The sequence below is a fragment of the Malaclemys terrapin genome, chromosome 2 (genome assembly GCF_027887155.1).
Source record: "Malaclemys terrapin pileata isolate rMalTer1 chromosome 2, rMalTer1.hap1, whole genome shotgun sequence".
NCBI classification, from domain to species: Eukaryota; Metazoa; Chordata; order Testudines; family Emydidae; genus Malaclemys; species Malaclemys terrapin.
The window spans coordinates 113,451,167-113,506,562 of record NC_071506.1 but is presented as its reverse complement, the minus strand read 5'-3'; the positions used below and the strand labels follow the sequence as shown (position 1 = coordinate 113,506,562).

The 55,396-nt window shown below is 40.7% G+C and overlaps 1 protein-coding gene across 2 annotated transcripts; it reads right to left on the bottom strand.

The window, feature by feature from the left end:
- Nucleotides 1–5,629: 5,629 nt before the first annotated feature.
- Nucleotides 5,630–53,309, bottom strand: MAK (male germ cell associated kinase). Of its 2 annotated transcripts, XM_054018517.1 has the most exons (15): nucleotides 53,233–53,309; nucleotides 47,532–47,874; nucleotides 43,645–43,699; nucleotides 42,653–42,774; nucleotides 41,543–41,622; nucleotides 39,121–39,253; nucleotides 38,862–39,033; nucleotides 37,271–37,438; nucleotides 30,614–30,949; nucleotides 28,233–28,423; nucleotides 27,091–27,221; nucleotides 20,408–20,539; nucleotides 17,504–17,578; nucleotides 11,210–11,317; nucleotides 5,630–6,530 (listed from the first exon to the last, which is right to left on the bottom strand). In XM_054018517.1, exons 2-15 carry the CDS (start codon nucleotides 47,630–47,632, stop codon nucleotides 6,376–6,378), a joined length of 1,959 nt encoding a protein of 652 aa, XP_053874492.1. In that variant the 5' UTR covers nucleotides 47,633–47,874; nucleotides 53,233–53,309; the 3' UTR covers nucleotides 5,630–6,375. The 2 variants fall into 2 exon arrangements, with proteins under 2 accessions (XP_053874492.1, XP_053874493.1); XM_054018518.1 differs by lacking the exon at nucleotides 17,504–17,578.
- Between the last annotated feature and the right edge of the window lie 2,087 nt (nucleotides 53,310–55,396).

Here is a 55,396-nt window from a genome sequence, read left to right as displayed (position 1 = left end):
CAGACTCATTTGTATATACATTTATTGTTTTGGGGGTTTTTTTTTGTGTCTAATGAAATAGCCATGTCAATTTACTTGGTACCATTATTTATCATCTTCTGCTAGCATGTCAGACACACACCACTGAAGACAGGGCCGGCTCCAGGGTTTTGGCTGCCCCAAGCAGCCAAAACAAATAAACAAACAAACAAAAAGCTGTGATCGCGATCTGTAGCGGCAATTCGGCGGGAGGTCCTTCACTCCCAGGCTGAGTGAGGGACCATCCGCCGAATACCTTGACCTGCCGCCCCCCTCTGGAGCAGCCGCCCCAAGCACCTGCTTGAGAAGATGGTGCCTGGAGCCGGCCCTGACTGAAGACATACTTCATGTCTTTCTATCAGTTGCATCTGGAACCTTGCCCGGAATTATGGAAATGAGATTTTATAATTCCAGAACATAAGAACGGCCATACTGGATCAGACCAAAGGTCCATCTAGCTCAGTATCCTGTCTTCCGACAGTGGCCAATGCCAGGTGCCCCAGAGGTAATGAACAGAACAGGTAATCATCAAGTGATCCATTCCCTGTCGCTCATTCCCATCTTCTGGCAATCAGAGGCTAGGGACACCATCCGTGCCCTTCCTGGCTAATAGCCATTGATGTACCTATTTTCCATGAATTTATCTAGTTCTTTTTTGAACCCCATTATAGTCTTGGCCTTCACAACATCCTCTGGCAAAGAGTTCCACAGGTTGACTGTGCATCATCTGAAGAAATTCTTCCTTTTGTTTTAAACCCACTGCCTATTAATTTCATTTGGTGACCCCTAGTTCTTGTGTTATGAGAAGAAGTAAATAACACTTTATTTACTTTCTCTACACCAGTCATGATTTTATAGACCTCAATCATATCCTCCCTTAATCGTCTCTTTTCCAAGCTGAAAAGTCCCAGTCTTATTAATCTCTCCTCATATGGAAGCTGTTCCATATCCCTAATCATTTTTGTTGCCCTTTTCTGAACCCTTTCCAATTCCAAAATATCTTTTTTTGAGATGAGGCGACCACATCTGCATGCAGTATTCAAGATGTGGGTGTACCATGGATTTATATAGAGGCAATATGATATATTCCATTTTATCTAGCCCTTTCTTAATGATTCCTAACATTCTGTTCACTGAAAATTCATGCCTGCAGGATTAATTGCTGGTGCAAGGTACTGTACAACATGTCCCTGTCCTTGTCCATATTTTTGAATGACTCTTTTGTTGAATTATATGTGGACTATGTTATTTTAAGAGTGTGTGTGTTAAGGTTCAATAAAACCAAATCACTTCAATTTTCTTCTTACTCTTGTATTTTTGGGGAAGTTTTTTTTTTTTTTTAAACTTCAATGAACTTAGTGTTTTCCTTTCAACAGTCTATTAATGGTTGGGTGACTTGGATTGCAGATGATGGACAAACCTCTCAAGCCATAATTATGCATAATCACATGACTTAAAATATGGGAAGCCTGAAAATGCAGCTGCGTGAACATACTACATAAAACAAGCAGAAAGGACACAACTATTTTTGCATCCATCTTACCCTGGTATTTGTGGGTTTTCCCCCCTGAAGGGTGGGGGCTATTTCTGCCTTTAAAACTGGCATTTGTCTTAACATTTTCAGTACATTATCCTCATTGTAAAGCAAGAAACTAGGCTATAATATAAATGTAGGCTCTGATCCTGCAATTGACTGCACATGGGTGCACCCAAGCACAGTAAGCTGCAGGATTGAGATCTCACTTTCTCACAGTATATCCCTCATCTTGAAATCCCTACCCCCCATTTTGGGCACTCTATATCTTTAAGACAATAAGTATAGATGGGGGAGAGAAGCTACCAACATATTACCACTATTCACTATGCATAATGTGCTCATTGGATTGTTATTTCACCTTTTCGCTCCACCCCAATTTGTCTATTTCTTTCTGCCATAGACCTACAACATAAGCTCCCTTGGGCAGTGACTCTTTTTTTAGAACGTATTTAGACAGGGCCTACCACAGAGGAGCCCCACGCAAGGATCAGAGCCTGTTGGTGCTTCTCCACTATTGAATAATAATGGAAAAGAAAGCATACAATTGTCAGCAAGAGTGCCAGATTAAATACTGTACCTTTCATTTTGATATGGTATCTTTCAAGAATGTATCCCAACATGCCTAATCTTACAATGTTTGAAGTATAGGTGTGTGTTGCTTTAAAATCAGATGATTTTTTTTCCACTTATGAAATTAAATGAAGTGTCACTTAGATTTATTAGTAAGATTTATGTTCAATTAGTCATATGTTGTAAAAGGTTTTTTTATTGCTTGTCTGGACTAGTGCAGTTTTGTCTCTTTCCTACACTGTGTGCATGGGTCTATTTTGTGAAAATGAAAGTCATTTCAGTGGGCTGGTATCTACATAAGAACCATCCCCCCTCCCCAACCACTAAGTAGAAAAGGAAAAAATGATCTTAAAGGATCCCTGAAAGAAACTGGAACAAAGGACAGTAACCACTGGGGTTTGCTGGATCCAGACTAGAAGGAGGCTAGTCTGTAAAAGAAGCTTACTGGAACATCTCTTAGGGTAAGATTTCATCTGTAATCATTTTCTTATTGTACTAGGCTTAGACTTAAGTGTTTTATTTTATTTTGTTTGGTAATTCACTTTGTTCTGTCTGTTATTACTTGGAACCACTTAAATCCTACTTTTTGTATTTAATAAAATCACTTTTTACTTATTAATTAACCCAGCGTATGTATTAATACCTGGGGGGGCAAACAGCTGTGCATCTCTCTCTGTCAGTGTTATAGAGGGCCAATAATTTGAGCTTATCCTGTATAAGCTTTATACAGGATAAAATGGATTTATTTGGGGTTTGGGAGCTGGGCACCTGAGTGTTGGAGACAGGAGCACTTCTTAAGCTGTTTTCACTTAAGCCTGCAGCTTTTGGGGGACATTGTTCAGACCTGGGTCTGTGTTTGTAGCAGGCTAGCGTTGTCTGACTCAAACCAGGCAGGGCACTGAAGTCCCAAGCTGCCAGGGAAAATGGGCTCAGAAGTAGTCTCGGCATATCAGGTGGCAGTCCCAAAGGGGGTTTCTTTGATCCAACCCGTCACAGCCTCCTTCTCCCCTCCCCCACAAGCTTCTTGCAAAAAAATGGCATAGGCACCTAACCCCAAGAGAGGGTTTGCTGCTGAGAATCTCATGTGGAGGGTGAGGCCTCCCTGCAGCCTTGACTTAGATGCTATCTTAGAGGGGCAGGGTTAAGAACCCTCAGCCAGTGGGAGCCACTTAATGTTCTGGCTTTTTGTGAATCCAATTCTAAGGTGCCTAACTCAAGCTTTATGGATCCCAGGATCTTCTAGACACCTAGAAGTTAGGCATGGCAACATTCACAAACAAACTTAGGCATGCTGATAGTGAATCTAGTCCTAAAGGGTTAACTGAAGACAACATACAGCAGCATTTAGGACTCCTCTTTAGCTACTGGGCAGATGTTCTGCCTCTGAGTTGCTTATGGACAGACCAGATGGCTGGAGTGGAAGTAAAAGGGAAACATATATAAACACGTGGCAAGCTGAAGGCCTCTGATATACAGCAGTTTATAAAGCACAAATAATCTCCAGTAGTTTGAGACATTGGCTGCAGGTGTGGCTGAATGAAACTGATGGGGGGAAAGTGGCAATCTGATTGATTACAATAACAAGGAGGAGTCCGGTGGCACCTTAAAGACTAACAGATGTATTTGGGCATAAGCTTGAGTGGGTAAAAAAACCCCTCCTTCAGATGCATTTTTTACCCATGAAATCTGTTAGTCTTTAAGGTGCCACCGGACGCCTTGTTGTTTTTGTGGATACAGACTAACATGGCTACCCCTCTGATAATTGATTACAATGTGTGGATATCACTTAACTTTTAAAATTTTGTCCAGTAGCTATCATTAAATGCTACTCTCCATTGTTCCACAAAACTGGAAAATAAAGAGTTCTCTGTTGTTGTGGCTGCGTTTTCACCCCTAATAAAATCTAGGACGCAGTTTCAATTCCAAACTGCTGCAAGTAGCAGCTCGTTCCACGTTCAGGTGAAACAATAGCCACCCAAGTGGAGACTGAGTGGAGAAAATATTGGGCTTTATTTTTTTTTGTTTCATTTATTAACCATTTTTGTGGAGTTTACACTCACATTTTTTAAAAGCAATTTTCATGATTTCAAGGACACGCATGCTTTAATAATTCAGTACATTCAAGGCATCATCATGTTTGGGTTATGGCTGTTTGACCATATGAGCTGTTGGTTTCATTTGCATGGCTGTAAACATGTTCTGACCACGTAAAAAGCAGAAGATGGCATGCATATTTATGACAACAGATATTTTAGTTTTTCAGAATCTCTTGGCCTAAGTGACTTTTCACAGGCCATTTATTATGTTTTTTTGACTTAACTATTTAAAAAACAATAAATAAAGACTGTAAACCACTATCTTGTACTCCTGAGAAGTGATCTTTATTATGAAGTCAGTGCTTTCCAATTCACAGTACACTAATGAACCAGGCCTGTTTTGAAAGTCTGTCTGTCCTTTAGTAACATAACCAGTAATCAAATAGCGTATTAAAAACTGCCTTTAAATAATACAAGGAAGATTAGTTTTGAAGGACTGACAAACCAGTAAAGAAAAACACAACATGGGATTGAAGTCCTCTGTAGTACATTACTAATCAGAAATTCCTACATCACACTATAGATACTATTAACTTTTCCAGTAGTACATGGTGACATTTTATTTAGCTACTATTTAGGGTGAAGTTTTCATAGCAGAATAGTTGACTTTTTATGGCTAGTCTGACTCTGATTAAATTGAGCACCTCTAAATTACATAAACCACTGGATTATGGCAAATTAGGTCTACAACAAGAACTAAAATTTTTTATACACTAATAAAATCTATACAAAATACTTTTGACAATACTTGGATCAATCTATAACAGTTTTTATACCTTTAAAAGTACAGAGTACATACACATTTTGGACTTTAAAATGGCAGATTTAATGTAGCTATTAAGTCTACAATTTCTACTTTTAAATGCAGGTTTTAACAGCACACATCCCAGGATAACATTTTTTAAAAACCCCAACAGCTTCTTGGAAGATATAAAGTCCTTGATTTAGCATATTAAAATATAACCTATTAGAAGAACTGTGTTGATGGACAAGTTTATAGATCTTTGACTATTGCATAACCCCTATTGGCATCAGAGGAGTTTGTATACTTATTAGAAACCAGGAGTTGGATCTTTACTTCAATAAGAAAAACAATCTTAAAAATTTTCTTCCACTAACAGTCTCATTTCCAGTCTTATGTAGTTTGGTGAATTTTTGTAAGTAGTGGGGAATTCTAGAGTTCAATTTTATGGTCACTAAGAAAAGACAATACAGTTCAATGGGCGTTAACTAACCAGTTAGCTAGTGTTTTGGTGAATTAGCCAGTCAATAAGCCAAATACACTGCATAACTGATCCTTTGTAACCTCATTAAGACTTCAACTGGGCAACGTGAGGGAGGAGGAGGAAGCTACAGAATTGTGGCCTAATATACACATAGCTTAATTTATAAAATACCTTTTTTTTTTTTTTTTTTAAAGTCTTAGGGTACCTTGTCCCCATGACTGTAGCATTCACTACTTGGTAAGTTGTGTTCCCAAACTCCTATCAGTGGACCACTTAGGGCTAAATAGTGCAACCCTTTCTCTTGTTGGTGAGTACTTACACACAAATAGTTCCATGACCAGCTTGTAGGAGTAAGTGCTCACGAATGTATACAATTGTGCAGAGACTATCCCTAAGGAAACACCAAACACATCTAGCTCAGTTCTGGGACCTTTGTTTAGCTAGCAACACAGCATATCTTTCTCCTCAGAACACTATTTGTGCTTTCACTGTTCAACTTCAGAGAAAGGAACTTGCACAAGGAAGCAGCATCTGTTCAGAAGCCGGTTGTTACTTCACAAATCACCAGTGCAGGATTACTCCTACAGGACAAATTTAAAGTCAAGCAATTTTAAGAGTACACGAGGCAGCAGTTGGGTCTACAGAAAGTTTTCTAATAAAATTTACAATTTGTCTATTAGTAGTTCAAATACTCAATTTTGGCAAGATGCTTTATACACTACTTCATAAAATCCTCCCTTTTAGCCAGTGTTTTGAATATTGCTATGTAAAATGTATTTTATTTCTTCTGCAGGTAATAAAATACAAGATCTCCAGTCTTTCTACTGTTGCATAGTCTTTAGAGAAATTAAGGGAAATATGCATTTTAGATTGTCATCCTACACTGCAAATGTAACTTGCATGAAAAGTGCACCATGAGACAGGGCTTCTATCGATGTCCTCCATATTTGGCCACCCAGTCTGTTCTTCCATGGACTGGTTGAACTGGAGGTGGGCGGGTCAGGATATTCATGTTTTTTGCAGCTGGATTGTAAGTAGGGCCTGGTAATTGAGCACGAGCAGCTTTGGTTTTCCAAGAATAATCTGAAACAAAAACAAAAGGTCAGAAGCAATGGGGATGAGAAGTTCCATATTTCAACTATTTCTGACTCATGGAATGAAAAGGTGCTAATAGTCCTGTGACCTTCTCAGTAGAAGGTTGTTCAGTGTGACTGATCTTGAAATACTAACTGGTTACCGCACTTGCACAATAAAAGATCTATTAAACTAGGCAGGGCAGTGATGGCTATATAAGGTTTCTATCAAGTCTAAAGCAAGTTTCCCAAAGTGTCTTACCTTACATGGATACAGGAGAGGCAAATACATTATGATGTGTCTTACAGGCAGCTTTCAGCTGACAAGTACTTTTTTTGCGCGTGCACAATGGTCTCTGTTAAAATGTGTTGAGATTGAAATTTAGTCCAAAATTGGATTTTACAGCGCGCGCGTGTGTGTATATATATATATATATATACACACACACACACACACACTCTCTCTCTCTCTACCTGCACTGTGGATACTGTTGTCACTGAAAATGAGTGTTTACTCATCTGATAATTGAGTCTCTTAAGTTGTTTGAAAATGTTAACTTTTTTTATTGAGTGTTGGTCAGATTTGTCAAGAATCAAAATGGCCTCTGCTGGAACAACCACCTCTCCTGAAGGCCCTCTCACTTTGTAATTCTGTGACTCTACTTCCTTGGTTCTCCTCCTCCTCGGCTGACAGCTCCTACATTATTACTGTTGCTGGATTCTCTCTCTCTCCTCTTTTCCCATCCCCATGTTGATGTTCTCAAGCTTTGTCATTGATCTTCCTATTTTTTTCACTCTACATTTGCATCTGGGTGACCTCATTCACTCCTATGATCTCTCATATCATCTCTTTCAAATCTATCTCTGCATCCCTATTCTTAGTCCAGACTTCCCTCTCCATGTTTTTTTGATACATCCTTTGGGATGTTTTGTCACTTCTCAAGCTTAACGTGCTTAAAACAGAACTAAACTTCACTGCTAATACAATTCCCTTCCCTTTTTTTCAGTGATCATTGTCAACTCTTTGCTCCAGATCACTCAAGCTCACAACTTTGAGGATATTTGTGATTCTTTCCTTTCTTTCTTTTTCTTTCTTCCCAGCCGTATCTCATCACTCCTTCCTCTATGACATTCCTCAGATATGCCCTATCCCTTTTACTCCTACCACTAAAAAATTGTTCCATGGCTTGGTGCTTTCTCATCTGGACTACTGTAACCTACTCTCTGGCCTTCCTAATTCTCTTCATTCTATTTATCCAATATGAGGCAGACAAAATAATCTATTTTCCCTGTTGCTACAGCCAAATCACTTTTCTCTCATTTGAATCACTTCACTTGCTCCCTGTTTTTTTCAACATCAAGTTTCAACTGCTCTACACAGTTGAGGATTCATGCATTTAGAAGAGGCCACCCCAAGGAAGTGAAACTGGGGGACCTATCTTCCCCTAGCAAACAAGTACTATTTCCATTGTGAATTCTATTGGAGATAATGTTGTTCCTTTTTAGCATTAACTACTGCTCTATGCCTTCTACGCCTCCCCAGAGAGGAGGTTAGTGGCAACATGGCTTCAAATTTAATTCTGATGGCAGTGGGGAAGGTGGCCAAGTAGTCATGCATGAGGGCTGGCCCTTTGCATGTATGACTTATAGTCCGGGAGCCAAATGCAAGGGTTTGGCAGTTCTTTGTTTTAGCGTTCATACATTTGTTTGTGGATTCTGATTTTCAAAACCCTAAATTCAAAGACCTCGTCACTGTTGATCATTTTGAAATATGAGCACTTATTACCACCGACCATCCTAATCCACAAAACCAAGTTACAATGAAACTACTTTCATTGAATTTCAAAAAAAAAATTTATTAAAGCTTCACACTAATATTTTATTATGGAACATGATTACCTAGGAGGTACATGTTATTTCTGTCTTAGTGTCTATATTAGCAGTATAACTGCTATTATGCCCCCTCCACCACTGAAGCAAGACACAAGACATTTCTCCTGGCACAACCACAGCATGCAGAAAACCACCAAACAGATGAAGAAGACTGACATGGCAGAGCCAATCAAATACGATTTATACATGGAGCATTACAGTGGTCTAAAGAAAGCCAGACATGCCTATGGAGGCAGCATGAAAATTAGTGTCACCCTTAAAGGGGCTTAATCATATAATTAGCACAGTGGTTTCTCAAGATATACTTGCTCCTGAAGGTTGCCCAAAGTTCAATGGATATAATACATAGCTTTGCTGAGAGCACGGATGTGCTCTCATGCCAAAAACCAAAGCTGTATACATGCTTCTTATTGACATGACAGCACCTGAGCCAGACACAATGACGACAGCCTTTTTGGCTGGTTAATTTTAGCTAAGCTAATTTTTTCTTTACCTTTTTAATGTGTCTTATGGTAAAAAGATATGATAGGCAGAATAAATGAAGACATGAAAACAGATGAGAACACAATTATTTTAGAAAATAAAAGGAAGCAACAAGAACAGAAGCCTAAGTTATAGGGAGAAGAAAGTAGTATTCTAACCAGAGAAGTTAGGGAGAGAAAAAAATTGTTAGGGATCTAGTTCATGATTATCTATCTGCCAGCACAGTACTGTCCCCTACAGTATGTATTACGATTTTGTTCAGCCTAGTTTTAAATGTCCCAAGCAATGGGCTTCCTCTACTTCTCCAAAGAGATATTTCCATAGCCTAATTAATTTGCCAAAGGTTTTTTTTTCGTTTGTTTTTTTGAGCAATGTTGGTCCGAAGATATGAGAGAGACAAGGTGGGTCTGACAGCATCTTTTATCGAACCATTTTCTGTTGGTGAAAGAAACAAGCTTTCCAGTTCCACAGACCTATTCTTCAAGTCTACACTTCTATTTTTTCTTGAGATTTAAAATAAACCTTCCATTTCTTAATATCTTATAACTTTTATGTCCCCTTGAATCACTCTAAATGATCCCTTTCCATTCTTGGCATTCACAACTTTCAAAAATTTGCAGCCATACGTTCTCCTGTGAGTAGCTCCCTTTTCCAACCTGTTACAGACCAACATCCACAAATTGGTGAATCAAAACTCATCCCTTCTTCATGTTTGACTTTATTAAACAAGAAATCAACAATAAGATAATGAAGTACAGCTCAAATCTGTTCCCTAGGCTTTGCTGCTCCTAGGGTTCCTACCTCAGGGCTGAGCAGCCCACACCCTAGCTCTTTTCTCTCTCTATGGCTATGTCTACACTACACCACTCCTTTCAGTACGTAGAATATATACACTGCATGTTCCCCAGCACAGGTATAAATAACAATGTAGACGATGAGGCATGGCTTAGGTGAATAAAGACATGCCATAACCCTGTGGGTATGTACCCTACATGGATCTCTAGAAGTCCAAGCACAGCTTACCCCATCTACACTGCTATTTTCAGTGACAGCATTCCACTGCCTCCCTCCTGACAGAGCCTTTCATCCATTCGTAAAGCTACATGCTGCAGTGTGAACAAAGCCGGCTTTACACTGCGGCATGTTGCTACATGTATCCTACATGACACCACCAGTGGTGGGTAGCGCAGCTGTACCTTAAGAGTCATTCCCATGTCTCTCATAGCTGGATGGAGTAATCAGCCACCTGCAATAGTGAGTCAGCAAAGCATACTTCATATTTTTAGTGGGAGCATAACAAGCCAACAGATGAGGTTTTCAGACACCTACTGTCAGCCTGTTACAGTCCCTTTAACTGTAATGAAGATTCCCATTGAGTTCCTTTAGGGCCTGATCCAATTCCCACTGAACTCAATGGAGGTCTTTCTGTTGATTTCAATGGAACTTGGAGAAGGCCTTAAATCATCTCTCACCAGTCAGTTCCTCCTGTTTCTGATCATTTTTATTGGTCTTCTCTGAACTCCCTCCAGTTTAATATCTTTCTAGTGCCCAGAATGTGATGTCTATTACAGATGAGATGAGGTAACAGTTATTTGCAGTGAAATTTTGTATTGGTCTTAAACTGCTAAATACATAAATACTGCATGATAAAATGTAACAGTTCCTTTCACATACTCTTTAATACAATGCAGAACTACATCACCTGTAGTTATTATCAGTCATTTATACTACAGAAAATAGAAGTCAGACAAAATAGCCTAGCTACTTTGAAATGTTCTATTAACACAGCAGCATTATTCTTGTAATATTTCACTCATCCAAAAATATATTCTCATCTCAAAGCCTAAGGATTTACATGACCAACTCCCACACAATGAGATGGAAATACAACAAAACTCATCTTAAATGCCCATGCAAGGAGACCAGTCAAAACAGGCTGTTTAGCAGAGGGTCCTTTATTTTTCATAATTTTTTTTAAATAATGCTGAAACCTTTGGGGCTACTTTAAGATGGAAGCTTAAAAATTGGAATTTATTACTGATACCATATACCTGATTTTTGTTAGTGGAAGGCCCGTGCCATTTTGAAATTGTAACCAGTCAGATCCTCAGTAAATGTCAATCAGCATAGCTTCATTGTGTTATGTCAATTTACACCAATTGATTTACACCATTACAGATCCAGTCCAACATATCAAGTGCATCAAGAAAAAAGAACAACTCTTAAAAGCCCTCCTTGGAAATTATGAGAATTGAACATCCTTCCCTGTGCTTATGGTGCAGTACATGATAGGGTTATGGAGATGCTTCTTACCTGATGCCGATGCACCAAGAGGAGCTAGTTGTATCCTTTGTCCAGCTGATCCAACTTCTTTTTTATGAAAGGAAGGGATATATCCTCCAGATGGGTTGTAAGCCGCACCTACAAAGCCAAGATTTTCATAGAATCATAGAACTGGAAGGGACCTTGAGAGGTCATCTAGTCCAGCCCCCTACACTCGTGGGAGGGCTAATTATCTGGACCATTCCTGACAGGTGTTTGTCTAACCTGCTCTAAAAAGTCTCCGATGATGGAGATTCCACAACCTCCCTAGGCAATTTATTCCAATGCTTAACCACCCTGACAGTTAGGAAGTTTTTTCCTAATGTCCAACCTAAACCTTCCTTGCTGCAATTTAAGCCCATTGCTTCTTGTCCTATCCTCAGAGGTTAAGAAAAACAATCTTTCTTCCTCCTCCTTGTAACAACCTTTTACAGACTTGAAAACTGTTATGTCCCCTCTCAGTCTTCTCTTTTCCAGACTAAACAAACCCAATTTTTTCAATCTTCCCTCATAGGGCATGTTTTCTAGACCTTTAGTCATTTTTGTTGCTCTTCTCTGGACTCTCTCCAATTTGTCTACATCCTTCCTGAAATGTGGTGCCCAGAACTGGACATAATACTCCAGTTGAGGCCTAATCAGAGCAGAAGAATTACTTCTCGTGTCTTGCTTATAACACTCCTGTTACATCCCAGAATGATGCTTGCTTTTTTTGCAACAGCGTTACACTGTTGACTCATATTTAGCTTGTGGTCCACTATGACTCCCAGATCCCTTTCCACAGTACTCCTTCCTAGGCAGTCATTTCCCATTTTGTATGTGTGCAACTGATTGTTCCTTCCTAAATGGAGTACTTTGCATTTGTCCTTATTGAATTTCATCTTATTTACTTCAGACCATTTCTCCAGTTTACCCAGATCATTTTGAATTTTAATCCTGTCCTGCAAAGCACTTGTAACCCCTCTCAGCTTGGTATCTTCCACAAATGTTATAAGTGTACTCTCTATGCCATTATCGTAATCATTGATGAAGATATTGAACAGAACTGATCGCTGGGGGACCCCACTCGTTATGCCCTTCCAGCATGATTGTGAACCACTGATAACTACGCTCTGGGAATGGTTTTCCAAACAGTTTTGCACCCACCTTACAGTAGCTCCATCTAGGTTGCATTTTCCTAGTTTATTTATGAGAAGATCATGGGAGACAGTATCAAAAGCTTTAATAAAGTCAAGATATACCACGTCTACCACTTCCCCCCCATCCACAAGGCTTGTTACCCTGTCAAAGAAAGCTATCAGATTGGTTTGAAACTATTTGTTTTTGACAAATCCATGCTAACTGTTACTTATCACTTTATTTTCTTCTAGATGTTTGCAAATTGATTGCTTAATTATTTGCTCCATTATCTTTCTGGGTACAGAAGTTAAGATGACTGGTCTGTAATTCCCTGGGTTGTCCTTTATAGATGGGCATTATATCTGCCCTTTTCCAGTCTTCTGGAATCTCTCCCATCTTCCAGGACTTCAAGGATAATTGTTAATGGCTCAGATATCTCCTCAGTCAGCTCCTTGAGTATTCTAGGATGCATTTCATCAGGCCCTGGTGACTTGAAGATATCTAATTTGTCTAAGTAATTTTTAACTTGTTCTTTCCCTATTTTAGCCTCTTCTGATCCTACCTCATTTTAACTGGCATTCACTACGTTAGAGGTCCAATCACCACCAACCTTCTTGGTGAAAACCGAAACAAAGTAGTCATTAAGCACCTTTGCTATTTCCACATTTTCTGTTATTTTTCCCCCCTCATTGAGTAGCGGGCCAACCCTAACCCTTGGTCTTCCTCTTCTACTGTATTTGTAGAATGTTTTATTGTTACCCTTTATGTCTCTAGCTAGTTTGATCTTATTTTGTGCCTTGGTCTTTCTAATTTTGTCCCTACGTACTTGTGTTATTAGTTTATATTCATCCTTTGTAATTTGACCTAGTTTCCACTTTTTGTAGGACTCTTTTTTGATTTTTAGATCATTGAAGATCTCCTGGTTAAGCCAGGGTAGTCTCTTGCCATACTTTCTATCTTTCCTACCGAGTGGGATACTTTCCTCTTGTGTCCTTAATAATGTCTCTTTGAAAAACTGCCAACTGTCTTCTATTGTTTTTCCCCTTAGACTTGCTTCCCATGGGCTCTTACCTACCAGCTGCCTCAGTTTGCTAAAGTCTGCCTTCTTGAAATCCATTGTCCTTATTTTGCTGTTCTCCCTCCTACCATTCTTTAGAATCATGAACTCTATCATTTCACGATCACTTTCACCAGAGCTGCTTTCCACTTTCAAATTCTCAACCAGCTCCTCCCTATTTGTCAAAATCAAATCTAGAACAGCCTCGCCCCTGGTAGCTGTCTCCACCTTCTGAAATAGAAAACTGTCTCCAATACATTCCAAGAACTTGTTGGATAATCTGTGCCCAGCTGTGTTATTTTCCCAACAGATGTCTGGGTAGTTGAAGTCCTCCATCACCATCAAGTCCTGTGCTTTGGATGATTGTTAACGGTTTAAAAAAAGCCTCATCCACCTCTTCTTCCTGGTTAGGTGGTCTGTACATTGATGTACAAAGTTTTAAACTTTTGAGCTAGATTCAGGCAGCCAACAGATCTTTACTTGCTCTTTATGGTCACTAAACCTTATTCATGGTACAACAACCCTGAAAAGTATCAATTTTATATAAGAAACTGATGTCTGTTTAGAAAATGTATATGTGCATCTTTACTTAGAGTCCACCTAGGATGCAAAGGTCTGATCTACATTACAAATTTAGATTGACTGAAGTCTACTTGTTTCAATCTAGTTCTGCATATATCTGCACCTAAATCTCTCCCCGACTGATCTAACCACCACATTACAGTGACAATAACACCACCTCACTGTAAGATGCAAAAGCATAGTCCACCTTCCATCGACACACTGCGAGAGTAGACATTAAATCACATGTGTGACCCTACCAGTTCTCTCGCAGCTGTCCTACAATGCCCCTGTGCCAGTGGTCACCTTGGTCACAGTTTGGAACTCCACTACCCAAGAGACAGAGACCGGAACCCACCCTCTCTATTTAAAATCTTCAGCATGTTTTTGAAATACCTTTTCCTGATTGCCCATCGTGATGAGCACACCTACAAGCCCACTTCTGTGAGCATGCAATCATACCCCCACACACAGAGCTACTCGACCCATTCCTGCCTGAAGCAGGAAAGAAGTCATGGATCTCCTTGGCCTGGGAGGAAAAGAGACTCTGCGCAAGGACAGCAAAAGAGCAGCCAGAGAAACAGACATTTATGAGCAGATTGCACAGGCTAGTCTCAGCTCTATTGTGCCCTCTCCACACCTCCATGTTCAGGAGTCAGCAAAAGTGGTACTCTTTCTGCTAACCTCCTCAGATCTCCATTCAGGGCAGAGCTGAGAGCAGCTGAAACAATACATAGCTTCCCTACCTCCCCAATCCATCCCACACCACACCAAAACGCAGATCAATAAAGAATGACAAAGTCCAGATGAAAGATAAACCTTTAATAAAACATGTCCCTGTGTCATTACCCAGGGTACAATCTGGACTGTTGGATAGCACGTCCCCTCAGTTCTCCAGCCTGGGGTGCATTTTACACTGCTTCACTATGAGAGCAACCACTCCTGGCCTGCTCACACACAGCCTCCAGCATGTAAGTTACCCCTAGCTATACTGCAAGAGTGCGCCAGCCAGCCAGCCAGCCTGCCATTCTTTAATTATACTGTAGAGCAGCAGTCCGCAAACTTTTGAGGTCATGCCACCCCTTATCCCTGTCCACACACTCCTGCCCCTTGGGGCTGGGAGTGGGGCGGCAGCTCGGGGGGTGGAGGGGAAAAACGCAGACAAGGATAAGGGCACTGAGACTGGGGTGGCAGCTGGGATCGGGTCTGGGGCTGGGAGCAGGGCTGCAGCCAGGGGCAGGAACGGAGCCATAGTTGGGCTGTGGTGGGGGCTGGCAACTGGGCCCACAGCCAGGTGCAGCTCCGCTCCCGGCCTTGTCCATAGCCACAGCCACATGCAGCTCCGCTCGCGGCCTTGTCCACAGCCTCAGCTACGGGTCAGGAATGGAGCCGTGGCCAGTTGCCGAAGCTGGGGCGGGCTGGGAGTAGAGCCGCACGAAGGCTGGAGATGGGGCTGGGGATATGGCTGGAGGCAGGACCAGAGCAGAGCTGGGGGCGGGAAGGAGCTGGGTGGCACTCCCTCCCTGGCCCCCCCCCAGGGTTGACCCAGGCCCCACTGTGCCCCCCCCGGACATTCCTTCACACATCCCTGCGGGGAGGAGGTGCCCCACAGTTTGGGGACCTCTGCTGTAGATCAACACCAACAAATTCCCAGTCCCAGACTTCCCCCAGATATCTGCATCTTGTACTACCCAGTACCCCCCTGGACAATACAAGCTCATGTAAAGTCAGTCATTTCATTAACAGACTCTGTCATGGCATCAGCAAGTATAAGGGTGTACCAGGATGTGACCTCTGCCCCTCACAGTGCATGCATGGTTCCTCATTCAGGTCATAGCCATTGAGCCATCTGAAGCAAGTAATGGGATAATCCAAAAATATGAAGAGCTGATATTATATTCCTTAGGTATTATGCATCAGTTCTGCCAGGAAACAGTCCACAGGCTCTGTAATGCTTGCAGTGAATACGGTGTGAGGCATTCTGTTTCACATCTATATTCTCCACACCATTACATTAGTGTGATTTCACTGCAGTAAATGCAATTACATCAGTGTAAAATCAGTGTAACCAAGTGGAGTTGCTCTGCACAGTTGCAGCTAGCATCTACTTAGCAAGCTGCAAAGGTATAAAAGCACTTAGTGTAGATGCATGTGCTTCTGCCCTAGAAAACTTCATACCCATTTTCCAGCAATAGTGCAGATACACAGGTGGCTGAATAGAGCAAGTGCTAATGTAGACAGGATTCGCTGCATCATGAAAATGTGCATGTGAAGCAACCCTAGTGGAGACAAAAGTCCTATAAATGCTGGCACTGTAAGCACTGTGTCATGGAAACTTGCTCTGAGCTTGACAACAACAGGACTCTCTTGTATACACTGGTGTTAGCAACTTTGGAACATTTTGGCCAAGTAATTTTAGTGTGCACACAGCCTTTTATATATCAGAATTTATCTGTCGTACAGAAAAATACTTATAAATTTCCCCCCATTATTTTCTCTTCTCCTTCTACTAGGAACTCTCTGTCTTAGTGGAAGAACATAGCAGATCAGTACTCTCCCACTATCAAATTGTTAAAAACACCAACCAACATTTTAAATGAATAATTTTAAATTCATAAGACATACTCCAAAGCAGTGAGCTATGTAAGGGTGTGCCTTAGTACAGCAACAGTGCTGTGGTGCTTAAAGCACTTGGCTTAATGCAGAACACCAAAAGCCTATTACTGCAGAAGCTGTTGAGGTTTATTACAATGGTGGTGGAATACACTCTGGCTTCAGAACAGGGCTGGCACCAAGACAGACAGCCTTAAATATGATTTAATGAATTTAATAACTATATCGCCAATTTCTGTTCTCAGATTTCCGAGGCTGCACTAGTGTAATTGAGGACAGCCTACAGGTTAGTTTTCAAGTTGGCCTAAGTCCTAGGGAAATGACTGCCCTCCCCTCCCACTGAAGTAAACAGTAAAGCTCCCATTAACTTTAATGGGGCAGGATCAATAACTAAGCATGTTTACTAGAGCTTGACAGATAGACAAAAGATGTGGCCCAGTATTTCAGTATGAAAACGCTAAAAGGAGTCTTTAAATATGTTCATATATTTTGAGATCACCTGCTTGACACAAACAATTATGAGCGAAGTTCACAATGGGGAAATTCCTTCACTCTGCTCCATGCGCAAGTAAACAATCACAGACTGACTGACCCCAGCTGTGTCCTCAATCCCCCCTGCCATTATAAGAGTTTGTGGAGCACAGCTCAGTGGCAAGCAGATCCCCTTCATTCCCTCCTCTCACCGTATCCCTCTCTCCTGCACAGCAAAACCAAAATGATCCCTCTGCAACTGGGATCCCTCACTTTTACAGGGTGGATGGCAGGGTTTGCCACAACATGGAATAATAGTGATTAAAACTGAAACAAAAGTGTAAGATCATTTGGAATATATTATTCAAGAGCAACTGTTACAAGAAAAGCAAAATAAGAAAATGCATGACATAACTATGAAACCTGCAAAGAATCATCTATCCCAAGCTATAATTGCCATAAATTACCTTTTGGCTCCTCTAATTTTTCATTCAACCTTTCTTTGCATGACAGTTTTTCAATTGGTTTAATTATGTTTTCTTCTGCAGAGAAGGCAGAAAGAAAGAAAGAGGAAAAGGATGAAAAGACAGTCTTTCAGAAAATGTAGATGAAGAATTGATTAGGTGATTTATAAACAGAAATAGGGAAAAAACCTGAAATCAAAACAGGTGAGAATGAGTGTTTAAAGTACCTTTATAACTATAATGACTTCAGTCCTATGTTTGCAAAAAGTGTAAGATCCCTAAAGTAGGAAATACTGGTATTGATCTCACCACCAGGCTTCTATTCAAAGGAAGCAGAATATAATTTATCACCAACGTGTTCACAGTAAATATATTAAATCACTCAAGCATGGTAAGCTAGTCAAACTACAGGCCTAACTGAACCTAACCCTAGAATTCTGCATAGAGAGAGTGCCTCATAATTTGGAACTAACCTGCTCTTAAATTGTTATGTTTTATAGTTACACTGAGGGAGAGGAAAAATACCATTACAAAGTAACAAATTTAATTTGGTTATTTCATCAGTTAAGGGGAAATGACAAATCTAATAAATAAATTTAAAAAATGACTAAAAAAAAAAAGTAGTTTCAGTTGCTATACCTTCCTTTGGGACCCCCTGACAATGTTTGTGTTTTACCAAACATATTTTCATGTGTCTTTCTTAAATGTGTTTTACCCTGGTGGTGTTGTGTAAAAGAGCTAGACAAAAAACTGATGGACTATAAAGGAGAAATGGTGAAAATAGCTTTAGAAAGTGCTATCAAATGCACAAAGTTAACAAACAGAAAATAAATAGTATTTCTTCTCTAAACTCTTTCATGTATAGTTATTGGAGGCAACATTTTCCAGACAGAAGTGGGATTTTTAGGTTGATTATGTCCATTTCATATGTTTGCATTTCATTATATGTTTATATAATGCACTGATTTTTAGTTTATCTGGAACAGAATTATTCAGCTTCATTTCACATTCTTATAGCCTGGAGCTGTAATCTTGTCCGATTTTATAAGCTAAAATGGATTCAGGCAGGTCACTACTAGGCCTCGAGACCTTAAAGAAAAAGCCAGGTATTCGAGAAAGTAGGTCCACTGGTTCTTTAGATGGCACTCTCCTGTGAATCAATACTGAAGCATTACCCCAGCATGGTATTAAGGGGAAGAGTACTGTTGATTGAAGGGGTCCTTCTTTCGATAAAAGGTTAAAGGGAAGTCTCTGAAAATGCCATGGCATTATTTAAAGGAGAAAGGATGGTTCAGTGGTTAGGTGCTAGCCTGAGACTGCAGACCTGAGTGCAGACTTGACCCTGCTCCCCTGAAGACTCACTACATGTCCTAAATGACTTGCCCAAGGTCAAGTTTTTCCAAAAGTAGTTAGGTGCTTAGAGATACAGAGACGTGCCTAGTGGGATTTTCCAGAGCACCTATGCAAGTTAAGTATATAACTCCAATTTATTTCAATGTCAGTTAGGGCTTACCTTGCTTCAGCATTCTTGTAAATCCCACTAGGTGCCTCTCTGCATCTTTATGCACCTGAATACTTTTGAAAATCTGGCCCTTTGTCTGTCTGCCTCATTTCCCCATTTGTACAGTAGGGATAATAGCACCACCATACCTCACAGGGGTATTGTCAGGATAAATACATTTTGAGGTGCTCAGAAACTATAGTGAAGGGGTCACATAAATACCTATGCTAGATATTTGAAAGAGATTCCCCTCATTGTGTCAAAAATTCCAGTGTGGGTAATGACCTTCTTCCCACCAAACACTACTCATGTAATTTCAGACGGATAATATGTGCTTCACTTTCAAACAGAAAAACCTGTATTGTTGATGGCACAGATTGGCTACCACACTCCCTCTTATTAGAAGGAGCATGGCAGTTGCAAGAAAGTGAGACCTCTACATAGTCTTTAAAACTCAAAGATCCTTCAGGATGAAGACTGCTACAAAAGTTTTTAGGGCCAGATATTCAGCTGGTGATGTAAATCAGCATAGCTCTGTTGAAGTCAATGGAGGAACACCTATTCACACCAGCTGAGAAACTGGTTCTAAATTATTACTTTATTATCTAAAATCATAAAAAGTAATAATGTGGTCATATGGTTAGAATACAGGGCTGGGAATCCAAGAGTCCTGGCTCTAACATTAACTTGCTAAGAGATCTTAATCAAGTCACTTCACCTCTCTGTGCCTAATTTTCCCACCAGTAAAATGGGGATATAGTATGTATCATACAGTTCAGTAGTGGTGTGATGCTTAATCCGCAAAAGCCAGACTCTGCCATCCTTACTCATATTGTCAAGTACATTACTCCAACAACCTTACTGAAGAAAGCAGGATTACTCATGCAGTAAAGTACTATTTAGTTTGAGGAAGGCTGGCAGGTTCAATGTTAGAGAACTGCTTTGAAATCCTCAAACAAAGCACTGTGTAAATATTGCACATTATTTTTATTATGAGCTCACACCCCACATCCTTTTTTGTTTGTTTTTTTTCCATACGAGGGACTGCTCTTTTATCCAATGTTCCCGTTCAAATTTACTAGGAATAATACAATCAAAATACTTTCTTAAATTAACACAGCAAATTAATGGCTCTGATCGATTAGAACTCAAATTCTTCCTGGCAGAGCTTCATAATTGGACTTCTAGCACGTACTTCCTCCACACCCTGAAATGTGAATATATACCTTGGCATATAAATATAGAGTACACTGTTCTTTTCAGGGGATACACATTAAAAGAGAAAAGCAAGAATACAGTGAAACAATTGTAAGCTAGGAGACCTTACCTAAATTAATTTTATACAATAAAAATTAACACAAAATAATCTGGCATATACAATTGTACTTTTTGTAATTATGAATTACCTGCATTGGTTCTGTTCAAAGACAGACCTCCTCCAGTAGGCCCTAGTGGTTTAGAAAACAATGAATTGTTCCAGATTCCTTGAGAGCCTTCTTTACTGGCTGCTACTAAGGAGACATTCTTGGGGTTTACACCTTGGAAAAGCAATAATTTTAAAGCGTGTGAACGTCAATTTCAAAACACAACATATTAAGCAGTTAAAATCTTAAGAATGGAAGAACACCTTGACAGTACATTAAAAGTATTTGGACTTTACATGATGTTACAAAGAACTAAAACTTTTTTCCTATAACTCAAAGAATGATGCATACTGCTTAGGTTTTACAACTGAACCCTAAAAAAGACTAGTACAGAGAGAATTGTAATGATCAAATGTATAAGATAAACTTTTAACAGCTTCAGTGACAATTGATCTTAACCTTGTAAAAGTCTGCCTTAATGTGACCAATGTGAGCTACCATAGTTAAATGAAAGTCAAACAACATATTAAAAATGTAGTAAAGTTTTTATGGCAATCAAGTAATTAACAGCCATGTGTTATGTACATAAAAGTTAATTATGTACTACCAAGTGATGTATTTCCCAGATGAAATATAAAACCATTAAACAGTTACAACCACCAAAGGGGAATGCAAAATATTAGGCTTCCCATGACTAAAAGAAAAATTGGTATTTCTAAAACACAGATGTATTGAAAGAGGTGGATGTGATTAAACGGCATGAAAGCAGCACCCAGATCTAGTGGAATTAAAGTAAGAGATAAGTGTCCAGATTTAATATTTAGAAAGACTATTAAATACCATTTTTTTAAATCTGCCTTGGTGCTATGATTTTCTTACAAGCTGAAGTTGGTTTCTATTTTTGGATGAATATATTAATACACTCCTCATATCAAAAATGTGGCTCTGAACCAGAGGAATATTAGAAATGTCCTTGAAAAAGGAAGGAAATTGAGATTATTTATCAACTGAGCCATCTATAGGTAGAGACACATTCTTTAGAGATTAATGTTCTTGAGTCTTTGGGCCTTTATCTGACATTAAGGAATTGACTTTTTTCTTCCCCGCAGGGAATTCACTGGAAAGGCCTCAACTATACTTTTTACAAAGTGAATAACAAACTCATTTCTTTGGCAAATGAAGATTATTTACCTGTAACTGAGATTCTTTGAGATGGACTCTGCATATTCAAACTTATGAAATGCTCCGACTAATGGAGCCTGAATAGTAGAGCTCTAACTAGCAGTAGCCATTGCAGTGCTCAGGCACCTTCCTTATCTCTCCCATCAGTGAGCATCCAGGGTCCCAAGGCAAAGGTATAAACGGGTGTGGTGCTCCAGCCACTTCAGTTCTTTTACCTATGACTGCAAGCCTTTGGTAAGTAGGACTCTAAGGTAGTGAGGAAAGGCAGGCAGGAAGTGTCAATATGCAGAGTTCACCTCAAAGAACCTCAGAGGCAAATACCTTCATTTTTCTTTCAAGTGTCCTCTGCATACTCCCACTCATGACATAGCTTAAGCAGTATTCTGACCCAGGTAGACGGGATGACAGAATCCTAATTGAATAAGGACTGCAGTATTGCCTTGCCAAATCTTGCATCAGATCTAAATACAACTCCTTAGATTTAGAAAAGGTATAAACAGAACTCCATGTTGCTGCCATAAAAATCTCTGAGGAACATATCTAGAAAAAGCCATAGAGGCTTCCTTCTATCTAGTAGAATGTTTTAATTCCCTGAGGAATGGGCAACCCCATCAGTTTATAAGCTTCATTAATACATACTCTAACCCTAGCATTTGTACAGATACAGCTTTCCCTTTGTTCTTTCTTAGTTGCTAAACAAATTTAGGGACAGTCTAAATTGTTTAGTCCTGTCTAAATACCAGACTAAAGCCCTTTTAACAGCCAGAGTATGTAATTTATCCTCTCCATCGTGAGATTGGAGTTTGGGAAAGGAAGCTGATAAAATTGCAGACTAGTTTATATGGCAATCTGAGATCACTTTTGATAAAAATCTAGGGTATTTACAAAGAACTACTTTGTCTTTATGAAAAACAGTGAATGGTGGATCAGCCATTAATGCACATAGTTTACGTATGTGTCTTGCATAGGTGATGGCTATAAAAAAACCCACTGTCTTAATAGACAAACAAAATAAATTACAGCTTGCCAAAGGTTCAAAGGGAGGTCTCATGTCAGAGCCATTGGCCATTATCTTTGAAAATTTGTGGCAATCGGATGATTGGAAAAAGGCAAATATAGTGCCCATATTTTAAAAAGGGAAGAAAGAGAACCCGGGGAACTACAGACCAATCAGCCTCACTTCAGTCCCCGGCACAATCATGGAGCAGGCCCTCAAGGAATCCATTTTGAAGCATTTGGAGGAGAAGGTGGTGATCAGGAACAGTCAACATGGCTTCACCAAGGGTAAGTCATGCCTGACCAAACTGATTGCCTTCTATGATGAGATAACTGGCTCTGTGGATATGGGTGGTGGATGTGTTTACAAATATAGAGGTATAACAAAGCTTTTTATACAGTCTCCCACAGTATTCTTGCCAGCAAGTTAAAGTAGTATGGATTGGATGAATGGACCATAAGGTGGATAGAAAGCTGGCTAGATTGTCAGGCTCAATAGGTAGTGATCAACGGCTCTATGTTTAGTTGGCAGCCAGTATCAAGTGGAGTGACCCAGGGGTCGGTCCTGGGGCCGATTTTGTTCAACATCTTCATTAAAGATCTGGATGATAGGATTAATTGCACCCTCAGCAAGTTTGCAGAGGACACTAAGCTTGGGGGGATAGGTAGATACGCTGGAGGGTAGGGATAGGGTCCAGAGTGACCTAGACAAATTGGAGGATTGGGCCAAAAGAAATCTGATGAGGTTCAACAAGGACAAGTGCAGAGTCCTGTACTTAGGAAGGAAGAATCCCATGCACTGCTACAGGCTGGGAACCGACTGGCTAAGCGACAGTTCTGCAGAAAAGGCCTAGGGATAACTGTGGATGAGAAGCTGGATATGAGTCAGCAGTGTGCCCTCGTTGCCAAGAAGGCCAATGGCATATTGGGCTGTAGTAGTAGGAGCATTGCCAGCAGATCAAGGGAAGTGATTATTCCCCTCTATTCGGCACTGGTGAGGCCATACCTGGAGTATTGCGTCCAGTTCCCGCCCCCCACACTATAGAAGGGATGTGGACAAATTAGGGAGAGTCCAGCGGAGGGCAACAAAAATGATTACGGGGCTGGGGCACAAGACTTACGAGGAGAGGCTGAGGGAACTGGTGTTATTTAGTCTGCAGAAGATAAGAGTGAGGGAGGGATTTTATAGCAGCCTTCAACTACCTGGGGGGGGTTCCAAAGAGGATGGAGCTAGACTGTTCTCAGTGGTGGCAGATGACAGAACAAGGAGCAATGGTCTCAAGTTGCAGTGGGGGAGGTCTAGGTTGGATATTAGGAAACACTATTTTCCTAGGAGGGTGGCGAAGCACTGGAATGGGTTACCTAGGAAGGTGGTGGAATCTCCATCATTAGAGGTTTTTAAGGCCCGACTTGACAAAGCCCTGGGTGGGATGATTTAGTTGGTGTTGGTCCTGCTTTGAGCAAGGGATTGGACTAGATGACCTCCTGAGGTCTCTTCCAACCCTAATATTCATCAATTGTGAGAGCACTATGTTTAAATTCCAAGATGGCATAGGATGTCTTATTGGAAGGTATAAATTATTGAGGCCTTTTAAGAAGCTCTTAACTACATTATTAATAAATATTGATTTGTTCTCCATAGGTACATGTTGTGCTGATATAACTGAGAGATGAACCTTTACTAAGGATAGTGAAAAAGCTGTTTTCTTGAGCTACAATAAATATTGTAAAATTTAACTGATTGGTACTGAATATGGATCTTAATCATACATAGAAATCCTCAATAAAAATTGTTTATTTTTCTTAATCCAAAATAGGGCAACCCCTCATCTTTTTTTGTCCATAATATTCCTTCCGCAGGTCTGGTTCACAATTCATATTTTCTTCTTCTGATCCAAGGTTATTCTCAGTTCAGAACGAACTGGAGATAATACTACCCTTGGTTGGATATGGGACATCAGAGAAAAATTCTTCTCCGGGGAACCAGAAGGCTTTTTAAGTGATGGGAGAAGAGAAGAAATTCTCAATTCTTTTACATGATCTCTCTTTTCCGGAAAACACGTATCTGGGACTGTTTCAGTATAACTGCTTCCTTTTCCACTACTATAAACGGAATCAACCACTGGCTGAACCAGGGATGTATCGGATCCATGAATCTGTACTTTGACTATTAACTGCTGCAGTGCCACACTGCTACTAGTCACTAGTTCCATAGCATTCCTTCATCTCAATGGTTCCTTAACATCTCACTTTCAGAACTAGCTCATCCGGATCTGAGGAAGAACATCTCCTCACCTTCCTATGAGGATATATATCAAAACAATGGCTCCTTAAAAATACTTTGTTTAGAGGAGTCTTTCTCCTGCAGATTGCCTTTTTTCCCCCCACAGAGGCTGACACCACGAAGAACTGGAAAGTCATGCCTACCCTACCAGCTGAGTCTTTACTGAAAGTATTGGCTCTAGACATAGAGCCTCAGGAGGATTTCCTTTTCTGATCTTTATCACAGAGACTCCTAACAACAGAGGAAGAAGACTCATTATTTCTAGTAGACTCGTCCAGTGCCACTCCGGTCTGTGGGCTTTTCTTAGCTCCTGGCCCTGTTTCATTTCCAGATGGTTTTGCCAACACTGAATCATAGAATCATAGAATATCAGGGTTGGAAGGGACCTCAGGAGGTCATCTAGTCCAACCCCCGGGTCAAAGCAGGACCAATCCCCAACTAAATCATCCCAGCCAGGACTTTGTCAAGCCTGACCTTCAAAAACCTCTAAGGAAGGAGATTCCACCACCTCCCTAGCTAACCCATTCCACTGCTTCTTTTAAAAAGGATTACTTGAAGTCTATTCTGTCTTTCTTTGCTCTTGTTGTGAACATTCATCAAATTGAACACGTAGAGGGTGAGTGCCAGGTATCTACATGTATATCCAATGTCAGAACAATGCCAGACAAGATACACATCTTTTGAAACCGGAGTTGTTCTTCAGTTCCATGCCAAGTAAGGAATTATATTACTATAACTATATAACTACTTAAAACTAGCTAACTTAATCACAGATCTGGGAAGACTCCAGAGCTTCAGACAAAAAGCATTCAGCTGGTTGCAGCTTAGAAGGAACTGAGCACCACACTCCTTTATATCCTCACCCTGGAACGCTCGACATTCACTGAGAGAGGGGCGAGGGAGGACATGAGTGCCCCAACAACTACTGCTAGCTACAGTTCAGTCTGCACCAGTCAGAGCAGAGGACACTTGAAAGTGAACCAAAAGCTCCTTTTCAAGCTAAGTTGATATAGAAATGAATGTAACATAGTGTAATAGTGGAGAGGAGAGGAGTAGTATGGCACCAGAGAGCTTATTATAGCCTACTTTCAGAGACAACTACTTATAGGTAAACAACTCCCCTTCCTTTCTTAGCTCCCTATTCTTGTTCCTGGCGATTAAAGAATTTTCCTATTACTTTGTAGACAAAATTGCTCAGATTTTAATTGAGCTGCCTATTCTACTCCCAAGAAAACAGATGTGTGTTGAGGGGACAAATATTGAGTCGTCCTCTCTGCCTGAATTTCAGACAAACCAAAAATCATTCAGATTATCAAGGTGGGAGATGGCTTCAATCTACAGCCGCGGAGTTGGACTGATTAGCATGGATCCTAGAAATCTGTTTGCCAAGGAAATATGCAGAATTTGCATTTTTACAGAAAATTTTTAGTTTTACTCTGGCTGCCCAGCTCTGAAGGCAGAGCAGAGAATGGCAGCTGCTGGCTGGTCACCCAGCTCTGAAAGCAGTGCCAGCAGCAGCAGTGCAGAAGTAAAGGTGGCATGGGATGGTATTACTTCTCCATTGCTGCTGGCAGTGGCGCTGCCTTCAATGCTGGGTACCTGGCTGCAACCCTAGAGAAACTAAACTTCAGCGTTTCATTTTAATAGTAGACTGACTCTACTATCAGTTGAGATTGTCAGCTTTCCCTATAGATGAACAGGATAACAGTAGTTCTTTAAGAAGCCATTGTGAGTATAAGGTTCAAAAAACTAAATCTTGATGCTGACAATTTGTTTAACCAATACATAACCAGTTTCTTATTATTAGGGGCGGTCACTGAGAAGGTTGTGCTGGGGCAACTCTGGCAGTGTCCTCAGTCCTCAAATTCCTTGATATTGGTCAACTGGATTATAGTTCTGGATATCGGGAACTGTACTGGTTGTGTTAGCTGATGAGCCTCTCTTACCAATGGACAAAAGTATCTGGTACTGATATGGTCAGCAGGTTTGGACATTACCGCTAAGTGGACCTGTGGAGTGAACTGCCACAGTATGCAAGTGGTGCTGAGACCTTCTCTACCCAGCCTGGTCCTTTCGTGCCAACTATGCTGTGTTTGAGGGCCCTGTATTCCTGACGAACTGGAATAGTATTTGGCCAAAAGTCTGAAAATGTAAACTAGTCAATAAAAGGTGAAATTATCAAATCAGAAGAACAAAAATAAAAAGGTATCACAGATAGTCCCTTCAAAACTTGTGTTCTCCATGACAAAGATTTTTCCCTTACCAGGAAGATATCTTGATTGTCTCAGGTAGTATTGTTTTGCTGATGTATTTGATATTCCAGAGTCATTTCGCATCAGAGCTTTGCTTTCCCCTCCTGATTGGATATAGCCCAAGGCCTTTGGCTCTGGCATGCTGAAAACCAAGATATCTAGTAATTTAACTAATAACTCTAGACTCAGAATTACAGATATTTATTTTAGCCTGATAAGTACAGTGCTCTCATCCAAACTCCACAAATCTTTTCCAAGTAACGATTGTGGTCCTGATTTTATTTCTAGTGAAGTTAATGGCAAAACTCTTATTTACTTCAATGGGAGTAGACTGAGGCTGTATGTGGGTGAAAAAAAGTGTGTCCAGGTCTATTCTAAGAGCACCAGTGCCTGGTGACTACCGAATGCTTAAAGTTTATCTCTGACTGGGGACTGAGATACACAAATCAGTTCACAAATAAACATTTATCACTTGGTGTAAAATAGACTGAACAGGAGTACATTTTCAGTGTATATGTGGTTTTTTTTAAACACACAAGAGCAAAGGAACATAATCATCCTGAAAATGGAAAAAATAAAAATAAACATGCAGCACTAGGTGAAAGAATCATTGGAAGAAAAAAAAAACAAAAAAAAAAACAAAAACCTCTCCCCAACCAATATCATATACCACATTCCTCAACTGAGAGCATAAAAAAAAAAAAAAAAGACATTAGGCAATAATGAAGACCTGAGACCAAAATCTTTAAATGTTGCCCAAGTGCTCCCTTTATGGGGCTTCACTACAGGGAGGCTTACTTATGTGAATTAGGCTGTTTGGTTTCTCATTGCCTCCATCAAAGTAAGTACACTTGTTAATAGCCAGTCAGCCTCAAGTATGGTGAGGCATACCTGCAGGGCCAGATATGGCCAAGAGAGGGAACAGAGGGGCAGCCCACCCCTTTACAGGCTACTTTAAGAGTGAGTTACTACTGAACATTAGTAAGGGTGGCAGAATTTGTCCCTAACTTAGTGGATAAAGAAAATAAAGTTAGTTTAATGTTTCTAGATTTTAGTCAAGCACCAAAATATATGAAAACTCACTCTAAAACCCAATTGAAGATAAAATAAAACACAATACAAATCAAGTGTCTTATGTAATTGTGGGACTTACCTAAACAAAAACTCTTTTGTTTTCTTTTCCTTTAACTGTGAAATGCTGGGCTTCTTGGAATACGAAATTCCAAATTCTGTGTCCTCCAAGTCATCCCAACTGTCCATAGTCTTTAACAGAGTCTGACCCCATCGTCTCCTGCAATTTTTAAGACCAACTGCACCATTTTGAAGGCCTGTGATTGCTTGCTTCTGTTTTCAATAGAAAAAAGTTTCAATATTCTCTATTCTTATATTTTAAATCTAGTTCATTGCCTGCGTGAATGCACTGAAGTGCTTGAAGAGATTTCTCTCTCCTCATGGTAAGCAATTCAGACTCTAATCTTGCAGTGGTTCTGAATGTCTGAACAGACATTAGTATCAGTAGGAATTCTGAGTGTGGCTCAATGCAGGATCAGGCCCTAGTTGTCCAAATCTACCTGAAGAAGTCAGTTTAGAGACCATATACTAGTACCAATTTGCTGGGCCTAGTTCATCTCTTTGGTTCCACTGGCTCAAGCCTGCAGAAAGAACTTGGGAAAATCTGACAGGAATAGGAGGCAGAGTAATACAAGCCAGTCACATCACCAGCAGTCCAGAGCCAGTTGGCACAACCCTAAAAGTAGATTGGCCTGCCCAGGAGGGAGCAGGGCCAGGCTGGCCAAGCCTCTCCCAGGCACCCTCCGCCATAGGGTCTCCTGTGAAGTCCTAACCAGGTTTTAAAGACATTCTCCCCTTCATTCATTTGCAGTTGAGCTGATGGGCATTAGCATGATTCTGGAAACCTGCTATTTATAAATACTTCTCATATTAGAGGTCAGTGAATATCATAGGGGGAAATAAAACAAAAAATACTGGATATCTTTTTAATTTCATAAGATATTTTATGCTCAAACTCCAGCTTTGGCTTGAACTGTATAGAATTAAAAAGTGTTTAGAAATAAAATGAAGATTTCAAGACCCGGTTTAAAGCTTAGAAGACATGAGTTTTATGGATTTTGTAGGTACTCATTACCTAGCAGGATTATGCTGGCAGACCTCAGTTGGAGAAGTAATCACATATAATAGCACTGGAAGGGTGGTCTTAAATAATCTAGTCCAACTCCTGGTTCAAGCAGGAGGAGCACTAACCCTTTCCAAGTGGTTAGTTAAACATTTTTGGTAACGCTTTATATTAATGGTATTTTTTATAAATAATTTATAAAAGGAATGATTACTAGATAATCATATTACAGACATGGAGTAGTATGTGTTACAGATACTGTTGGTACATTCATCTATGATTCCTTCTACTGATGTGCTTTTAAGTCATCATTATAAATAACCTATTACACTGTCCAGAAGTTAATAACTAACCATTATTAAATCATCAATTAATCATTTATTAATCCTTGATAAACCACTTTTAGATGTTCTTGTGACAGATGGACAACATCCTGTAATATCCTGAACAAACCATACAGAATTAAGATTTAATTAATTAATTACATTAAACCTTATTGAATTTGGGATAACACCTTTGAGGTACACCATTAAAAATGCAGTTGTTTATGTGCCTTCTCTACGAGGGATGGGGGGAGGGGAGTGCTGATATACTTCCTCCCTCATCAACCTTTTGAAGCTACCTCCTGGAGAGATATGCAAATACTAGTTCAAACTGGATTCTCCAGGGACCAATACACAAAGAAAGGGTTTTTGAATAAATTGTCTGGTTTTAAACTGATTCATGGTCTTCTTCCTGCTCCAGCAAATGAACAGGATCCCTGCTCCATGGAATGCCCCAATCCTTAGGGTAGGATTAGAAGAACTGGGCCTACTGAGGTCTCATAAGGCTGGGTGCTTGTTCTATGCAGAGGCTGGAATGAACTTGTAACCACAAGTGGGTGGGTGGGGGTTGAAGGACGGTTCCTGCCAGAGCCCATGTTAGAGTTGGAATTAATTCTGGTAGCTTATTAGCATGTGTGCAGGTGCTTTTATTGTTTTTAATATATTTTCTCTGTAACGCTTTTTACCTTAATAAAGCAGGCTTGCATAGGAAGTGCTGCATGGTTACATGCCTGTAGCAATTACACCAGTTAACTGTCTCTAAAGAGAAAGCATGTGTACCTGAGCAACCTCTCTATGCTGAAGGAAGGAAACTGTGCAGTCTGAACAAACCCTAGTCAGGAGGGAGAGGGACGTATGTCTCCACCAAGAAAGGCAACAGCTGGGAGGCTGGAACCCTAAATTTGGGGGCTCAGGATGGACCACGGAGGGGAAATACAGGTTTAGTTGCCCTGAACTGTGACAGTATTTAATGGAAAATGTGACCCCTTTTTAAAAAAAGGTATCTAGTGATTGTACCCCAGCTAACACGGACAAATTATTTCATATATATGCTCTTAACTTTTATTGATAACTTACTGGTGATGAATTTTTATTGATGGCTGGAAGAAGTGGTTGTGGCTGCTGCTGTTGGGGTAGTTGTTGGTTAGTTGTACTCTGTGACAGCTGGATTTGCTGGAGAGGTTGGTGGTAAATCTTTGACGGAAGTTGTGGCTGAGTCTCGTGAAGTGCATCAGGTGAAGACTGAGATTCTGGCTTGGATACAGATTCTAGTTTTGATACAGATTCTAATTTCGGTAGATTTGGCTTTGGCTCTGTTGGCTGAACAGGTTTAACAACAGATTGTTTCTGTTCCAAATATTGTGGAGGAGGTCCTAAAACTTGGCCAACTTGAAAATAAGGGTATTTCAAAGCCTGAAAAAGAATGTAAAACATACTCAATACATTTCTATAACTAAAATGCAGTAACTTCTTCACCAGAGATGTAAGCAGGTCTCAGGCTTGTTAACAAATTCTACAGTGCAGGTGCAAGATGGATGCAAAATGAACTCACATGTGTAAGTGGAGCATATGGAATGGTGTACACTTGATATACAATTCTGTGGTGAGGAAGGGGTAAAATAAGACTGTGGTATTGGGGTGGCATGCAAAAACATGACTGGCAGGTATTGCAGGGTGTGTTTTGGGGGGGGGGATGTGATTACAATCTGGTGCTTGTAAATTATGAGAACATGAAGCCTAGAAATACCTTAAAAAGATGAAGGGATGGATAGATAGCTTACAGATAATGGATAGAGGAGATTCCTTGTAAGTTAAGAGCCTTCTTGCCATCCCAGCACACGGGTGGATTCTCTATTGCAATGTTCAATTCACATTGTTTCCTAGGTTACCAGCACTAATCAGGAACATCCCCAAGGGGGATATTTCTGAATGAAGTTCTCCTCTTACTTAGGTTAGGTAGGCTACAGCTATTGATGTATATGGAAACAGTCTCACATAGGTGACTTACACACATGCATCATGGCTGCTATTCTCAGTGAGTGAGTGAGTCTTTGTTCTTTAATTGGTATACGTTAATGAGTTTCTCCTGCATTTTCAGTTCACTCTATGCATGGTCACATCCATGCAGGTCGCTTGTTTTGTTTTATGTAGTCTACTGTGGCGTACATCCAGAGTACTGTGCTTGCTGTACTCTCATGATGTTCATCTGTAAATGACAGCACCTATTTTCTTGCCCTTGATTATTCATTTTGCTTTTTTCCATGGCATCCTCATGTCCTCTCCTGGATGCACAGCACAGCAATACGATATGCTCCAAAGGTGTAGTTTCCCAGAGCAGCCCAAAGCATTGTTCTGACACCTGAAATCCAGGAGGGATTGTCATTGTCATTGTCTGAGCCTTGGGGTAATGTCTACACTGCCACTGGGAGGTGTGACTCCCAGCACTGGGAGACAGATCTGTGCATGTTAACAATAGCAATGTGGACATTGGCATGGGTGGTGGCTCAGGCTAACTGCCTAAACTCAGCCCCAGGGGGTCAGGCAGGCTTGGACTTGGGGGGCTAGCAGGATTAATTTTAACCAACTCCTCTTCAAAGGCAGCATTTAACTTTTTAACCAGGTTTTTCTCAGCAGAAGGATTCTTAAGTTTTACAGTGAACCACTGAAAGAGTAGGAGTGACATCTTTTCTTTTCAGATTATGTGGCTTTGGAACGGTTTCATTGGCTTCTTATTTTTGCATGTGCACCTTTAACTTTTTAAAGCTTGTCTATCTTCATTTTCTGATGTGGGCAAATCAAGTTATTTTGCCTAAGAATAAACTGCTTCATGCTGAGGTAGTAAAAAGAGCTAAACAGCACCAGCATGCTCCAGTTCAAATCACTTATAAATTTCTCTCCCCCACCTACTCCTTCACTCTGCCTATGAGGAAATCTAAGTGTCCGTTGTTGTTTTTTCAAATGTGTTTCCAATTAATTTAAATACTATAGCAGACATGTACCAAAAGTTATGAAACTGATGGTTACTGAAATAAGAATCAGCATTAAGGGACCTGTAAAAATGTGCTGAAATATTGTGTGTGTTAGGGCCAGATTTTGCCTCCCTTACTCATAATTAGTAGTATTTTATTCCCAGAGCCATCTCATTAAAGTTAGAGAGACTTCTCAGAGTAAATTACTATGCATTATGTGCTTGATCCACTTTCATTAAGGTCAATGAAAAGACTTCCATTCACTTCAGTGGGAGTTGGATTGAGCTTTATGGACAGGGCTGCCAGAATCTGGCTCTTAGTCTTTGCACATGCATAAACTAGAATGTGAATCTGTAAATGCAATTCAAGTGATTAGATCACTCACTTTGCATACAACATACTGCATGAAAGAAACACACCATCCTGGCCATGTAAATGTCCTCCTGTCCTACAGGAAAGGAAGTTCTTAATGTTGTTCCATGGCATCCACTCCAATGAGCATGAAATCTCCTGAAGGATAGGAAGAATTTTAAAGGGCCAGGACACAAGATGTGAAAAAATTTTCAGTTTGGGTCAACAGATCTGGATTTGGGTCCTGATTCCAAAACACCTGGATCTAGGGTTTTATTTAAGACCACCTGTAATACTGAAAAACACAAGAACCAAAATAATCTTTGATGATCTCAACCCCAGGTAAGTCCATAAAATAGAACTAAGAGTGAATTTGTCCCCATTGTTTGATACTCATGATGTTACTGAATGGTACCGGGGAAACTCAATCCAGAACAAGCTTTGTGCATACTGTACATCAATAGTCAATTACAATTCAAGACTTTGGGGCTATACATCATGTCCACATGGGTTGAGGCTTGTTCAGGTAACAGATATGAGCATCACTTTATTTAATATTCTAAAATGAAACTGTCTAAAACAGAGGACTAAAGATCTATTTAAAATATAGCAGATCAACTATTTTATAAGTGTAACAAATTTCTTTCAAACAATTGAAACACAGGGTATTCAATTCAGTACTGTACTAGCCATCAGATTAATTTTAAAAACTAAACTGTGGTAGTCTGCATTGCTGCCTGATTTTCATATGATTAGATCCCTGAATTTTTGAAAGTCAAATCTGATCAAATGCCTGTTGTCAATTTTGCATATATATATATATATTTATTTATTTATTTATTTATTTTTTTTAGGGTAAAGTCAATGTCAAATATTTGCATTGGCAGAAAAGTGGGGGTTTCCCACCCCACCTTTTGAGAGTTATAAACTGCTGGTCTTATCTGGCCTATGACCTGATATCACAGTGACCCACATACCCGGAGACAGCTTGATCACAAGCACTAAAATACAAAATCATACAAAATGAAAACTGCAGCGCTTTGCAGATATGCAATGAACATTCTAAGTACCATCATGGATTTTTAGTAAAAGTTGTAATGTATACAAAACCCACCCCATGAAGCAGCTTCTGGCACTACACTACATAGAACCAAACAAGTTTCTATTGTGAATTACAACATTTAAGGAAAACAAGTTCTGCACAAACATTTAACTGATTTTGTTTATAATCCACTTCTCCAAATATCAAGCTTCCCTGAAAACACAACTTTAAATTTCTTATCAGGTTAGTTCAGCCATTTTTCCATCCAAGTTGAACTCAATGTACTTATTACATTGGATATTTTGAGTGAGGGTCTATCTGCTCTCCATGGACATTAAAGAACTCTATCGCACTTTCCAAGAAGTAAAGCCCAATGTTATAAACCAAAGTTCCCCCCATGATAGAATATACCCCTATATTCACAGCCTACACACTACTGTAATGATCTTTGCACAAGATATGCCTTGTAAGGTATCATTTGAAAAAACTCATAATTTTCTGGTCAGTATTGTGCTGGTAAAATGTGTGTCAACATTATATGTAAAGTTATAAGGTTTCCCAGTATGATGTCCTGCCCAAGCAGAATTTAGCAAGCAAGTCTATCTTAAACAAAGGATGGGTGCTTGCCTTAATTTGCACTTAAGCAGTAAACAGAGTCATCAAGCCGGGAGGGAAACAAAAAGATCAAAACTGCATGAGAAAAAGCCAACAGGGAGCATCCTTGCACGTCAACTCTTTGTCTTCGAGTTCCCAGCTGGAAATGTTTTTCAAGAGGGAGACTGAAACTATAAAAAGGAGGGATAAACATCCCAAGGCACCCCTCTCTATCTCCCTGTCCATTGCATTCACTGCACCTGAAGAGATAAAGGAAGAATTCACTGGACTCTGAGGGAGAGGTACTAACCTAAAGGGTTTGGTCAGTAAGACTGATGAAAGCATGTGGTGAGAAACTTTGCTTGAATCGGCTATCGTCTATTAAGTTAAGTATTAGTAAATGTCTTATCTTTATTTTTCTTGTAACCATTTCTGATTTTTATACCTTAGTACTTGTACTCACTTAAAAGCTCTCTTTATTGAATACAAACCTGTTTTATCTAACACAGTGTGTTTAAATTGAAGTGTCTGGGTAACTATTTAGAGTGACAAGTTGTGAGGATATTATTCTCTTAAATAAATAAGACTTGATTCAATTTTTACTGTCCAGGAGAGGGCTGAATGGTATAAGATATACATTTCTGGGGGGAAATCTAAGACTGGGGGTGTGTTGGAGTCACCCTGCAGTATAACCAAGGCTGATGAGAGCCAGAGCATAACCCAAGTGTGGCTTGCAGGCTGCAGACACACACACACACACACACACACACGGTGTGGCTTGCATGCTGCAAGGCTGTTTGAGTGGTCCAGGTGGGAGCTACTTCAGCAAGGCATTGTAAGGCACCCAGCGTTGCAGGCAGTGGGGCTGGGGAAGATAAATACACCCAAGTAGAGTAATACAATTCATTTTAGGCAACTATTTCTTATAGTCTATTTTAATTGTGACACAACTGCTCATTAGTCTGGATTGTACTCTGGTACGTCACACTGCCTCTCCTCCTTTTTTTCCTTTTTGCATTGCTCTGGGCACCAGCTTGCTGCCTTTCACCCCAGAGGAGGCTGCATTTGAACAGGGCAATATGTATGCAAGTAGTAAAATATTTTGAGATCACCCAGGATGAGAAGCACTGTGTATATTTGAAATGTTATTACTAAATCCAGAATGTATTTGATGAGAAAGAGGAGCTCTGGGGAACAGGCTCCCCAGCAGCAGAGAAACTCAGAAGAAATGGCAGGTTCACTCTAATAATGATGCCCCACTAACCCCTCAACTCCACCCTTATCCCATCAGCCCTGTTCCCCCCAGTGCCCTTTACCCCTTCAGGATGGCTCCAGCCCAGCGGTGGGGAGCAGTAGCCAGGGCACCAGGCCAGCAGCAGAGCAGTCAGGGTTAGGTGAGGAGATGGAGTCAGCCACGTTCCAGAACTCTGAGGTGATGGGAAAGCTAGGCCACTCCCTGCAGCTCAAGGAGGAATTTGCAACACTCACTTCTGGTAACAACAGTATGGCGCCCTCATCCCACCCGCTGCCCCAGAGCAGTGCTTCCTATTAGAAGGACAGAGCATTGTGATGTATCATGCTTCAAATGGGCAGAGACAGAATGAATGTCTTGACTCTACGCTGCAGGAGGAAGGACACATGAAGAAAACAGAGGGAGAAGAGTGCATGTGTGATAGGTACATTTCTACAGGGCTCCAACATTAGAACATTTAGCACTACGTCACCTGTTTCCATGAGCACACACTAAAGTCTCCTTTATGCACTGCACAGCTGACTCCTTGACAATGCAATTTAGGTTAAACCTAGTTGTTCCTTTTTACAGAAGGCCTGTGTGGCATTGTATGTATGATGTCTACAGTGCTAGAGGTGACTCTTGTAATACTAGTTCTTTTTTTAAAGTGGAGAGAGGTGGTTGATTTATTTTGTACCATCAGCTTAGTCACATTTGAGTCACCTGCATTATAGCCACATGTGATTAGTTGGATTTTCATCTTGTCCTGCAATATTTCCCTTTTTCTGTTGCATTCCCTACTGTAATCCTCTTTTACATCCTATAAGTGTACTTACATTAACTTTGGCTATCCACAAAAAGGTATCCACTTTAGACACCTTTGGTACTTGGCAGTACACATATTTGGGGTTTTTATAAACTCTTATGGAAAAAGATGTGATAGACCATTGTTGAAGTCCCCACAAAATTTGTCCCTGATTGCTTAGGAAGGGTCACCTCAGATCTACAAATAAAGATATTTAGCTCCTATATAGCACTTTTCACCCAGGGATCTCAAAATATTTCACAAGGGAAGGTTTTATCACTATCCCTTTTATAAATGGAGAAAATGAAGCACAGAGAGAAGTAATTTGCTCAAGGTCACACAGCAGGTCAGATACCAGGAAAACAACCCAGGTCCTCTGAATCCCAGGTCAGTGATCTGTCCATTAGACCACATTGCTTAGTTCACACAGTTTCACTTACTGACTGCATTTAGTCAAGTCGGGTGTGACAGAGACTGAGTCTCTGATATGGACCCGTGCTGACAGCATCAACAAGACCAAATTACAGAGAGAACAGAACTCAGTTTGATATTCTTTGAATCACCCAACTTTGAACATTTGGGCTTCTCTTCTGTCTTCTTTCCACCCACATCTACAAAATAGGAGGCTGACTTTTACTTTCCTACAGTCCTAGGATGATCATTTTGCTAGCATAACATTTTAATCTAAAGCACTATATAAATTATTAGCCTTATAATGAATCCATCACTTAGGCAGTCTTACCTGACTTGCTGTAGGTCGTTTCTTTGGATCCCAGTTTAGCATATCAGTCATAAGCTGTATTGCCTCATTGCTGGCATTTGGAATGAGAGTTTTGAGGTGCATAGAGATACATTGTGGGAAGCGGAAATTCATGGCAGACGCAAGCTGGTACCCTTCTGGCCAGTCACTCTGTTAAAAAGTGAAAACAAGATGGCAGAGAGTTAACACACTACATCGTTTTGGATCGAATTAAAACAGAATTCTAGAACCTGCATGCTGAGGAGGGAGGTGCACAGCCCAAGTGGTGGAAGCTGGAATCCTTAATCTTGTGGAGAGAATCCATAATGCCTTGGCATACCTGCATCTCTTCAGTCTATTTACCTGCAGAATTTTTAAGTTGTCTTCTTCTGCTTCCACTGCAACCCTATTACCCCAATGCCCCCTGAAATCCCTTCACCGGCTTCCTCTCATCTTCAGCATTAAGTTCAGGCTTCTCAGTTTTACCTTCCACCCCTGCTTAAGTCTCTCTTCTGTTGATTAATCCTACATGTCCTCTGACTCCCATGTACCTTTCCTTTATACCACTGTTTGCTCCTGTCACCTTCTTTCATGTCATCCTCTGGTCTCATTTCCCATGCACCAAGCATCATTCACCTCCTCCTTCAAACCTTCTTTCATGAAGTCTCCACACTGTTGCATCTCCACACCTCCTTCCATTTGAACTGTTGTGCTATGGTTAGTTGTGTCCAAATTGAACAGTATGCTCGTTGGGGTGGAAACTGTCTTTCTATGTGTTGTGTAAAGTGGCACAAGCATTTAGCGTGTACTACAAATAATAACCTATGTAGTACTTTTGTAACTCATTGCAGAATTAAGCATTTACGATTGTTTTAAAAAGAACAAAACCTGATTTGTACCTGCAAAAAATAAAGGTTTGCATACCCGAATATTTGCCTGCTCAGATATTTACTTATGCAAGCAATTTCTGTGTGTGCAAAAATGCAAGTACATGTGCATATTTTTGTAAGCACTACTCAGCCTACATTTATCAAAACTTGGCCCTTAAATAGCATATGGTGCCTAAAATAATTGAAAGTAATTCTAACACCCTGCAGATTGTGTACATTTTTCCTCCCTTTATGCTATTGCTAACAATATTTTACATGAAAACAGAAGCACTTTATCTTAACAGTTTATGTGTTCCATTGTTTCCTCACAATTCTCTAATTAAAGACATCATCATAATTTTCAAAATACTAATTTGGCAATGTTACAATGAAAAAAATATTTTAATGCAAATATCCTTAAAGCCACAGGGGCAACCTCTTTTTTAAAAAACAATTTTTCATTTATCTGGCTTTCATCATGATGTAGAGTAAGTGGATATAAAAACACACATCATATAAAGGGTGTTAATACACAAAACAGGAATATTATTCTATACGTCAATAAGAACGAAAGTAAAATTTAGAAAGCATCAAGTGTTTGCACAAGCAATTACTACAACAGCAATAGTTTATATGCACCCACTAAAAGCAAGATAGCACTCCATATGATTTATTCATTTTATTCTCATTAATGTATACTACTACAAATCTACAATAGGACTTACCTTCTTTGGAGTCCCTAATACTTGGCAAATTTTGAAGATTTCATCTACTTCGCTTGTCCCTGGGAAAAGAGGTCTCAGCGTGTACAGTTCAGCCATTATGCTACCAACAGCCCATATATCAATAGGAGAGCTATAAACAGAAGATCTCAACAAAACTTCAGGCGCACGGTACCTATAAGAAATAATGGGCCAAATTCAGAAGTGGTGGTACAAAGCGAGAGTAAGTTAAGGTCATATGTTTACTGTATAAATCACTTACCATCTGGTAGAAACATAATCTGTGTATGGTGGTTGAGATCTTAGTTCTCTAGCCAATCCAAAATCAGCTATTTTCACAAGCTCTGGACCCATACAGAGAAGGTTTTCAGGCTTCATATCCCGATGGAAAAAACCTGTGAGTATATACAGAAAAAGACAAAATTATGCCATCACTTGTTCAGCAACCAGCTTTGATTTAGCCATACAAAATTCACTTTGGGATTCTCTGGAGACCATAAGCTTTTCTTTCATTCACACGCTTTCAACATACGTATGTTATATTATAAGGGAAGGAAACAGTTTTCCTATAATTTAATTGGATTTATTGGTAAATTAATAAGCACAAACTCCCTGGTTTTAAATCTCTAAACTTAAAACAAAAACATGCAGCAGCTTTCAGGAAATAGCTGTTTCACTTTGTACTGTGATGGTTTGGCTATCAGTGCAACGGTAGTTAATGGAAGTTTGTTTTGTTTAATAATTTTAAATAACTGAAACCAGTTTTAGAAACAGAGCACTTTTTTGTTTCTTCCTCTTATATAGAAACAAGAGTCTCTGACATAATTCTTCAGTTAACATTTCTTGTAAGAGTTAGTTTTATTTATCACTCTGGGACCAGCTTCCAAACATTGGCTTTTAACAGGACATCCAAATTCTGATTTTAGATATTCATATCAGCAGTTACACATATAAAGGTCTGTTTCATGCACCTACATTCTAATTTGAGCACCCAAATACAGGATTTGCAAATTGTATTTAGGTATCTGTGTTTTAAAATTAGGTTGTGTATAGCATGGTTTCGTCCTCTACATGGTCTAATCATCCTTGCTGTTTAATTCAAATATGTTGTTACTTTCTACAAATCTATCTATCTATCGACCCCACTAAGCAATACTGCAATTTAGTATATACTGAATTTATTGGTTTTCTATGTTCAGCCAAGAAGATATGAGTACCATCATTATCAGGAGACGTTGGAGATAGACTGGCCATCTCCTTCGGATAGAAACTGATTCCATCACCAGAACTATACTAAGATGGATACCTGAAGGCAAGCGAAAATGAGGCCGCCCGAAAACAACGTGGCAAAGAGCTGTGGAAGCTGAGCTGAAAAACCTGGGACACAGCTGGGGAACCACTGAAAGACTTGCCAGAAACAGACAGGAGTGGAGGAGCTTCATCACTGTCCTAAATGCCAGAGGCATAATGCATACTAACTATGTACTGAAAATCTAAAATCACAAGGATTCAGCTCTAATTATGAAGGCAAAAGGTAATTTTGTAAATTTCATCATCTTTCTATGCCCATATATCTAAGATTAGAACAACACGTTAACATTTTATAGAAATGAGACTTTTTCACATGTTCTCTACATGTGACTCACTCATCTATTTTATGCGTATAAATAGAAAGTTTGATGACCAGAGAATAATCTATGGTCATAAATCAAAAAGACTAAAACAATACTTTAGGGATCACTTACAACGTTAGTAAGCATAGGAGAGGTTCTTTTTAGTGAAGTACTATATCTAAGAGTCTTATTATGCTTGTGTACAAAAGCTAAGCCAGAGATGACTTGGAATACTATTTTCTTTATTTCATTATCAGTGAACATCTTATTTTCTCTGGCACATTGAAGAGAAAGTGATGAGGGGAGGAAAAAAGTATAAAGATAAAATGAACAGGAGAGTAGGATGATACTTTTTAATATAAAGGGACTTGATACTAGTATATAAGAATGCAGTTTAAAAGATGCTTTGCAGAATAAATTAAGTGCAATATTTTGCTAAATTTGTGTAAGTTCTGAAAGATGCAGTGCACCCACAACTTCTTCAGTGAGCTGTGGCTGCTCATACCTGCTACATTTCATGCAATAGACATGTTCAGTTTGTATTTTAGTGAACAAATTATTTCAACATTTTTGTAGATATTGCACTACTTTATTTTGATATCTTAAAAGATAAATGAAACTGTAATCTGCAAAGTATCAATTGTCCCCAAATATACCCTCTTGAGAAAAATAAGAAATACACTGTATAGCACAACATGCAATTTTCTTCAGCATCAAAATCATCTTTGATCTAGGGCTGAAACATACTAAACAGTCTCTAAATAAAAAGCAACAGAGGGTCCTGTGGCACCTTAAGACTAACAGGAAATATTGGAGTCTCTAAATAATAATTATTGATGCTTTCAGAAAAGAGAGCCTCTGATTACAGAACCACCAAATATATTTTAAAAATCCAGACGGCTTTCTTAAGATAGCACATTTTTGAGACTACATATGGCAGCCACATACTTTCTATAATACTATAACTTGATCTGTTTAACCTATAACCCCAGCCATAAAGTTTTTTCTACGATTACTGTGCATTATCTTTCTCAAAAGAGGGCTGCAGTTAAATTCTACAAAGAAACCTACCGTGCTTATGGATAAAAGCTAACCCTTGTAATATCTGATACATAATGTTTCTGATGACTGACTCGGGGAACAACTTGTTTCTGCAAAGAAACAAATTTAGATAAATATTTAATGATTTCAAGCAATTTTTATAGAGATTTTTTTTTCCTGTAATGAACAGCATTTTACACAATATACTATGATGCAACTGAACCTCAAGGGCGAAAGAACAAAGCAAAATGTTTATATTAACAATCAAGGGCTTAATATGGAGTTCCATATTCAAGTAAAACTCTCTCTGATTGCAGAGGGTATTTTGTCTGCAAAAGGATGGAAAGATCAAGTTCCAAGTCTGTATATAAACATGTTGGTCTTCTCTCTCTTTCTCTCCTGCGTACCTACAACCACTCCCCACTGCCCCCACCCTCTCCAAGCCAAACCGAACAATATGGACAGTTGGTGAAATATTAGTCTAGTGGTGGGCAACCTGCAGGCCGCACGTGGCCTGTCAGGGTAATCCGCTGGCGGACCGCAAGACAGTGTTTACATTGACCATCCACAGGCACGGCCGCCCGCAGCTCCCAGTGGCCACGGTTTGCTGTTCCCAGCCAATGGGGGCTGCGGAAAGCAGCAGCAGCCAGCGAGTCCCTGCAGCCCGCGCCACTTCCCGCAGCTCCCATTGGCCGGGATGGGCGAACTGCAGCCACTAAGAACTGCGGGCGACTGTGCCTGCGGATGGTCAATGTAAATAAACTGTCTCACGGCCTGCCAGCAGATTACCCTGATGGGCTACAGGTTGCCTACATTTCGTCCTTCATACATTAAAGGGCTTAAGAAAATTACTTTCACAAATTCCTGCATGGCTATTATACACCCAAGGCATATGATTATATCAGAATTCTTATCTGGTTCTGTTATTCCAGCTATACTAGAAGCTGAACAATTCATAATTCTGTCCTCAGATACATAGACATAACTTCCGTTGACCTCAGCTTTTATTAATTTGAATCTACTAAGTATGGAATGGGTCTTAAAACAGAAATTTTAACACATTGCTCAAGATATCAATAGAACTCATGAAAAAAATTGCAAACACCAGATTCTACTGTACGTTTTACAAATGAAACATACCTGTCCTTCATTAACTGATAGAGATTTTCCTTCATATACTCAAACACAAAATAAAGATGGTCATTTTCTCTGATAACTTCTTTCAGTTTTATCACATTAGCGTGATTCAGCTTCTTAAGAGACTGCAATACAGCAACATGTGTATTCAACTTATGACAGTAATTTTGGTCATCCAACAGAGCTAAAATAGTGCAATGCCTAAAGTTTTGTTAATTCTACATTAGAAATAGTTCTTGGTAGGGTGACCAGATGTCCCGATTTTATAGGGACAGTCCCAATTTTTGGGTCTTTTTCTTATATAGGCTCCTATTACCCCCCACGCCCATCCCAATTTTTCACACGTGCTGTTTGGTCACCCTAGTTCTTGGACAAATGCAGTGTATCTTGTCTATTTTTCTGTACTTCTTCTTCTATTTGCATTCCTCCACATCAGTGTTACGTTTATGAAAAAATAAACCTTCAGGGCCAAATTTTCAAAGAGTATCAAGTTTGTGCAAGTGAAACTATTTTCATGCAAAAATCCAATATTTTTCAACCAGGTACTCGTTTATCTATAATTTGCATGTAAAAAAGACAATGCCAATCAACAGAAAACTTACAGTAAATGGATATTTTAAGGTTGCTATCAAAATCAAGAGCACAACCCAAATTCATTTGCATGCACGATAAATGAATATGACTTGGATGAAAACAGTAATGGAGGAGCCTTCCATATCGTATAAATATCACAAATCACAAGATACAGATTTTTTCAGCTCCACCATTAATCAGTTCACTACACTGCTTCATATAGTGTTTAATTTAAAATGTTATGTTACACTGTTGGATGTAAAAACTTCAAAACCAAAATGTCAGGTAGGAGAATAAACTTTCCCTCTAGCTCCTTAATAATCTGGTTTTATATTTAGGACTAACCAAGGTATAAATTTAAACAAGAAGGTAAAGACACAGCATTCAGTATACATTAAAAAACATTATGCTCTCAGTTTTACCTTGACTTCTCTCAAATTCATACATTCATCCCAAGAATAGAACTTTCTTTTCATCCTGAAATAAAATCCAGAAAATACAGTTTATTCTAAATGAATAATACATACAAAATATTCTTAGAACCAAGAAAGATCAGGAATGTGTCACTTTTCAGCACCATAACAATGAAATTCTATTTTCAATATGTTTCAAACATATTTTAGTAAATATTAATAAAATTATTAAATCTAGTTGAATTGCATTGTTTTTAAGTTTGCCACAATTAAACGTAATGTATATTTAACCACTACACAGAGTTTTCAAACAGTAGCTAGCCACATAGACCAAGGTATCCCCAGGAGTTCTATAAATATCAGCAAGCATTTTACCTCACCTATGTAATTTGACCTATATCCTTAACTCTGGGAGTCAGCATGACCCAGTGGATAAGACATGGGCCTGGGAATTTGAAGTAGGGGAGGTCACTCAGGCCTTGGCTACAGTTGAGCATTCCAGCGCAATAAAGCCTCCCCCAGTGCTGTAACTTACTCCCCGTCCACACTGGCAGAGCACTTACAGCGCTGTATCTCCGTGGCTACAGCACTGCAGGTACTCCATCTCCCCGAGAGGAATAACAGCTGCTGCGGAGTGGCTGAGGCCTTGGCTACACTGGCGTTGTACAGCGCTGCAACTTGCTGCGCTCAGGGGTGTGAAAACGCCGCTCTCCCCCTCCCCCCGAGTGCAGCGAGTGCAGCGCTGTAAAGCGTCAGTGTAATCAGCGCCTGCAGCGCTGCACGCTCGCTCGCAGCGCTGCAAGCTATTACCCTCGGAGACTACACTTGCGCTTCACAGCGCTGCCATGGCAGCGCTGTGAATCCCCAAGTGTAGCCAAGGCCTGAGACACTGGTGCTCCAATGTAAACAGGGAGTAACTGAGTGATTGACCTCCAGAAACTCCCCATAATCCTTTTAAGTGAAGGTTCCTCTCCTTGTTTTGTTGTGATGCCTCTCTTCCTTTTGTTGTGAACTCTGAGGCCATACCCTCAGGGTATGCTTACACTGTAAGTGAAAGTGCTATTGTAGACATACCCACGCTAGCGACAATCTAGCTAGCGTAGATAACAATAGTGGTGCGCAGACATGGTGATATTGACTTCAGCATGGGCTAGCTGCCTGAGTACAAGCCTGCTGGGGTCTGGGAGCCTGACTACATACTCAGGTTGCTGAAAGTTATGTACAGACGAGAATCCAAACATCAGGCTTCATTTTGCTCTTCCCGAAGTCAAACGCTCACTAACTTATTCATAGATTCTAAGGCCAGAAGGGATCATTGCAATCATCTAGTTTGATCCCCTTTAACACAGGCTATAGAACTTCCCCAAAATAATTCCTGGGACAGATCTTTTAGAAACACATCTAAAATTTTGATTTAAAAATTGCCAGTGATGGAGAGTCCACCACAACCCTAGGTAAACTGATCCAATGGTTAATTACTCTCACTGTTAAAAACATATGCCTTACTTCCAGTCTGAATTTGTCTAGCTTCAACTTCCAAACATTGGATCGTGTTATACCTTCTTTTGTTAGGCTGCAGAGGGTCTATTACTAAATATTTGTTCCCCATGTAGGTTCTTATAGACTGTAATCAAGTCACTCAATCTTCTCTTTGTTAAGCTAAATAGACAGATTTAAAGAGCTCAATCACTATGACATGTTTTCTAATCCTTTAATCATTTTCATGGCTCTTCTTTGAGCCCACTCCAAATTGCAGACACCAGAAATGGAAACAGTATTCCAGCAGCGGGCACACCAGTGCCAAATACAGAGGTAAAATAACCTTCCTACTCCTACTCAAGATTCCCCTGTTTATGCATCTAAGGATCACATTAGCTCTTTTGGACACAGTAGCACACCAGGAACTCATGTTCAGCTGATTATCCACCACATCCCCCAATTTTTTTTTCCCCCACAGACACTGCTTCCTAGGAGAGAGTCTCCCATCCTATTGGTACAGCCTGCATTCTTTGTTCTTAGATGTATACCTTTACATTTAGCTATATCAAAATGCATATTGTTTGCTTGTGTCCAGTTACCAAGCCTTTGAAAACAAAGCCAAATTCCAAGGGCGGGAGGGAAGAGAGTTGTAACTCTACAGTATGAGGGTTGAATTAAAGCAGGTTGGGGAAGACACCTGCTCACAATGTGTTTCTTCCTTTAGAAACAGAATTGCTTTAGTGTTCATCTTTAACCTGTCAGAAGATCCAAGAAAACCTTAAAGTTACATTTATTATTTAGATTCCCTGATGACCAGCAGCTATGTTAGAGTGGATTGTGTGGCAAAGCAAACAGGCAGGAATATATTGCTTACAGTAATCTACTACAGCATCTAATGAGACATGAAATGCATCTGTTCTACCATTTCTAAAGTACAAGTAGTGAAAGCAAAATTAAATTTAATGGAGTCAGACCTCATTCTTGCACAACAAATTTAAACCCTTAGGAACAAAGAGACTTCTTGTTCTATAATGGACCAGAGTAAGGTAATTTCTTTTTAATGTGTATATGGGCAAAGTAGTAATCAATCAGGACACAAGTGTTGCAACAGGGTCTGGGGTATTCCTCTGCAGCTGAAACCCATGGAGGAGCCATGCTGGGGCAAAGCCTAGAGTCAGTGGGAATAGTAACTGTTCTCATATGCTCCCTGAACTAAATGCCCTACATCTTGCACAGATTGGTAAATCATAGAAGTTAGAAACCGAACTCCCCTCCCCTGACAGGAATAATTTGCCCCAAAAGCTCTATATGGGATCATGTCTGGGTCACAAAAAGGTTGCTTTTGTAGACCTATTTTATGCCCTTCTGCACAAAACCGAACAGATATGATGAGGTTCAGGTCCTAAGAATTTAAGGGTGCCCAGGCCCTAATGGTTTTAAGAAGAGATTTAAAACCGGTCACCTTGCTTATTTACTTACTTAACTAGGTACTTATACATTGCTCATCATTACAGTAACTTACTTACAAATGCTAAAGCATGCATGTAAGGATCTTTCTCTCCATCTGCCAGTTAAGAGGTAATATATCTGTTTTTATAGTAGTTAACATATTTATTGCTGGAAGGTAATATATCTGTTTTTATAGTAGTTAACATATTTATTGCATGTGTAAGCAGCATATTTTCCATTTGAATCTGGAGGCTTGTGGCTATTCCAATCTCTTCCGGCCACCGAGTTCCACAGTGACAGGTCAGCTGTCAAGAAAGTTCTTTCACCCACACTTCTCTCAAGTCCCACTCTTGAAGTAAACAGTTCAGCTTTTCCCAGAGGAACATAGCTATCATGGGAATTCAATATGTAAACTTGAGAAGAATTTGGTGGGCACTTTAAAGTATCTCAGAGTACCAAAAAGCATATTGCAGTCACCCTTAAATTTCTGACATACACCATATGCAAGAAATTAGTTACTACAATATTCAGGGCATTATGGTATAACTGTAACAAGTATAACCACTGATCCAGCAGCTTTTTCCTAAATTAGCAACTGTAGGCCAAATTCTGCCCTTTGACTTCTATTGGGTGAAAAAAATCACACTTATATTACTTTCTTCTAAAGTTACTCCAGGAGAAAAAACACCGATGATTGATTTTTAAATCACATTCTGGTTTTGTTCAGAAGCCATATCCTTCGCTGGTGTAACTCAATTGACTTCCATGGAACCACAATGTTTTACACCAGTTGAGAATGTGGTTTGAGGTCATCAAATCAGACATCTAAAAGAACACACAATTTTGTTTTTTAAGATCTTAGTTTACTTGAAAAAATTATCTTAATTATTTTCTTGCGCATAAATAGCATAGTATAAAGGAGTTACAATCTTAACTATTTAAGAGTACACTTACTTAATATCACATACCTTTTGATAGCCACAAGCTCGCCTGACTCATTGCTCTTTCCCATGAGTACACTGCCATAGGTGCCGTCGCCAAGTTGTTTCATGGTTGTGTAACGGTTCATTTTGTAAGACCTGGATTGCTGAAAGCCTTGAAAACTTTAAATGTCTCCTTTTATTAGAGGATTTCTACATCCAATTTTTTTAAAACAAATTTTTGTTTTTCCAGAATGATGATGTTATATCAGTGGATTGTTTGCCATAATTTATTAAGACATTTGGTCTTCTTCCTCAGGATTATAACCACTTTGAGATCCAGAAATAAAGTAACAAGGAAGGGAATAATGCAGCCATTCTTACATACATCCTTCACAAAAAAAGGGGGAAAAAAAGGTGAATTTTAACATTAATGTATTCTAGGAAAAATACAATGCTCATATCTAACATGAATAAAGAATCTCATATTAATGTTTCCGCTGTATAATGGAACATGTCAGAATGGCCAGGTATTTATATGGAATAAAGATGCAGATCTAAACTGAATATGTTCTACAAGCATCAGGCAACTTGCTACATCCATGTCATTTTTCCTGTAAAATGTGAGAATTCTCTCCATATCACTGAGAGCACCAGGAGCTAACAATCCAGCATTAACAGGACATCCCAGTGTAGGTGTATTCTGGTGTTTAGGAGACATGCCCAACCCTGCAGCTGACTAGTACATACTCCTGTCGGCATGATGTGCTTGCTTGAAACACAGCCTCCTTATAAAAGCAGCAACATGTCCACCATTCAGTGGTGCCTCTGTCATCAGTGAGGAATTGTGCACTGGCTGTCATGATACCAGAAGCAGATGACCCACTCTGCTTATTCCCTGTGCATTGGCCCTCCACCAGTTTGGCCACAAAGAGTATAAAGTCATCATTTTGCCCCTCATTGAAATGCAGCCACCTCTATGGTGAAATGAAACAATTGTTTAATAATGCACAGCAATACTACTCAGCAGATTTGGAAGTAAATTATTGTGGGAATTTTAAATAAGCAAAAAAAATTAAAGACGCGCAATCTTCAACCTGCTGCCTTATAATGCCATCTAAAGTATGCAATTTTAGGCCCCAATCCTGCAAACCCTTACACTTATTCTTATTAACTTCAATGGGCCTACTCATGGTAGACTCGTCTTATTGCTTAGTTTTACTTATCCTTTAAAAATAGCTATTTAAAAAAAAAAACCTCTCAAATATTTATTTTAGAAAGCCCTTTGAAGGCATCATTGTTTGCACTTTAAACGACAGCATGAAAAGCATCAGAAACTATATAAAATATATATGCGTATTAATATATAAAAAATATAGAATGGGATTAATTTTAATAGGATTTGGTGTCCAAGTCACTTAGTCAGCTTTGAAAAATCTCATACACAAGTCTATATACTGTTAAATGATCCTGATAAGCCAGTTTTGTGTGTGTGTGTATATAAAAATACACACACATCCCAGGTCTCCCACATCCCAGGTGAGTGGCTTAACTACCAAGCTATTTACTGTTCTGGGATGGGTCTTTCTGTATCTCTCCTGTTGAAGCTGTTTCACTTGGTATAAATAATTACGTAGTCATTGCAGCAGAGACTGAAACTTTAGTTCACGCCAACCCCTCCCAGGTAAGCATAGGTGCCGACTTCTCCTCTGCCCGGTGGGCGCGCAACCCCTTCCCTCCCCCTTTCACCCCTTTTCCCCAAGTTCCTGCCCTGCCTCTTCTCCGCCTCCTCCCCTGAGCGCGCCGCATCCCCGCTCCTCCCCCTCTCTCCCAGAAAGTCCTAAGCACAGCCAAACAGCTGTTAGGCAGTGGGGGACGGGAAGTGCTGGGAGGGAGGGGGAGAAGCGGGAACGTGGCACGCTGGGAAGGGGGGAAGGAGGCGAGAAGGGAGGAGCTTGGCTGCCGGTGGTTGCGGAGCACCCACTAATTTTTCCCCGTGGGGGCTCTGGGCTGGAGTTGGTACCTATGCAGGTAAGTGTCCTAGACACGGGGCCTGAGAGTCATTCCCACTCTCTCTCTGGCCCACTGACAGTTCAAGTATTTTATACCAAGCCTGGAAAAAAACAAAACATTTTGTTTCAACATTTTCATTTTCCCCCCACTTTTTTGTTTCAATCTAAACAATTTGCTAAAATCTATATGAATTCATGAAATGTCGCAGTTGTCCTGAGTCTGCATTTTTTAGCTAAAAATGGTTTAAATGAAAAATTTCACTCAGCTGTTTATGGTCCATCTCTTTCCAAATAAAGTTTCTTCTCCCTTGTAGCCGAGTCAAGGATGGGAAAATAAACCCCCAATTTCAATTTGGCTCTGTGCAGGCACAAAGTTCTGTTTCCTAACTAAGACCCAAACAGTTTCACTATTTTCTCTGCGTTGTCAGATAAGGCCCAAATCCTGCAAACTCATACACATGAGGATACTGGGACTCTTGCAGGAGGATTGTTACTTACATGCATATATGTTTGTAGGACTGGGCCTTTTCTGACAAGGAAGGGAAAACGGTGAAACTGACTATACACAAATTGCAGTCATATGTCAAAAGTAAACAAACTACAAGACAAATATTTTTCCCTAATATCTGTCTGTTTTGGTAATCTTAGCTAGGTAAAAAACAATTCAAATAAAACGTTTTGGTTTTGTTTTAAAGTTGACTGTCCTGTTTACCATGAGGATACTCCTACTGGCACACCGTCATTCATTCATTCTGCCCACACTGCCAGATGCATGAAGCTGAAGTCAAATGATGCCAATCATCCCATCCCTTTCATATTCAGATGTAATAATGCCACTTCAGCCATTACTGTGCTATAGAATATAAACTGCATTTTTAATATGTGAACAAATTATTTTAATTTTGAAGTCTGCCTTATGCACGGTACACTTATCAAATACAGATTATCTAGGATTTGATCCTACAAAATGCTGAGCACTCTTACCCCTAAACTGACATCAGAATAAGGTTGGGTGAGGGTGCTCAGCACATCAAAGTATCAAGCCCCAACTGCATACAAAACTGTTGCTCTTATTGGATGTGCACAATTAATTTAGAACTGCAATAAAAATGGTATATTGATTTACATAATGACCACAACATTCCAGTACAGACATTTGTATACATCAATTCATATTTCACATAATATATACCCAACTGATGTGCCCTCTATTAAGCTTTCCTTTCTGCAAAGGGAAAACAGAGACACAAGTAATCCCTATTTATTACTTAAATTGATCTCCAACATTTTAAATTATTGTTACTAAGTCAGATGTGTACTAAACAAAAATAATGCTATACATGCTAAACTAGCAGAATTAATTCTTTGCCCTGTGCACATGTCTATCTTTGCAAGTTTAAAGCCCAATCCTGCCTTCCCTATGGAACCAAAACAAGAGATTGGGGAGTATAAGAAATGCAGGATCAAACCGTTGGTAGCAACAGAGATTTCTGTCCTGACCCCTTTGAAGTCAATGGGAGTTTTGCTGTTAGCGGAGCAGAATAAGGCCCATACATTCTTCTGCACAACCTAATGTCAAGAATCTTACACCACTCTGTGAAATAAATATGCCACCACATTCGGGAGCATCAACTGTGATTACTTAGTTGAAAGAAGAAAGCCTATTGTAAACAACAGATTGTTTCTTATTCATTGTGACACACTGCCAATAATCCCTTAATCTTATGTGAAGAAAGGATTAAAACAGAGGACAAATGGAGGACAAACTGCAATAGCTTGGAAGACCCTAGTAGTTTGTCTCCACTTGCAGAATCTGAGCAATTTTGAAAGTATATTTTCCTATTTGTAGCATTACCATCTTATTATTTTATTTCAGCAATAGTAACAGTAATGCCATCATTGATTTTAAAATGTCTATTTGTAATTTTAAAATATATAATGGGTAAACAGCAAAGCACCAAAGTCCCTGAAGCACATTTATAATGCATTCCAAGGAACAGATTCAACATTGCATGCAAGAAAAGACAAGCTACCCAAACCTTAAAATATAGTAAATTACAAACAAACTAGAAAATACAATCCACTCAGGAGCCTCCATGCAGATAAATAAAACACTTAGAGCCCAATTTTGCCAGCCCTATTTACACTGATTATTGAAATCAATGGCACTATTCATAGAGCAAGACACTACCCAAGATGAGTAAAGCTGGCAGGATTAGGCCCTAAATGATCCTTTTCTGTTAAAAATGCTTTATTAATAAAATAGTAGCAATACTTTTAAAAACAAATTTTAAAAAACAGACTATGTCCCTTAAAAACATCTGAATATTTAGTATACAGTACGATTAAAACAGATAGTAACCAAGTTCTAAGATGTGTGGATACATTTATTGAGCCAGATTGTGAACCCCTTATTCAAACTGTTGAATCGCATAAGGGAAGAGCATAGAGCATTTAGGACTCAATTCTGACAGCCTTAATCATCTATTGGAGTACTCATGAGAGTAACTCCTTACCAACATAAGTAAAGGATTTACGCTCTGGCCCATAGTAAATATTTGTTTGTATACATATAATAATAAAGAGATTAATTTACTTTTTAAAGAGGTTTGGTACACTGTTTCATTTTTATATTGTTGGCAGTCAGGATAATACACATTTTCCCCTTTAGAATTAAGCTGCATGCTCATCTTGAAAATGAGGTCACAACTCTCATTCATTCAAGATGTGAAACTCAAGATTTCCTAAGAAGTTTTATCTTAGTTCTCACAGATAAAATCAGACTCTCCTCATTACTACGGACCATAACACGATCAGGGGATTGGGCCTACTCTTTCGGAAGCCAATGGGAGCCAGATCGGGCTCCCAGTGTGTTGTATATTTATCTGAACAGAATTAGAACATGACCCCAATTCTCCTCTCACATACTCTAAATCAGGAGTAAATTCTACTGAGATGAAGTAGAGTAAGGAAGTGGAGAATCAGGCCCCTTGATAAACAATACAAGGATGGTTTGCAGAAGTTATCATCATTCCTTTTAGAGTCTACAGTCATTATTCAGACCAAATTCCCACTGACCTTAACAGCTGGCAATGGAAGAGGTTTTGCCTGAGAGGAAGGACTGTAGCCTAAGGGATGGTGTGTGTGTGTGTGGGGGGGGGGGGGGCTGTGTGTGCATTATCCTTGCATTTACTTCTTTATTGTTACTTTTACAGAAGTTGGCTGTGACAATGAGAGGTTGCTGCTGCTTTATTAGCTGCCTGGCCAAGAGAGTGAACAGAACTCTCCAGTCTCTCATTCATTTGTAAGGAGTAGCCTCATTGTAAGGCTAACTGCGGGAAGAGGGTTTATATTCTCTGCCTTTGGGGATGCTGGGCGTGTTTCAAACGAGGCATTTAGAGCCTTGCTCGGACATGCGATGGGCTCTCCCTTCAGCCAAACAGCCCCAGCTGTTTGGAGAGAGATTCAAGGTTGCCTTAGGAAGTGAGCAAAAGGCAGCGCCTCTCTCTTAAAGCACCAAACCCAAACTGCACCATGGGGACGGGGCACAGACAGACACATGTACTTTGGGGGGGGGGGTGGAGAAGGGAGAATAATTTCTCCTCTAGTTTGGCCCACAAAGCGCCTCCCCCCGGTACAAAAACAAGTCAATCTGGAGATGAGCAGCCCATCCCTGCTACCCCCTCCTCCAGCCCCCCACCATCGCCCCCTTCCTACTCCTCCCACCCCCCACTCACCAGCGCTGCGCTCCTGGCCGCTGGTGCCGGGGCCGCCCCCCTCTGGCGCGCGGCGCATCCCTACCTCGAACCGCCAGCAGTGCCTCTGCAGCGAATTCCCCCAGCCCGGCCGGGGTGGGACTCGTCTCCTAGGCGACGGCGGGGGACGCGTGGGGGTGGGGCAAGGAGCGGAGAACCCGCCCACCTCCCGGCACCGCCGCGGCCGGGCCCGAGCGCTGACCACGTGACCCGGCAGGGCTCATTGGAGGTAGCAATGGCCGGGGTGGCGCGCGCGGAGCGTCAAACTCCGCCCCGTTGTGTAGAGGCAGCGCCGCGACCCAAGCTCTGGCACGCAGGCAGTGCAGGGGCTGGTGTGCGCGTGCAGTCAGCCTGTAGCTACAACTGTTTTGCAAATCAAATACAGCCCTGAGAGGGCCAGTTGCTCTTCGCCCGGGCTGCCATGCTGCAGGGGGCGTTTTGCTACCCGGGAGGTTGCTGCCTGGTTTTTTTCTATGGTGGGACTGGTGGTGGGCTGCAGTAGCCAGCGAGGAGGGCGTTAGCGGGAGAAGAAAATCCACCTCTGTGAACAATTTCCTTTCTCTTATACATGGGGCTGTAAGAGCCAACTGTGGGTCAGGATCCCAAAGTGGGTCACGACCCCACTTTAGTGGGGTTGTCAGGACTGGCTTACATTTGCTGGGGCCAAAGGTGAAGGCTGAACCCCATTGCCTGAGGCTGAAGCCCTGAGTGGCAGGGATGAGGTTACAGGCCCTTTGGACTTCAGTTGTGGCCTCCCCATGCCCAGGGCAGTGGGACTAAGGCTTTGGGCCCCACACCTGGGGTGGCATAGCTTGAGCAGGCTCTGGATTTGGCCCCGCCCCCCTTGGGGTGAAGTATTAATTTGTGTTGTCAGAACGGGGTTGCAGGAAAATGAAGTTTGAGAACCCCTGCCGTAGGCTACAGGGCAGAAGACTCAGAAGCCTACTTTGCACTCTGTCTCTCTTAGTCTTGCAGGCTGAAATTCACAAGAGCTCTCACCCCAACCCAGGGGTGAAAGTAACATTAACCACTTATTGGTACAGGGCCTGGGGCAGAAGGGGCAGGGCTGGGGGTCAGCAGGGCTGGTGCTACCATTAAGGCAAACTAGGTGATTACCTAGGGCGCCAAGATTTAGGGGAGCCAAAAAGCAGTGCCTCCAATTTTTTTTTTTTTTTACAGCATTCCTGGGCTGGGCTGCCGGCGGTGTGCTGACATGTGCGGCTCAAACTCCCTCTCCCAGTGCAGCGGCCACTCCATGCAATTATTGTCATTGCCAGTGGGGACGGTGTGCTCGGGGAGGGGGTGTAGCAGAGGTGAGCTGGGGTGGGGAGCCCTGTGGCAGCTCTCCCCCTTTCCCTAAGGCGGCACTCCCCCTCCCCGCAGCAGCTCCCCACCCCAGCTCATCTCTGCTATGACCCCTCCCCAAGCGTGCGGTCACCGCTCCACTTCTCCCACCTCCCAGGCTTGCAGTGCCAATCAGCTGTTTGGCGCCGCAAGCCTGGGAGGGGAGGAGAATTAGAACGGGGGCGGCATGCTCAGGGGAGGAGGCAGAGCAGAGGTGAGCTGCCGCACGGGTCCGTGGGGGGGTGCCTCAGGGCAGAGGGGCGGAGCTGCTGTGGGGGGGTGCCTCAGGGTGGGGGGAGGGGCGCAAGGTGGAAGTTTTGCGTAGGGCGCAAAACTTCTTTGCACCGGCCCTGGGGGTCAGCCTCCCTCAGCCAGTCCATCTGTGCTGCCTGACACATGCCACCCGGGGCTCCAGCAGCAATTTAATGGGCCCCGGGCTATGGCCACTGCCATGGTAGCGGTGACCGGGAGCCCCGGGGCAGCTGCCCCTTTTGCCCCCCCCCTCCCTTTGGCGGCCAAAAAAGGTACACCATACTGTCCTACGTTCACCCCTGCTCCAACCCCAGAAAACATTTGCTAAGCCCCATAGAAGTCAAGCACATCCTTAAGTGCTTTCCTGAATAGGCATGGGTTTAAGCAGTTAAGGTGCTTTCCTGCACGGGGACTCTTTCAGGAGAAATGTTTATCCAGCACCACTGACTCATGGAGGACCAGGTATTGTGAGGTGCTGTATAAATGCACCTGTTTGGGTGACTTTTTTATATCCGTACAGTCTGGGGGCTATAGCTGGAAGAGTTCAAAT

Coding starts and splice junctions, on each gene's coding strand:
- MAK (XM_054018517.1), bottom strand. CDS start 47,632: ATGAACCGTTACACAACCATGAAACAACTTGGCGACGGCACCTATGGC. Junction 39,254..41,542: donor AGCTTTTATCCATAAGCACG/GTAGGTTTCTTT, acceptor ATATACTCACAG/GTTTTTTCCATCGGGATATG. Junction 20,540..27,090: donor ACAATCAAGATATCTTCCTG/GTAAGGGAAAAA, acceptor TGCTTTTCCAAG/GTGTAAACCCCAAGAATGTC.